The sequence below is a fragment of the Medicago truncatula genome, chromosome 1, assembly GCF_003473485.1.
Source record: "Medicago truncatula cultivar Jemalong A17 chromosome 1, MtrunA17r5.0-ANR, whole genome shotgun sequence".
Lineage (NCBI taxonomy): Eukaryota > Viridiplantae > Streptophyta > Magnoliopsida > Fabales > Fabaceae > Medicago > Medicago truncatula.
In genome coordinates this window covers 10918274-10983909 of record NC_053042.1, presented here as the reverse complement: position 1 = coordinate 10983909, position 65636 = coordinate 10918274, and the positions used below count along the sequence as shown (strand labels likewise).

Sequence of the window (65636 nt, the reverse complement as noted above, 5' to 3'; positions counted from 1 at the left end):
ATGCATCAAATATAGAAATTGTTTATTAGAATGTGTGCATTACATTTAATCTTTAATTTTTTAATGAATTGAATGCATAAAATTTTAGGGAATATTTCTTCTTTTGGTTTTCTTGACATGTGCCCTAAGGGCACAAGTTTAACACTACCCTAATTATACAATTTTTGTTTTGTAAAAATTTTAATTTTTAATCGCTTAAACAATACCCTAAAAACATTTGTTAGCATACCATTTTTTGATAACATACTGATAAAGTGTATCTTACGCGCTGGAGTTGAACTTCCCTGGTTGTCCTTATTATTATAATCTTACCTCAATTAACCAATGTGACTTTGTTTATTGTACTATTGTGCCTGTTTGGTACCCACTGTGACTTTTTCACAAAAAAGTAAAGAAAAAATGAAAACCAAATGATTCTTCTTTTCCTTCTTGGATCTGACTCCATGATATAATAGTAAATAAATAATCATGATCATTCATATGGTACTGAAAGTCAACTCCTTAGGTGGTGGACCCCACTTCATATTAGTGGTTTTTTTGTGGCGTAAAGGTCGCAAAACTCCACTCTCCCGTGTCTCTCTGACTCAACACAACTCAACTTAACTCATATAGTCACAATCATACTTAAGTCATTTCTTTCTTTTTTAAATTATATCGTCTACACGCAACTGTAAATATTAATTCATCGAGTCGAGTAGAACTATATATTAGACGACAAAAACAAAACTCTTATTCAAAATATTTAACTTTGTTGTATGTCTAGGATGATATTCAAACTTAATACATCTCATTAAATCGAAAGAGATCGTTTATCATCTCGGTTGAGTCATTACTTTCTTATTATTATTCTCATACACCAAATCCTCAACGCACACATACACCACATTCACAATACAATACTATAGTACATCATAGCATCCACTTGTGTTGTGTTTGTGTTGTTGCCAATACTCATCATTCACACCTCATCATCTCCAACACTCTTTGTCTTTGTTTCTCTCTTAAACTTCTTCTTCTCTCTAAGGCTATAACCAACAATAACAAGTAACAGCTAAGACATGGAGAATCTTCCACAAGGTTACCGTCCTAACGTTGGTGTCTGTCTCATCAATTCAGATGATCAGGTTTCTCTTCTTCTCCATGTTTTTTTTCTTTTGTTTTTTTTTTCTTCTATCATTTTGATTTTTTATTGATGAAAATTTAGGTAAGAATACGGTGTCTTAATCTAAGGTAGAAAAACCTTTTCTGAATCTATTTTGGTTTTGGTTATGTTTTTATTTTATTTTTTAACTGTCAGATATTAATGTAGTGTGTCTGTACTTGTTGTTTGTAGATATTTTTTTGGCAATTAATTGTTTATAGATTTTAGGCTCTACTAAAGATGGAAAATTAAGTTATTTTTTGTTAATTTTTCCATAATTCATTTTTGGTTGGTTTTCTATTTTTGGATGCTAATTTGTCTCTTTTAATTTACTGCTTAAGATTGATTGATTCTTCTTTAGCTGTTATTATATATCTGAATTTAGCAGCTTAAAGTAGAAATCAACTTCAATAAATATAAGTAAACTATTAAAATAAACTCTATCTTAGTTATTATTTTATTTTTTTGTTAACCCTCTAGTTCATGGAAGGACCCTGATAATCCGAAGTTCGGTCATAAATTATGTATCGCATGACCATAAATTGTTCCACATAGAAATTGAATTCAGATTCTACCGAATGTTTGTCCTTTGATGGAGCTTATTAATCTCTTTGGTTTATAGTTATTATTTTTAAAGCAAAGTGTTTTTGTTGTCTAGATTTGGAAAATTTAGGTTGTGATTCTGTGTATGTTGTAAATTTAACTTAAATGTTCCATGATTTGCTCAACACCTATATATGCTATGATATTTGTAGTGTACTATGAATTGGAGAGGAAGATTATTTGATAGTAGAATAATCTGTATGACTATGATGTTGAAGGGAAATCATGGATTTAATTTTTTTTTTCCAGATATTTGTGGCTTCTAGATTGAATGTTCCAGGAGCATGGCAAATGCCTCAGGTGACCTCACATTATGTACTAGTAACATGTATTCCATATCCAATAGCTTAGATAAACTTAAAACTAAAAGGTTTAAGCTGAAATAGTCTCAATGAGAGCATTGCAGAGCAATTTTTTGACTGTTCTTTTGGAGTTCTCAGGGAGGTATTGAAGATGGTGAAGAGCCCAAATCTGCTGCTATTAGAGAACTTCGAGAAGAAACTGGAATCGTGTCTGCTGAGATAATCGCTGAGGTTTGTGCGAAACCTTTTCTTTTCTGCATTTAGTTTCTTCTGCAAGAACATCAATTGCGATACTTATATCTAGCCTAAGCTCTATGGAGTATTGATCAACGATATTTTACAGAACTTGATAATTTAGTTGATTTCAATGTAATTTTTATCGTTTTGTAACAGAATGAAAAGCAATATTTGAGAAGCAAGAAATAATTGATTTCTCTGTGATAACTGGGAGGATGTTAATCTTTCGATAAGTTTGACAGTGTTTGTGCATTACAGGTTGATAAATGGTTGACATACGACTTCCCACCTGCTGTGAAGGCTAAAGTCAATCGTCTTTGGGGAGGGGAATGGCATGGACAGGCACAGAAATGGTGTGAATTTTATTTTATTTGCTTTACATAACCACATAATTGACTCATTAGATAGAATGTTCTATCTACAATTTTTTTTACCTCTATATATCTAAATTTTAGTCAATCATATGATCATTTTCATTCAAAATAATCGCTTTGCTACCATGTCTTGTGATATTATTTCGAGTGTAATTTGGTTTGTGTTTTTGCACGTCTTTTGTTATTTGCAAGCATGGCGGATGTACCACTAACAAAGTCAGTATTTCTTATTGGTGATTTTCTGATATTGATTATGAACTTTCAATAGGTTTCTCATGAAATTAAAAAAAGATGACGGTGAAATCAACTTAGCTACCGGTGAAGCAGACCCAGAATTTGCAGAGTGGAAATGGGCAAGCCCTGAAGAAGTTATTGAGCAGGTAAGTTACAAAAATATGACTTGGAACAAGTATTTATTTTTCACTGTTTGAAAAAATAATCGCGGGGATAATAATCGATTACAGGCAGTGGACTACAAGAGACCTACCTATGAAGAAGTTGTAACAACCTTCAAGCCTTACTTTCAAGGAAATGCAATATCTGCGAAATGTAAATCGACAAAGTGGTGAATTTTATGAGTGTGCATTGTAGTTTAATCCATTTTCTTATCTAATTTCACTTGGATTTTGATTTGCCGCAGCCACAAATGTCACACATTCACACACATCAGTCACCTTTGGATCAAAATCGGACAACTCAAATTTCAAGCTCTTTTTAAAAAAATCAAAATCTGCTTGCTTTCTGCACCGTCCGATTTCGATCCAACACGTGCTGACTGCGCGAGCGTATGGATCTGTGACTGTAGCAAATCCAAATCCATTTCACTTACTGAGGTTGGATATAACACTCAACTATTTGTAAATGGATGGTAGTTAGAACTTTCCATTAGGTACTTGCTTCTTGTAATAATAAGATGTGTGCAAATGCCAAATTTATTTTCTAAACCGGGCTGCAAGGATGATTTTGAATGTGTGTATAGATCTGTTGATGTCGCGGAATAGTGATAATGACTTGATACCTGAGTACAGGGAACAATTTTGTTTATAACTTAAGTACAAGGAACAATTTTTACAAGAAAGATTGTGTCCATCACTCTCTCTAACATGTTCTTTGAAATGACATTATGTTTGAGGAATTTCAATACTGTAATAAGTAGTTTTACCATGTTGAACTTATGAAACTTATTTTACTTTAGAATAAGATTCTTGATGACATTGCTGCAATGTACTTCGATTTTAATTAAGGTGTATTTTTTTAAAGGAAATTAAGTTGTAATGTGAAATATACAAATGAAAATTCAAGCAAATAGTGTTTTTTAACTTAAAAAAAAAGATATAAAAGGGAGAAACTTTGTCTTAAATGAATAGCGAAGAACTTGACATACATTGGTTGAAGAAAAAAAGTTGTTTCAAAGAATCAAATCATACCTCAAGTGTAATTGTTGACTAATCGATTGAAATCAAAGTCTGAAGGATGGTGTTGGCATAAGACAATTTTTTTTTATTAAAAATAAATGATATTCGTTTATTCAAATTGATAGAGTATATCAATATAATGCAAATTCGCTAAAAACAAAAAGGATACATCTGCGAACAAACTCACTTCATCGATGCTAATAGCATAAAACGACAAAGTACAAAAGCCTACACATATGACTACATTCAATTCTCTGGAATACACATGTCTCCAGATTTACAACGTTGCCGACGGCCAAAGTCATTGATTGAATCTGCACTGGATTGAAAATGATATGACAATATGAACCGAACCAATACATAAATGAAACAAGAAAGACAAACAACGCCACACAAAGACAACGAACAAAACAACGTCGCACTAAGATGACGAAATCACGAAAGAAAAAACGAAATAGATATGAAAATCACTTTTTTCAATAAAAGGGAAAGAGAAAAACGAGTTAGAGGTGTGATTTTGGGTAAAAAAATTGACCATAAATCACCACTCTTTGGTGGACAAAAGAGAAGAAACTAAGGTTGGCAATTCACAAAAAAGAATCAGACTTAAGACTTTGAAGTGTGTTCCTCCTCAACGTCTCAATTCCATTCTCCCCGCCACCAAATTGAGTGGTCTAAAAAAAACATCAATATCTCCAAATTTTATTTGCGATCATTCACAAGATCCAATCAAAACCTCCTAAAAAATCCTTGTGCTGCACCTATTACATTTATTTTCTTCATCACCAAAATTATTTTGTCTAACACATTACCTCCTAATAAATACCATACATCATTCTACACATTTCATCACTCATAATCTCCCTTCACTCCACAATCTCCTACATTTTTCACAAATGAAGTTCCTTTTAGTAATATTTTTTTCGAAAGTATAAAAATGAAAAAGAATAAAAAAATTTGAAAAGTTGAAAGAAAAAAAATATAATAATAAAAAAAAAAGAAAGAAAATGAAAAAAAATCCTTTTACATTTTCCCACTTTGTAGCTTCGAATAACAAGAACCACACTCTCTTCGTCTCTCACAGTCCGATCGTCACCGCCACCTTCCACCGCCACGTCCGACACCCATCTCTCCGCCGTCGCACTTCCAACGCCAACAACATTACAATGGTAATTTCACAACCAACCTTATTATTATTAACTGACCTAGATTATATTATTTTCATGCAATGGTTAAATTATGCTGCTTAATTTGAACAAAATGCTATTTTTACATCTTCATTTCATTGATGTTCTATTTCCTGAGGTGATTCTTCAGTCTTTTCAGTGTATGAGTTGCAAGCAACTAAGAACTGTTATACTCTTTCAAGGGAAGACTGGTTATTCAAACCCTTTCAGCACTAAAATGAGGTATAATACTTCTCATTTCATCATTCTTTGCCTAATTATCACTGGCGCAAAAACGGTCACTAACATGCTTAAATTTTTTAGCATATACCGCACTCAAATAATTTTGGTAGATAAGATCGAAATAAGTTCCCTATGAACCTCCGGGGTTGACCTGGTGGTGTAGACTTGAACCTCGGTCTGTGCTCCTCTTGAGGTCTCAGGTTCAAACTAGTTCATACAGGGCTTTGCTCTGGCTTTAACCAGACCCCTGCTAGTGGATGGTGGGATTAGTCCCCCAGATTATTTGGCTCTTAGACCAGATACCGAGTTTTTTAAAAAAAAAAAAAACGTTACAATGTGGGTTCTTCCTTTTATTTTGAAAAGATTTTGTTCCTATTGTAATGAGATGTAACTACCTTTTTTCAATTAAAATTTTAAGTAATATTGTAAAAAGGATAAAATGGTGAACATAATAGTTTTGATGAATGGTATAATTGGAAGAAAAAATACTACACCAAAACTATGTATCTCCTTTATATATAGGTATAAGTGTATGTGAGGATGGTGAAAATTAAGGACAAAGACACGGGCTTGATTTTTGTTGCTTGTTTCATTTCAGGTGTTGTAATTTTCTCCCTTTTAAGTTTTCGAAAATGTGTTACCGGATGAAGCATAAATTTACAGACCAGAAGGTTGTTGAAATAGACCAGCACGGCGTAAAGAGCACTGTAAAGTTGCGTAAGAAGGTAGATCAATGCTTTTGTAGAATGGTATCTGTTAATTTGCGTGGAGCTTTTTGTTGTATATGATGAAGTGATTTCAGTTTTTCTTTTTGTTTTTGACTTTCTACTTTCCAGTGATTTATAGAAAACATTTCTGATATATTTCAAACTTGTAAATAGGATACAAGTGCTACGCTAGGATAGGATTAAATGACAGTGGCGCTATAGTACTAAATGATGATGAAATAGAAGAATATCTTATACATAGGATTTTGAGGGGGACTGATGAAATTGAGGAATACTTACTTACAATGATAGAAAAGTGATACGTCCAAACTTCGAACACTTGCTTAACTTATCCTTAGACGATACTTTCCTTTTGTTAATACTTAAATGGAAGATTTTTCATTGTTTGTGATTTACAATAGGACACTATGATATTTTTGTTGTCGAGCAATATAGTTGACCCCATTCAATGGGAAAAGGCATTTGTTTTGTTGTTCTATACTCAAATTCTTGTATGAATACATGAAGAAAAACAACACCTACCTCTATATTAATGTCGGATTTAAGTTGTTGGGTGGTTTGTTCTATTCTACCTGGTTTGTGAGTAAGTATTCTAGCTTGGACCGGGATTGCGTTCTAATCTGCGTAGATACTCTTATCGTGCTTGACTTAAAGATCCAATACAATAGTAAGGAGCTGTGATTCAATGGTTAAAATTGAGTATATATAGCAAGTTTGGGTCCATTGCAGCTTATAGCAGACTGATTTGGTTGTGCTTCTCAATTGAGATTGTGATGTATGGAGGAATTTATGGTGGGTGTGGCTGGATAACTCTTACAGGCAGAGAGATACATGTATCAAATGTGTTATTGCCTAACCCGTCACTGGAAATTCACATGCCTATTCTCTTCACATTCTTTTATCAATCTTGTATATAATATTGATAGATGCCATTTGGTCATTACTTTTTATAGTAGATCGCTTTGAATGTTTCAGCTGATAAGAAATGTTTTGATATTATTAATTAAATGCTTATGACTGCCTGTATTAAATGTAACATTGATTGAAATTCATTTTACTTGCAGGTATTTGCTCTTATGGATCATAACATCCCTGATCTAATTGGAAATGGAAGCGGTGAAATGAAATCTAAAATGAATCGGAAAGATGCAGTAGATGATTTCGACATCTCCTTGATGTGTAGGATATTTCCATCAATTACTTTGGGTAGTGCTCCTCAAGTGGGTTTGTATGATGGGACCACAGCATATTCTGAAACAAATATCATTTCGGGAACCAAAGATTTCGAACAACATTTATACGATTCTAGTTTAACATCTTCACCATTACGAAAAGATGATTCTTTTCCTTGTCCTTTAACACCTCAATCAGTGTCTTCAATATATGAGGAAAAATTGGATCAAGTTACTAGGGAAGATTCGCAAAAGAAAGTGGGGCTGCAGTCACAGTCAAACCTTACACTTAATGAGTTATCTCTCGACACATCTGTCAATTGCTTACCTGGATTAACTAAGAAGCAACGTGAGCAACTAGATAACTGTGGGTTTCACACGGTGGGTACCAAAAACTGCCGCCTTTTGGAATATGTGTAGTAGTTCTTTGGATTTTCAGATTTTAAAGATGGATTGGATTCGACATTAATCCGATTCTTTACATGTAGTTACGGAAATTGCTGCACCATTTTCCACGATCATATGCTAATCTACAGAATGCACATGGGAACATTTATGATGGGCAATATTTGATGTTTGTTGGAGAAGTCTTATCTTCAAGGTGACTATCCTGTGTATCATTTGTTAACCAGATTTATGCAAGTTTTTATCCTTCTCTATTGGCATATGCACTCTCCTGCACTTTTTTTTTTTCTCTCACTTGAATGAGGTTGCGAGTAATATACTTCTAGGTACTGGATTTGGCATTTCCCAACCTTTGCAATGTAATGAAACTGTTGTCACTGCTGCATTATATGGAAAGTATCACAAATAATGGTATTTTTCCAAAACCTAGTGAGGCAAACTTAGATCCTTATGGGTGATGAGTGTTCCCACTTTGAAAGATAAGGGTGTCCCTGCCCGACATATATTTGTTATTATCCAAGTTTTCTTTACTGTCATAACTAGTTGGTTGCAAACCATTACGTTATTTCTCTCTCCAGGCCTGTTCTACATAAGTGGCTTATGCTTCTTCGCACCTCTCAATCCCATTGTTTTCATTGATTTTGTTAGAAATATAGGTGCAATAAAACCATTTATATGTCTTTTACCTAACAGCATAAGCTTTTTGGATTGTCAGTTCATAACATGGTATTGGAGTCACCTTGAACAAGTGTTTAAGCACAAGGTAAAAATGAGCTAGTAAATTGTCTATGCTTTAAGCCTCATGGGCTTTGTGTGAGAGTGTGTTAGATATATAATAAAGCCATTCACGTGACTTTCCCTAATAGCTTAAACTTTTGGGATAGTTGCTTCATGACATTATAGGGCTTTGCATGTGGATGTCAATTTGTCTAATATTACCTTTTGCTAATATCTTTAAATACAAGGTGATTTATTATATCTTATGTTGATAAATTTTGTATTTCTGTTGCAGGGGAGTCAGAGCTAATTGTTCAATTTCATTACTTGAGGTGATTGTTGGTTGTCAGATTGCAGACAAGGAATCGGATATTGAGCATGTAACCGACAAAGTTGGGAAAACAAGGACAGTTTATTTGCATTTGAAGAGATTTTTCCGTGGCACACGTTTTACTTTTAAAGGTTTCCTAAATAGTATTGCGAACAAGTATCAAGTGAGAGACATAGCATGTGTGAGTGGCAAGGTGAGTTTTTTTTTTTACTTGTCTTCCCTAACCCATTTTTATGCTGTACTGCAAGTTTTCAATGTAGATGAATTTATTTTTCCTGAAGTTCTTAGATGTTCGCCTAAATATGAGTATTGAAGGCAAATGATAGGCCTTCGACATAAATGAACCATGTGAAGTAAGCAACTGCATTGCATTCTTAATGCGAGGCCGAGTTTGAGCCATGTATAGTTGCATACCCCAAATAAAATACTTGCTTGGGGAGCCTTGATATTTTTATTAGTTGGGTACCCTTTTGCAAATTACTAATGTAGAGAATGAATGAGCTAAACTTTTGAGTAATGGTTCAATTAGTTCAGTATTCTTAGGTATATTGGCTGTTGAATTGTACAAGGCACTGCAGAGCAATCTGTCTGAAAACCCAAGTTTAAGGGCGGTGTTTTGCTTCCTTTGTTAAAGAGGAGAAGGTTGGGGGATCCCAAATTCTCTCAAGGGCAAAATATCTAAAGCAAATTTCACACCACTAGTATATGTTCAAACTTCAAACATGCTTTAGTAATTGTGAGTGAGTGATATCTCTTGACTGCAAATAATGTTTAAATGATATATTGTTTACTTTATTGTGTTTAATGGAAGACTTTCGGGAGGGGATGTTGTTCTAGGTCAAGGCATGCTGCAATTCTCGCTACCAACCCTTGCAAGGGCTTATAGTGGAATTAAATTTAAAATGACCTACAAATCAAATACTGCCAAGAAGAAGTCTTTGTTTCTAATAGTAAAGAATAGTGTTATTAGTATAAGGACCTTCCCCTAATTCAACCCCAGAAAGTTAGTTTTAATCCGAGGATTACCCTTGCTTGATAAGCTCTATTTAGGCTATGTCGCAATGTGGGACTTGGTATTTTTCCAATATAGAAAATCATTATATATCTTTTTTCTTTCATATATATAAGTGTAGGCCCGTAACTAAAATTCTGCAGTTGAGACCCTTTGATTTTCAGCAACGGGTTGATGTTCTACAATATTTTATTTAATCACACCGTTTAAATTTTTTATAATAAGAGTCATTAGGATGTAGTCTTGAGCACATGGGCTCGGCCCACATAGTATTATAAATACAAGAGTCACTACACATTGTAAGTAAAGTTAACTCTAGGAAACATCCTAAAGTTAAGGGATTTCGTCCCAAAATTAACGGATAAGGTACTAGTTAATCATATTCTATAGGAAGTTATCTCAAAATACCAAAGTTTGGCATCCTTAAACGTTAAGATAAAATGCCTTAGAATAAGGTCCAAACAAGATAAGGTCCCTAAAGTTAAGGAAGGATAATTATCCCTAATAAGAAATTATGTTAATCTATTAGTCATTCTCTCCTTGTAAAATATTTTGAAGGTATTCTAAGTTCGTCGGATGGTTGAAATTCTTATTACATTTGTATGATTGAGTATTTGAGTTTGCCTTGCTTCTGTCATACTTTCATGATTGCACTACGATAAACCTCTTTTCCCCCTCATCTTATATGTGAATATTCTGTTTTAATCCAAGAATTTCGTAAGAATGTACATAATTTTTGCTTTTTGAAGTAGGTTAAGACTATGCCTGCTAAAGATCACTACGAGATTAGAGAATTTAATATTGATGTGCTTGAAGATGGGAAAGATTTATCCCTTTGCGCAAAAGAGAGGCCATATTGTATCTACCCTTCAAAAGGGGGTTTGAACCCAACATTTCTTCGGGACATCATTGCAAGGTTCGTGCTTCCAAATTCTTGCGTGTCACAATCTTATTTGTAAATTATTCTTTTGTGGAAAAATTTCTAGGTTAGGGTTAGAAACCATTTGCAATATGGAAAGAATTCCCAAAACTTGGCAGAAATGAATAAACAAGAGAATAATTCCAACTAAAATAAAGATTGATCAATAAAATTGAGAAAAGAAGAATTTTTTGAATAAATTTTTGTTATTATCGATTGAATGAGATATAGGATTGAAAGATAAGCTACAGAAGGTTTATAATGAAGATGACAACCTTGCACTCAAAGGCTACCCCAAGATAGCACTCTCCCCTCACTAGAGAGCATTTTCTAGTTTACAACTTTCATAAAATGAATTCCTAATCGTCCTAAAGGGAGGTTAGTCCCATTTATAAATCATAGGGTTAACAGCAAGTAAAGCAGAAAGTCTAACAAACTTAACAACTAGTAGCCCCTAATTAACTTCTTAACTCCAATCTTGAAAGCTTCCCATTATTCTAAGTCCTAACAGTTAGGACCGATCTATTATCAAATACTTGATTGGTTAATTATTCTCAAACTTCACCCACATGAAAATATCTTATGATATCTTGATGTTATGCACAATTTCTAAATATAATGTAAATCATGTATGTGCTATTATGGTCAACAAATATATTTAGTACATTCCTTTCAAAGTTGGTATATAGCTTCCAATTTAGGAGACTCTGTATACACGGATCCTTGGCAGCATCATATTGAGATAGACTGACACTTTATCAAGAAAAATTTAACTAATGAGTAATGACCTTATTTATGTAAGTTGGTAGATGTATTAAGCAAGGGACTCTCATAGAGACTTATTGAGTTTATTGGCAAGTAGGAAAGATGGATATTCATTTAATGGATTTGAGGGTGAGCGTTGTGTGATTAGCTTATAATTTTTTTTACCCTTAAGAGACTTATATTTCTGTATTTTTGGTATTAGGAGACTAAGAGAGATTAGTTCTCCTAGTTTTTGGTTTGCAATTATGTATATTATGCTAGTACTGTGGTCATCTATTAATAATTTTCAATAAATTCTTCTCAAATCTTATAATTAACAATGTATTAAATATATTTCTTTCATTTCTTCTAGAGCTTTACATGCCTTGCCAGTCATTGTTGATCCAATTCCTAAAGACATTAGAGAGGAATTTGGACTCTTAAGTCTTCATGATGTAAGTATCTCTTTTAGATCTATTTATTCTATTGATGAAGCCTACCTACCCTATGAAACCTGACCATAGTCACATACTTGGCTGTATAAACTTTAATTATTGTGCGAGATATATGTTTGATCCTGCTGATGAATTGCATAAGTGTTACAATATTAGGGGTATATTTTTTTTTTTTGTTGAGGATGAGAGCGAAAGTAAAGCTCGAAAAAAGAGATAACAAGTATTCTTAATATGACCATGCCTTAAAAGAAGGAAAATGTACATGGGCTGATAATCATTCAAGCCAAGCTATCTTTCTAGCAACCTTTTTTTGCACAGTTGAGATATATGTTTTCTTGTAACAAGTTGAAAACTTAGCAAGATTTAGATTGAGAGGGAATGTTAGAAAGTCTGAGAAATGTCCCATAATATTTTTTTGGACCATTTTAGAGCATCCCAGATAGTTTGTTCGGATTTATTTTTATTTTATATTTTATGATTTGTTTACTTTAATTAGGATCATTAAAATTATTAGGCATATTATACAGGAACATAATCACTTATATTTATTTGTATTTATTGAATTAAGCCTATATAAAAGGGATTCAATTGTGTAGTTATATCACATGGTTTCTGCATCATGTCTCTGTTTTCACTCTTTCTACACATGCAATGGTCTCTATGCCTAAGAAAAAATTACTACTCATTTCATATTGTCTGAATCTTCACTGTCATCTGCTTCTGTATACTTTAACTGAAATTTTAAATTCTTCAATGCTAAAAAAACAGGCATATTTTGGAATTCACAAACCAAAGGATATTAGTGAAGCTGATCTGGCCCGCAAGAGACTTATATTTGATGAATTTTTTTACCTGCAGGTGAGATTATAGTTTTGTCACATTTAGTGTGCTCTATCATCTGTGTACATTTCTAAACCTTTTCTTTTTATTTTGCTACCATTATCCAGCTTATGTTTGGTTGGGTACATGGTGCAATATGTGAATCCATTTATTTTAGGTATCTATTTGAAAGTTACTAATGAATTAGCAGCTAGGCTTATGAATTAGCAGCTTTTTAAGCTCCGCGGAGTAGCTCTTTAAATAAGCATTTAATCAAGCTATTTATCCAAACGCATCCTTTGTATGCTTCAGTTCTTTTTGCTTGGTCAATGTTTGGCTTATCATCTTGATGTTAAATTTGGAATTGTTTTTGTTGAAAAAGTTTTTATAAGTGGGAGACATTCCTCACGTTACAATCTGGTTTTCTTTCAGTCCAACCCAACTTTAAGAGTTTCTATTGAAAAATTTAACCTAAACTTACATGCAGTTGAGCATAAATTTTTCTTTAATGTTCTGGAGTTCCCAATGCTTTTGAATTACACTTCTGGTGAATTGTATGCTGGGCATCTGCAGTAATTGTTTGACCTTTTCACCCATTATATATTGCATTCTATCATGTTTCCTTGTAATAATTTATCGTTCTTCTTATATACTGAAATCTTTTTTTTTTATTTGATCTAATTCTGTTCTGTCTTTTGTCAGTTAGGACAATTATTCCAAATGCTCGAAGGTCTTGGTACACAAGTAGAAAAGATTGGGTTGCTAGATAAGTATAGAAGACCAGAAAATAACACGGTGTGTACAAAGGAATGGTCCTGTCTCACCAAGAAGGTTTTGGAGCTCCTTCCCTATACTCTTACTTCCGGTCAACTGCAAGCTGTTTCAGAAATTATTTGGGATTTAAAAAGGCCGGTTCCAATGAATCGGCTACTTCAGGTTTTGATTTTTCTTATGTTGTTGTTTTACTATCGCCATATTTATACATTATTCCATCCACTTCTTTATTCACGTGCGTACAAACAATAGAAAAAGTAATGTTAGAAATTGGGTGATATGAAACAAACCCCTCAAGCATGTAAATACGGATTCAATTAAAAAATTTCCAATAACTTTCATGTGTGAATTCTAACGACAGCTCCCAGGTCTAAACTTCAAATCTTTCAAGATAATTCTGGATTAGAATAACCAACCTTTTTTGTTCTTTGGGGATTAAGATTAATATGGTTAAGATAATAGTAGAAAGTTCCTTTGAGATTGGATGATAAAAGATCCTCCTCCCAAATGGAAGCCTCAATAAAACATTCTCAGACATGAATAATGTTGCTGAAGTAAAAATCATTCTAATATTAGATCTTTTTCATTGATCTCTTGTAGTTAATAGATGAACATGAATATTCCCGTCTGATGTTATCTTGTGATACTTTCAGGGTGATGTTGGATGTGGGAAAACTATTGTTGCTTTTCTTGCATGCATGGAAGTTATTGGCTCTGGCTACCAGGTACTTCACCCTTTTTATTTTGCATGCTGTTAGCCTGTCAATTTATTCCCTTCATTTGTCATTAAAGTGATGGATATTTATAGGAATCAAACAGAGATAGAAACATAAACTGACTTGAAGGAGAGAACACATCATATCCAGAGTGTTACTAATTTAATACAAAACTATAGAACATATAATTGACAATGGAGTGGAACCTGGTTACTTACAAAATTGTAATATAACAGAAAATTGAAGAACCAAGCTGAGAACAGACATGATCCCTTATCAGTCCAACCCACCGGATACTACTCAATTCTCTTATGCCTTTCCCATTTGGTTTTACTTCTCAAACATATCCATCGTACATGTCATGAAACCTCAATCCCCCCTCCTTTCCTATACTGCCATGTGTTTGATTAAGTAACTCCCTCCTGCCTCCCTGTCTCCTCTTCTAATAGAAAAATGTAAGATGAAGATTCTAGAGAGCTTCTAGCTTTTCTTTGTGTAACAAACTTTGATTCTATTCAGGTAAGAGTTTTTCATTACAGTTACAGGAAGAGGAAGAGACAATATATAGACAAAGATAAAGACCTCTAGATGACTGACACATGTCAGTCAGCGTTCCCTAGTGACTGGCAGTTGCCAGTGTTACATCACCATATATCTATACATACTAATCCTTTAATACTCCCCCCGCAAGCTAGACTGTGGGGCTGCAACACACAGTTAGCTTGGTTCTCAAGCCTTCAAATCTGGTAGGAGGTAGAGCCTTAGTCATAATGTCAACAACCTTAACCTGTCCAGGAACGTTGGAGACAAAAAGCTTCTTTTGGATAACCTTAAGTCTAGCTCCATATGTTTTGATCTGGCATGAAGGACAGGATTGTGAGCTCAGCAACAGTGCTCATGTTATCACAAGAACCTTAGGAGTGGTGAAAGAGACTCCTAACTCAGAGAGGAAAGACTGTACCCACAGTAACTCAGATTTGGCCAGTGCTAAGCTGCTGTATTCAGCCTCTGTACTTGATCTGGCAATAACAGGTTGTTTCTTTGCCCACCATGAAATTAAGTTCGGATCTAAGAATACACATGCACCTACGCTACGGTCATCAGGATCTGACCCCCAGTCTGCATCACAGTAGGCCAATATAGAGAGAGGAGAGGTAGGGATGGGTCTGACAATAAGGCCCCAACTCAGAGTACCCTTAAGATGCCTCAAAATACGTTTGACAGCGGTCCAATGAGATTCTAATGGATTAGACATAAACTGGCACACTTTATTGACTGAAAAACAAATGTCTGGCCGAGTACTTACTGCGTATTGGAGGGCCCTAACAATAGACCTACAGAGAGTAGGATCTGAGAAAGGGGTGGATCCATCTTTAGACAGCTTTAAATCAGAAATCATGGGAGAAGGAAGTGACTTTGCCTCCTGCATGTCGGTTTTGGCTAGAAGATCTCTCACATACTTGCTTTGTGTAATAAGAAGAGAGCCATTTGACTGAGGTTTGACTTCAATACCGAGGAAATAGTCCAAGGCGCCAAGATCTTTTAAGGAAAAAGCTGAGTTAAGGTGAGACACCAACTGTTGAAGTAAAGGTGTATTGTTACCAGTGACAATCATGTCGCCAACATAAACGATCATATAGATGAGACAATTGTCCTTAGAGTAGATGAACAAAGATGGATCGCATTTGCTGGCATAAAATCCAAACTGAAGGAAAGTAGTTTGAAGCTTGTCAAACCACACTCTAGGCGCCTGTTTGAGGCCATAGAGAGCCTTGTTGAGCTTGAATACTAGAGATTTGTTTGCGTGCTCAAATCCTGGAGGCTGGGTCATGTAGACCGTTTCTTCAAGAGTGCCATTGAGAAAGGCATTGTTTACATCGAGTTGATGTAAGTGCCAACCTTTTGACAAGGCCAAAGACAAAATGGTGCGAACTGTAACAGGCTTTATATCAGGACTGCAGGTTTCAGTATAGTCATCACCATATCTCTGATGGAAGCCTTTCGCCGCTAGACATGCCTTATATTTATTGACTGTTCCATCAGGATTTTCGTTGATATGAAATACCCATTTGCATCCAATGGGGACCCTGTTGGAGGGAAGAGTGACAAATCCAGGTGTTGTTTTTCAGCAGGGCGTCATATAGAAAATGTGCTTCCATAGGTACAGTAGGCACGTAGTCCTTGAAACGATGAAAGCAAGTTGATGCGTCATGCCCAAACCTTTGACAAACTCGACATTGTAAAGAACTCCAGCCACCACGGCCTCTGCCACCGCGAGTGGAGCAGCCACCACGCTCACCAGAACCATCAAAATGTTTAGAAAAGGATTGATTTTCAGATTCAGAATTAACAGAGGATCTTGCCGTTCCCAGGTATCAAACTCATCGGAAACGCGATTCGCCGCCGCATCTTCAAGAGTTTTGAATTTCTCCGGAATCAAGGGATTCACGAGATAGTGATGAATCTTATGCGCCTTGATTACAGGTTCAACCTGCTGGCATCAAAGGAGATAGTTCTCCGAATCGAGTTTCTCTGCGATTGCAGAAAACAAGTGCGAATGCGAAAACGATAGCGCAGCTACCGTCAACGGTGGAGGGCGCGGTGTTGCGGAGGACACCGGCAAGGTTTGGGTGGAAGCCACCGGATCGATGTCGTCTTCTGATACCATAATAGAAAATGTAAGACGAAGATTCTAGAGAGCTTCTAGCTTCTCTGTGTAACAGATTTTGATTCTATTCAGTTAGTTTTTCATTACAGGTAGAGGAAGAGACTCTATATAGACAAAGATAAAGACCTCTAGTTGACTGACACGTGCCAGTCAACATTCCCTAGTGACCGACAGTTGCCAGTGTTACATCACTATATATCTATACATAACTAATCCTTCAATATCCTTTAATATCTTCCAATGATCTCTCTATAGACTCGTCCATTGCGCCTATCAGATGTATAGGATATTATAACCAGGCTTTTCATTTGGATTTTTTTGCATCTTAGAAAGTTTTGACATGTAATGCATATTAATAATTGATACTCTTGTCTAACTATTAGGCGGCTTTCATGGTTCCATCTGAGTTGGTTGCAATCCAGCATTATGAACACTTGCTTGCGTTGCTTGAAAACTTGGACGAGGTCAAGTTCAAGCCAACTGTTGCTTTACTCACTGGTTCAATCCCAATAAAACAATCGCGGCTTATTCGCAAGGTATGATTACTTATTTTTCTGAGTGTTAGAACTACCAGTTAATCTTTTCTTGCACCTTATGAAATTCTTATAATTTTATTCAAGATATGATGTTGCAGGGTATCCAGACCGGAGAAATTTCAATCGTCATTGGAACCCACAGTTTGTTTGCAGATAGCGTTGAATTCTCAGCCTTACGTATTGCTGTGGTGGATGAGCAGCATCGCTTTGGTGTGATTCAAAGAGGAAGATTTAACAGTAAGGTGGTTCACTTCTCTTTGTCTAGGATTTTAATATAGTTACATTATGGACACACTGATATCCAAATATCACAACATCCAAGTGTTGTGCCACTAAATTTTGTCAGCTATGCCATTTAGTTTTTGGTTGAAGACAGTTTCATTGTGTTTTTTAAGAAGCTTAGTATTGTTGTATAGGAATTCGGTAGGAACCTGATTATTCAACTCTCTATTGACGTTCTTCAATTGGGAAATGTATTTATGTTGTAGTATATGGGATGATGTCGTTATTACCCACAACGGTCATCAGGGAATATGTCATTTGAAGAAACATCTGATCAACCATTTTCTTCAGATCCAAGACTAGGGGAGACTTAAATAACTCCTTGGTCTCGAGGTAGCTCAGTCAGAGAATGTTAGATGGTTTTGTAGAGAAAGAATGCTTTAGCTATACTGGAAGCAACCAGAACGATCAATTGTAAACCTGTCAACACTCGGTACCTTATTCAGACCTTGGTAGATATAGTTAGGTGAAGAGTTAAACTATCTTGTAGAGAATGCTGGTCAATTTATTTTTCAGAAGATTGTTTCTTGAGATTTGAGAAAACAACATCTTGTTTGTAAATTCAAATGATCAATTGCCATGTATGCTGACCAAAGCTGTTTGAGGACTGATGATTTCTTATATCCGCAACAAGTAGATAGTTTGATCTCTGTGCTGTGTTCCAGCATAAGTGGGAGTGTTGGAAATTATTTAGAATTAATGTTTACTAATGTTCCATTTAGCTTAGATTCATTGTATAGAAGTATAGTAGAGTCAATGCAATTTAGGAACATTAGAAATGAATATGCAACAATCTGGATAGTTTTGATTTCTGTGGTCCAGCATAAGGAGGGGGAGTGTTGGAAATAGATTTAGAATTAATGTTCACTAATATTTCATTTCCCTTCATAAAGGATACATCCTTTCAGATACAACTATCAAATGTACAAAATGACACCCTTTATCCTTATTTTGGCTATTTTTATTTCTTCTAACTAATCCCAACTTCTTTAGTTACAATTTATGATGCTTATAGAGGAAAACATTCATGTTATGCTTATACATTATTGTTGAAATTTATATTGTTTCCTTTATTGTTATTCTATTTTAATGGTTGTTTATTTTTCATTATGTCACTCCTTAAATTAAGGAGTTGATTAGTTGTATTCTCTCCTATAAAAGGAGCACCATTCTCATTGAAATAATATACTCTCAAATATAGAGTAATTTCTACAAATTTCTACAATTATATCTTCATTGCTACAGAATATTGAGTCCTGCAAAAGGGTGTTTCTTATTTGCAAGTGATGCCTTCATCGCTCGTTTTCTTCTTCTTTTTTTTTTTTTTTTTTATCTGATCTTGTTTTATAATATTATGACCGTCTTCTCCTTATTTTTCTCAGTTATTTTATAAATCTTCAATTTCGAGTCTGGAGGATGCTATTACAGACAAGTCCTCAAAGACTGATGATTATATGGCTCCACATGTTCTTGCCATGTCTGCTACTCCCATCCCAAGGACCCTTGCGCTTGCTTTATATGGTGATATGTCACTGACACAGGTACTTATTTTTCCTGTTCATCATTCTAATGCAAAACTTCCTCCTCCCTCTATCTGTGTCCATTTTGCTTGAATAAGTTTAAATTGTTCAATATGTATGTTGATAGTCCTACATCGACTAGAGATACTACCTAGGTAGGGCTTAAAAGGCTTGGACAGTCCTCACTTTATAAGCTGATTTTGTGGGGTTGAGTTAGGCCCTAAATTCAAATTCTAAGTCTATCCTAGATCTTTATTATTCAGCTTGCACTCCTCCACGCTCTGGATGTTTAGTCTTGGGCGTGATGGAGTGTTTTTAGATCCCTGTTATTCCACCCACATACATTAGTCCATACTACTGATGTTCCTGAACAAGAGGCTTGTGTTGAGAGTCCTCACCTTATAAGCCAGTTTTATGGGATTAAGTTAGGTCATCTGTCCAAATTTTAAGATGGTTTGATTTGGTGGTTTTTATATTAATGCTAGTCTTAGAAATTACATGGGGGCGCGTGTTGCTAGATGTAATGGCTCATGGGGGGGCATGTCTTGGATGTTGGATCTGAAACTTTACGGTTTTCTAGATCAGTAGATTCCAATCTAGATGGTGATGGTTTTGCAAAAAATTGTTATAAATTTGTTTTAGCAACTGCAGCCGGTGGCTGGTCGTAGCGACGGCAATGGCCAGTAGTGGAAAGTAGAATGCCTTTGAGATTAGATAGCTACAAGATAATTCTAGAGAAAACTGTTTGAAATGAAGGAGGGTTCAACAAAAGATTCCAAATACTAGTATACAACTATAAGAATAGTCTAATTTTTGGAAACAGCAGCGGAATAGTGGCAGGACATGTCCAGCAGGGTCAAACCAGACTCTAGATCTTAGAGTCTTGATTGGACCTAACTCAAGCCTTACAAAACCGGTTTATAAGGTGAGGATTGCCCACAACTTATAAGCACATTTTTCAGGCCATATTTCATCCAATGTGGGGCTCTTATCAATATCAACAAATAATACTAAAAGATATCTTAAGTATGAAATTAAAACCTTATATTAAATAATTAAACCAAATAGTTACCAAATAAAAAAGTCATTAATTAAATTAATTAAAACCTTAAATAAATAATACAACCAGCTAGCTCACTCTACATCAGTTACTTTGTTGGATTGTTTCATCTGTTTTTGTCTTTCCTGACATATAATTTATGATTTTGTCATCAATACAAAATATAACAGACTTTAACAAATTTTGTAAAGAATTTTTGTGGTTATCGTTTTACAAGGTTTATTGTTACTAATTTTCACAATTTAGTACTTATAAATTATTTGCTGCTGCAAATGCTTACTCTTTTCTCATCACAGATAACCGACTTACCACAAGGAAGGATTCCTGTTCAAACATATGCCATTGAGGGAAGTGACAAAGGATTTGAGGATGCCTACAAGGTGACAAATTTATATCTATACTATTTTTATCTGCACTGTCATTGGTGCTTAATTTTCCAGTTTTTTGGTAATTGAGTGTACTTTGATAATTTAAACAATGAAAACTAGATGAAGAGACTTAAAAATATGCCTTACATGCCATTAATATATATACTTGAGATGAAGATGAAGCATTTCTATCCTGCACACATAATCAGATTTTTTATGCAGAATTCCATTAGAATATATGTTATATGTACCACCAGGGTCGTGTGATTGATGTGCAGTGTCTGTGAGTGTTATAAACTTTGGAGTACCAAGTTCAACTCCTACTTTCCTAAAAAAAAAAAAGGTTCAACTCCTACTCACTATAAAAATAGTATATGTTGTATAGTATAGTGAATACAGTAACTGTAAATTATTTCATTTACTATCTGTTTATATATTAAAGCTCTGTTCAGTTAGCTAGACACATTTCATATTGATAGCTCTAATATAAAGGTGTATCATTTTGTATCACATCACATGCATTTGGACCCAATCAGGGAATTTATATATTTTTGTATTTGTTTCTCTTTCCTTTTTTTTACCATTTTGACCCAATCCCTAATATAATAGGTGTGTGATACATAGTGATATGCATCCGTTATTTTACAATCATACTCTGTCAATCATTTGGCTCTCAATCAACCGCAGATGTGCTCCAAGTTGATAAGATTAGAACAACGATTTGGTTGTTCTTTTTTCCCCATGTATTGATGTAAAAAATGTGGGTTTTTGCCAGATGATGATGGATGAGTTGGAAGATGGGGGGAAAATTTATCTTGTCTACCCAATTATCGAACTTTCGGAGCAGTTACCTCAGCTTCGTGCTGCTTCTGCAGATCTCAAAGTTATCTCAGACCGGTTTCCAGGATACAATTGTGGTTTATTACATGGGAGAATGAGAAGTGAAGAAAAAGAAGAAACGTTAGGGAAGTTTAGGACTGGAGAATTGAATATACTACTTGCCACTCAAGTAATTGAAGTTGGTGTTGATGTTCCAGATGCATCGATGATGGTTGTGATGAATTCTGAGAGGTTTGGAATGGCCCAATTACACCAACTCAGGGGCCGAGTTGGACGCGGAACAAGGCAGTCAAAATGTATATTAATATCATCAACTGCCAGTGGCCTTAATCGTTTGAAAGTACTGGAGCAATCATCAGATGGGTTTCATCTTGCTAATATGGACCTATTATTACGTGGACCTGGTGACTTGCTTGGCAAGAAACAATCTGGACATCTTCCCGAGTTTCCTATTACCAGATTGGAAGTCGACGGCAATATTTTACAAGACGCACATGTTGCTGCACTGGTAAATATTGTTAGAGATATTTATGAGTTGACCACATTGTTTTTCTGGTGATTTGTTACTTTCAATGCCATAGTTGTCCAGTTAATAATCAGCTTAAATAACCCAGTTTTGTTTATTGCTTTTATATGCATACTAACGATACAATTAGGCAAAAAAATCCCCAAAAAAAAAATTCCTTAAAATCTTATGTGCAGCAGAATTCAACCTCTGACCACTATTTTTATTGGGATTGTGATCTTGCATTCGAGTTCGTCACCCAGTTAACCCCTAAATATATTGTTTGCATTTGAATTTTGAGATCCTGTTTAAGTTCTTACTTTTTGGTTTCATTTGTTGTTTCCAACTTTATAAGTAGATATATTTTTAAGAGAATTTTAAACCTCATCAATGCTTTTGAATTTGAACAAGAACAGTACATACTGTGTACATAAATTCACTGTTATTTGTAGTTTGTGCCAACATTTTATGCTGCTGTTAATTTATATTGTTCAGGAAGTAGTTTATTACTTTTGATGATGCATGTATGTGTTGTTGCTTCTACATCAAATGTGGGCTTAATTCAAGTCTCAATGCTCACTAAGATATTTTACCATCTCATTGAACTAGTTTATGCTATACTTCAATAGATCTAGTTATAATACTATTTCTTTTAAATTATAACTATAATTTAATTTCCAATTTTCCAAAACTGATTGTGTGCAGAAAATCTTAAGTGCTTCCCATGATCTGGAGCAATTTCCTGCACTTAAACTGGAGCTTGGCATGAGACAGCCACTTTGCCTGCTAGGTGATTGATCAAGGCTTGATGTGATCTTCAAGAGTTAACACTTAACACACTGTTCATTGTGATAATTTTGTAATGTAAATAGTTTGAATGGCTCTTCTTGGTTATGTAGACATGATTTAGCCTTTAGGCTGATGTTTATAAGTTGAAAGACCATTGTTATCTTTGTATCCTATTTTCACTGTGATTCTTCTTCCTTGTAATCATTGGTAGCAGTGGCAGTCTGAGCATGTTCTCGAGATTCGATCAAACAAGGCCATATTTTTTGGATGGCACCTTCTTTTTACCTGTTAATAGAAAATTTGACTTATAGCACATATGATGAAGTTTATGAAATGATTAATATTGAAAACTTTCATTATTTGACAATGACTTGAAATTATGTTGCAAATACTGAAAGTTTTCTAAAACATGATAAAGATGATGATGAATATTTATTTGAAGAATTAAAAGTCAGTAGAGATATCTCTGAAGTGTTGAATCGAAATAAGGTTTTACGATCTTGAGTTATTTAAAGACAAATAACTATTTTTTCTTTTCAGATGCATGCATATCTTATTGAATAATGTTAATACCGCTACAACTCTTGCATTTATTAGGAGAAGTCTTTCTAAAGCTGTCTTTGTAATACAGTTCTATAATTTGAATTATAAAAATGGAACAACTTTTATGACAAGTGTTTAACAAATTTCAGAAAAGTGGCTCTGATAGATAGTAATGAATATATTAGGTGTTAAAAACTCATTAGCTTTTATTAATCATAAATTTAGAGGTGGTTAACTGTAAATTTCTGATGATGGAAAGTGTGCAACATTTTTAACAGCCGTTGCTTGAAGATCTATGAATTGGCACAGTGTAACTGCTTTAATTTGTTGCATTTAAAATGAAAATATAGACCAAAGCTGCAAATAGATATCTAATTGTTTACTAGCTTCTTAAATGTAAAAAGGATGAACCTTTGCCTATGGAAAGTGTGTTTTGTGTGTCTTAATCCTCTAATTTGTAAGAGAAATTCGCTCTGATAATCCAAAGGATATAAATAAAACTTGACCAAATATTGTTCCAATCAACGGTTAAACTCGTATACTCCTTTTCGATTCGACCTTAACAAATTACGCCAACTTCTAAGAAAATTCAACAATATTTTTAGCTTAATTTTTTTTTTCATATTAGGCCGTCTATTAAAATAGTCATACGTTTGCTTGGTGTAAAAGATTTTGAGTAGCTTGAACATGGAGCATAAAAACACACTCTTGAAAAGTAATGAGATTTCCTCTAACTTTTGAAGCATATTCTAGATACTAGTAAAAGATTCGTAGGTTTGGTATTTTGATAGAAATACTTCCAAGTGTGGAACCAAACTAAATACACTGAATATTGTTATCAAAAGAAAGAAAAAAATGTGTGCATGTGTATTTCCACATTGAACAACTTCTCTTCCCAATACTCATTCAAACTGTGAATGTTAAGATGTATAAAGTACAATGATGAGAGAGAATTGGAAAATCTCATCACTGAGATTAATGGAGAAAAGCGAAAAAAAAATGAGATTACTCGAAATAGCAGCTACCGGGTCTCAGCATTGCATGTCATCAAGCTGCTTCAGTATATAAAAATATGCTTCAATATCTCTATAAAAAGAATTTGTTACAGCTAAGTGCAGATAATAGTGTCGAAGGAACCAAAGTTAGCTCAAATTCAATTTGTTCCCGCTCCGAATGTCTGGTCCTTGATGTGAGGAAGTGTATAAAGATCCAACACTGACTCAATAAATGTCACAATTAGATTCATCATCATGCTTCTCATGATCGTCGAACAAATCCTCAGGAGGGTCGTAGATGATCATATCTGGGAAAACCTCCAAAAAGTCATCTTTTATTTTCTCTCTTAATTCGGGATATGGAATTAGTCCTTTTAATATTACACGGAAAGGTAATGACAGAGGAGGCTCGGGAGATTGTCTCATTTCTTCATATATGTCCATGGCCTCTGAGGGCATACCACTATCAAGATAGGCTCTTACAATGTCTCCAAATGTATGCTGATCAAATAAAACTCCCTCTCCTTTCAAATCATCCCACACCCTCTTTGTTTCATCCACCCTTTTGTTTCTTGCAAGCATCATAAGCATGTCCCTATAAAAGAACATGTCCGGCCGGTACCATATTTCTTTGCGCACTATATCGTACAACTGAGAAAGGAAAAGTTTGTCAATAAACAACCAATGCATTTCAAAGTTTTAGATCAATTAAATCAAAGTAAACACTAAAAATTTGATAAAATTAAGCTTTTGCATTCCTATCTTTCTTTTGGTTCAATTTATATTAGATATTAGATATTCACTACATTATATGGTTAAACTGCTAATTTTAACCATAAAGTTTAGTAGCATAAGGACATGAACAAAGCAATTTAGAAAAATTGCTCAACGTTTTTTCTTATAGCCCAAATGTACATATGAAAAAAAAACTAGCTTGACAGTATATATTAATAATTTCAGCAAACTTGAAAGTTTGTTCCCACTAGGTAGAATTGCCTATCCACGGCAATACGTAAGAGTTTAGATCATCAACAATGCTAAAGGCTGTTTTCATGTCAAACTTAATAGTCTTGGTATAGTGAGGAGTTGATAAACCCAAATCCTATACCTGAATCTTGATCACATGCAAGTTTATGTACTTCAAAATATTATTTGAAAACATATATCAGTAGCCAAAACCATGTATAAATATAGGGTAAAACTATAGAATTGACTAATTGAAAGTTTATCGATTCTTGTCAAAGTTCATGCAAAAGAGATTTTACATATGATCTAACTCATATATGTGTGGTAGAGATTAGTAATATCGCAAGAGTTAACTCTTTAGAATCATATTTTCTTACTGCTTCTTATGTTCCAATCTCTGTTGATCCCCTAAACACTCCTACAGTGGTACTTCTTGAATCAAATCATATGTGGGATCTTATTTGCATGCCGGTACTATCCGCCTCAAATGGATATTTTCCCAGAGGAGTACAATAGTGATTTTGTAGGAACCAGAAAAACATTACTCTAAGGTTATTAGTCTTTTATATTGGAAAAGTACAAAGGGTAGTGTTGTTGGCTCTAATGTTGAATCTGAGGATAGAACAATGGCTCAAGTTATGTGTAAGCTTTATATGCAAAACTCATTTATTGAAGGAGCTTGGTTGACACACACATAGCTAACAGATCCTGCATTCTACACAAAAGCTATGTGCATAAATGCGGGTAGACGTTTTGCTCCGAACTTCATAGAGTCAATTCTGTCAAAAATTATTAAGAGCAGACCAATTAGGTTGTATTTTCACTAAACCCTAGGTAGGGATTACCGATGTATGTAAAAATCTGCATAAAAATGATGTATAGTATATGTATCATATATTCATATTGAGGGACAGTATTATGTACTAATTTTGCAAGGGAAATTTATGTTTAAAAGTCTCTGCATAATATTGCTGTGTTACAGTCTGTCAATTATTTTCTCTATTTTCCTCATTCATAACACCCTCACTACATTCTACTTATTCTCTTCATTTATTAGATAGTTAATTTTCTCTTCAAATCAACATTTAAATGTATCCTATGAAAGAAATCGGACACATGAATCATTCATACACACCCCACATCTAACATTCAAGAGCCAATGCTAATATCAACGACGGCATTAAAGATCAGATATATAAAACAGAACATAACCATGTGACAAAGCTCAATCCCATTTCAATGAAAATGTAAGAAACATAACGACTGTAGTATCCTATTGAGATTAAGACAGGGTAAAGCCGTGGCTCATGACTGCAAGTAACATCACATAGTAACACAACTAATTAGAAAAGATTTTACATTTTCTTTCTTCTCTTGAAGCTTAAAAGAGTATTTTAAGTTCATAGTTCATACCTATGCTGAAAATTCGTAAATCTTCTAGGGTAAACTCATTAGTGTCATCAAATCCATCACTTAACCTTTTCATATACTACCACATCACTTAAACAATAACATCTAAAAAAACAAAATAGTATCAAGTCAATCACCAATTTAGTTTCTGAAATTATTGATATTTCAAAATAAGTTCCAAAAATAAAATCTTTAATCAAAGTAATCCTTTTGGATCGTTGAATTTAGTTCCTCAAATTGCATGTCAAAGACATTAATGTGATTGAGAATTTACAAAATCAAATTATCTTAATTTCACGAACTAAGGGCCTGTTTGAATTGACTTATTTGAGTTATCTATGGTTATCAGCACTAGTGAAACTGTTTTGAAAATTCAAGAAAACAGCTTATGACATGTTCACAAGCTGTTTTCAGCTTATTTTCTTAAGCTGTTCAGGATAGTATATGAAAACAACATATAGATTATACAAAATCAGTTTGACTTTATTTTATCTTGTATTTCAGAAATAACTTATTCATAACCACTTATATGATAAGCATTTATGCAATAAGTTGCCAATCCAAACAATGCCTAAGTTATACCCTTTTTATATAAACAGCTTAATTAAGTGTTTATAACATATGCACTTATCATTTAAGCACTTATTTATAAGCTATTACTATCTATAACAAACGATAAAATAAAGTCAACAAATATTTTAATATAAGCTATAAGTTCCCCCGAACCGTTTCATAAGTGCTTATATTAGTAAATAAGCTCGAATAAATCAATCCAAATATAGTCTAAATTAATAATAAGAATATTCAGAAAAATATAATATAAACCTCAAAAGAAACATAAAAACCGAACCTTCATAGAGAGAAAGACATTGTCCTGTCTATGGAACTCAAAGAGAACAGAAACAAGGTCGGACTTGAGCAAGCGAGAAACATTGGACCGGACAAACCGGTCTAAGCGAACCGGGTCGGATTGGAGTCTCTTGAGCTCTTTGGTAATGATGAGACCTTCTTTACCCAACTCTTTCTTTCGCCTCCATATTGATAAGCTTGGTTTAGAAGCCGAACCGGTAATGAACCGGGAAGAAGATGATGATAAAACTCTTCGCAATGCAAGTCGCAGCATTAAGGTTTAGTTTAACAGTTATGATAATTGAACACAAAAAATTAAACACAATACAGACACCATAGTATTTTATACGGTATTTTTTTATTTTTTTTTGTTTCCCTCTTACACCCACTTTTTCGTTTCTCTACTCTCTAGCACCACCATTGTTCCTCTCTTTCTCTCCCCTCAGAAACTCTCCGGCCACCAACAACCTCGTGGTTGTGGTGTGTTGAACCTCCGCGCCGGAGTTCTCTATGGGCTGATCTCTTTCTCCGGTGGTGGTGAGATGGGGTTGCGATTCGGTGGTGGTGTAGAACGGCGTGTTGCTGCCTGAAGAGAACAGTGGCGATGGTCGTGTTGACATATAACGGCGACGATGGTGGAGAAGCAGAGAACGGCGGGGATGGTGGTTGTGGGTTCTGTGGTTAGAGACAGAAGAGAGAAGAAGACGATAATAGAGAGAGAAGTTTCAGTTCGAAAAACCAATCATGCCCTTGCAGTTTAATGAGAATTACAAGAATACCCATGGTGTCTTATTTGTGTCAAAAAATGTGTGTATATTTATCATTTCTCTTGCCCAGAAACACTGCATGTTCTGTGTTTTTACAATGTAACGCAATGCACCGTCGGTGTATATTGTTTTACACAGACATTCAATTAAAATTGAGAATTCGTTAGTCTTTTTTTTTTTTTAAAGAATTGTTAAAGAGGTTATAATCTATGTTTACATATATTTTTATATTTTGCGTTTTCTTTTGAGATTTCCGTCTCGGTGTTGCGAGGTTGTTTTGTTCGTTAATTATAATATTTAATCGTTTTAAATTGTCAGATCAATTTCGTTTTAATGCATTCAATCAATGACCTTGTTGTCATCAACATTATAAATTAGGAGGTATGAGTATTTTGGACACTTGAATATAATCATATATGTTGGCTTTTGTAATTTCTCATTTCATGTTATTAGCTCAGATGGATTATCTGTTATTTTTAACGAAATTGTATTACATCAATGTATTCTATCAATATTTTTCATTTTATATTGTTTATTTTAGTAAAAAAAAATTATGTTTACGTGGAATTTGTTAGTATGAATAATATAAGTGGATATTCATTAGTTATTGGTCATATTATTGGCTCATATAATACCATTATATTTCTTTATAAATAGAGCTCGAATGTAACATAAATGTACACTTATAGGAATAATAGAAATCATCTTCTCCTTATCTTCTCTTGTTCTATTCAAAAAGTTTCATAACATATTATCATCACGAAGCTCTCATCAATTTAATACATGCAATTCTTCTTGATCCATTTTAACATGTAGATAAGCTTTAATTTTGTATCGATGATTAAAGGATATACTATTAAAATTCCATTAATTTAAATCAGAGCCTTTTAAGATACATTCTTATTAATGCATTTCATCGTTATTGTGTGAATCATATTCTATCAGTGTGCTTCTTTATTTCACATGAATTCTAGAAGAATTCAACATTCGTGCTTCCTTTGAGGATTGAATTGCATAAAAATTGATCTTATATTATAAAATTAAAATTATAGAGATTTATTATATAGTTCCTAAAGAACTCAATTGTTTATATTGGATTTTGCTTTTTGTTATTTAAGTGTCATAAGATATTTTTAAAGTGATAATGGTGTATGTCACCCTTCAACCTGAAACCATCATAATTCCTTGATGCGGAGTCGGATACTTTGTTGCCGTTTAATTATTGTATGTAAAAATATTATAAAGTCAGTTGATGGGCACTTCACGAATCATGATGAGGACATAAGTGACCTAGATAAAATTTGTCTCTCATACGTAACAAAAGAAATGTCTATGGACCCAATTTTCAAATGTACAATGGTGACATGGTCTGTGTCTTCTATTGAAGAGTAATTACACATATGATCATTATCATGAAATATTTTGTCACTATCACATGATATTCTCATCAATTGAGTAGCAATGATGTGTTTCTAGATACCGCTCACGGTTTATAATATTAAATGTGTCATTTAACATTATTGTCAAGGTTATTAAAACCTAGAGAAACATGCACATAAGGACAAATAAATGAGGGATTAAAACAAATATGTTACACTTATTTTCAGTCGGTGGTGCGTTTTTTTGTTTGTCAAGTAGCCTAGTGGCTAGAGTTCATACAATTAAATTGTGGAGAAGTGGAGTTTCTGGGGTTCGAACCCCGTCCCCTGCATATAATATACAATATCCTTACCAATTGAGCTAAGCTCACGAGGATCGGTGGTGTGCTCTTATGACGCACTAGGGCAAATAAAAGAAAACTGGGAAATTGTAAGGTACAATGTGTTTAAGTGAAAAACGGAACATTTCCAAGTAAAATTCGTTTAAGCGAAAATGGTACACCGTAAGCTACAATGCACACTAGTGTTTCTTTAAATATAACTCTTCAATTAAAGCAAATATACTCCTCACTTTTTTCAGAAACCCTACCCGTTAGTAACTCTAAAACCTAAATCCGCACTCTCTCTAAGCTTCCATTCGATCCATCTTGCACGGTGAGTGGAAGGAGTCTATTCGTGCAAATGAGTAGAGGCATTGACATTTGTGTGATGCTCGTGATCAACCACCCCAATTTCGACTATCAATGGTACTACGCTACAAGATGTAATTATTCAACCACTAAGTCATGATCATTTGTAATGATCCAACTAAGAGAATTTTTTATGTAGTCCACTTGAGTTGGCATAGTGATGTTGACTTCTAATTTTGGAATGTGCTTTTCTCAAAATCTCAAGTTCGATTCTCATCAGTGCTAATTTCGGTAAGTTAATTTGGCTTCATAAAAACAAAGAAATTTTATTAGTTTCACTCTGATTATTTATTGTTTTTATTTGTGGTTTCCCTCCATCCTTATAACTAAAACAAAGGGAAAACTAAAGCAATTATAACTCAATACAACATAAAACCCAAGTACAACAAAGAAATATGCAAAGTAGAAAACATAACCTGCATAGAACCCGGATTGTAAAATTGAGATACAACATCCATCCGGATTACAAAATCCAGATACCAATATGAAAGAGAAATAAAAAACTAAAATGAAAATGAGAACTTATATTTTGCTTATTACTTCAAAACTTGTGAAATGTGATGATTTGTAGGTGATTTTGATGGAAAACCATAGATTTGAGAAGAGTTTTAGGAGTATGGGTTTTGAACTTTTAAAGTTTGAGAAAAAAGAAGTGAGGAAGATAGAGGAGGATTCTGATATATATGTATGATGTGTATTGCATAATGAAGAAATAAAGGAAACTACTTGCTTCACAAGTTATCAAGTTAGTTTGTCGTAACTAACTGTCATAGGATTAGATAGGAAACCCATATAAGCTGTAATGCTACTATGATTTCACTAATGAGAAATATATTCCATTAATGTCTTCTCTTCATAATAATGTGTCTGGATTAGTCCAAACAAATCCCATCTTAATTGTGTGATTTGGTATTTGGAGAACTTTGATAACGTAGATGAGTCAAAAGTTTCAAAAGTGAATGTGCAAATAATTGTGCTCATCCCATGCTTTTCAAATAGACTCCATAAATCCAATTAACTTCGATATGCACTATCCCTTATGCGATTTAGATTGCATCTTCTACCACATAAAATAGTACATACTTTTCAATCAATTTATTCATATATATAGTTAAACCCTTTGATCGATGTGATGTATGTACTAGAATAGAACTACAAATTTTTAGGAACATCATGATGAAGATTAGAAGCCTTTAGGTATGTTTGGATGAATAATTTTGGAGGAGAGTGAAGGAGAAGATTCACTTTTCTCTTTTAAATCATAGACACTATACAATTATTTTTGAAATCAATTGATTGTGTGATTGAAGTATTGCCCATTTGAATAAGGTTCATTTTGAGCTTATGCAAAATAGTTTTTGCAAATAAATAAGCTTTTATGTATTATTCATAAGGTTGTCAACGTAGTTTATGGAAAAAAAAAACTTGTTTATGAAAATACAATTTTCGTTAATGAAAACTTATAAATTAACATGAAAGCTTATTTATTTGTATAAGTTATTTTTCATAAGTTAAAAAATAAGTCAATTCAAACGGACCCTATATAATTATTTGGGTCAGTTCTATGGTGCACAGGAGAGACAAGTCATGCATAATACACAAACTAGTTTCTCTCATTGGATCAATAAATCTCTATTAAATTAAATGTGTTATGATGTAACTTATTGATCAAATAGTGAAAAGCATTATATATGATTGATGCAAGACTATTTTGCTCGTATATTTAGACTAAACCAATTATTATTTTTTTGACAAAACAAAACCAATTATTTGTCATGTTATTCTTTGGATTTAAAAAAAAATATCAAATCTATTTTATAATATAAACTTCAATCTCCAAATTCTTCCACTCCAAACAAACCCTTAATTAACACATTGTTAAATGGTATATATGCGCCTTTTAGGAAGGGTTCAAAGGGAATACAATTTCTCTTTAGACTTTACAAATTGTTATCAGACATTCAAAAATTACTCATTTATATTAAAATTTTTAACGACGGTTAACTGTTGTTGTAGACCAAACGATAATTAATTGTCGTTGGAGATAAACAGAATATTTTAAGGTGTCCGAGTCAATTTGTGATGTCTAAAGAGCACTTTTTCAAGGGGGAACGCAAGCTTGTTTATTTTGACCAACACATACCCAGACTATATATGATGATCACTATATAACCATTACTTGCTTACTTCAAAAATAGAAAGATAAAGAACCACGATTGAACCACTCAACTTTATAAGCCTTTGGACCATTAATTTGGTGCATGTGAAGAAGACCTTTACCCAGTGCTTTTATTCTGCACATGCCTTTGATACCTTTCTTTGACTCTATAATTGGCCTAACCAAAATGACTCAACATGTGGGTCTATATATGTTACTCATCGATAGTTACTCTTAATCTATACAACTTTAGTTAGACCCCTTTCTTTGAATTAATCATTTTATTGGTTCATAAGTTTCTCCAAATTACAACAACAATTACTATTATTTCTGTCTCTTATTATAAGACATTCTAACAAATTTAATTTCATGGAGATTAAAAAAAAAATAGTTGTAAATATGTGTTACTTTTACATAATTATTCCTAAAATTCATGGTATGACAAGAGAGAGAAAACAAAGATATAATTTTCAAGCTGTAAACTAAATGAGTATTTTTGTAAAGAAATTATTTTTTACAAATTTAATTATTCCTAAAATTAATAGTGTGACATGAGAGAGAACAAAGATATGAAGTTCAAGTTGTAAATTAAATATGAGTATTTTTTGTACAGATTTTTTTTGTTGTTGAGAGAAACATGCACAATTCGGTGATATAGGACGGTGTATTGCTAAAAATGTGGAAGCTAGCTAAAGATGTGACTACCCTTGCTAAATTATGAGCGACCTCATTAACTTGTATCCTAATAAACTCGACATGATAGTTTGTTAAATATAAATTACAAAACTGAATCGTAATGAACTCTATGATATCACCACTACCTCCCATGAATCCACATGATTGCATGATATAGCCTAAAGGCTACCCCTACATCAATGTAGCACAATGGAGTAAACCACATAGTTTTGAAGAGCACATAACATTCTTATTCATCTCGAATACATATGCTTATACCAGTCTATTACGAGAGATTGAAAAGAAGCATCAATGCTGCACTTAAACCTCCCATTGTTCGACTTTGTCCATCAGTGCGCTCCAAATGGGTTTTGCGAAGATGTGCACGGTTTGCAAAGGAGAAAAACAGAATACAACGAAACAAATGTGCCATATTTAGGCGGAACACCTCCAAACCCGAAAAAACTCCAAAAAAATAAACCCCCAAATGCTAAAAGACAGGCGAGCGAAAAACAACACATTGGGCAAGGAAAACACCCCTAAAATAACAAACCAAAACGACATTGTTACCGACGAGTTGCCCATGTACCCAACAACGTTGCTTACGATTGGAAAATCTCCACTCTTGTAACTTTAATTTCCATACTCCACTCCAAAAATCGAGTCTTCTAAGATGAAAATTATCCATTGTCCTCTCCATGCAAATAAGAGATATGCAGTTCAAACTGAATGATTGTCATTCTTCTATGGTTTCCAAATTAATTTATTGTCGTTAGCTTGCAGGAGTAATGGTGTTTTCAAAACATGTTTGCAAAATATGAAGGTTTGTATACAGTCTTTTAAAAAAGAGAAAGAAAAACCAAGTGATTGGGTTCAACTTGTTAATGAGCATCACCAAAACAAATCCTTAATAAGCTCTATCCGTTATAGGCTCATTTTTAAGGTCCCTTTTTCAAAAGTCCAGTGAAACCTAAAAGCTTATTTAAAAAATATTTTATACTAGGGTCTAACCACCATGGGTGTTTACGGTGCGATTTGGTTAGATTTTGAGGTTAAAAGTCATCTGAACCTCAAGATAAAAAAACATGTGGTTTGGTTCGGTTGACTTTGAAAATAAAATCAGAACCAAACCAATGTGGTTTGGGTTGGATTGGTTGATGCAGTTTTCTGCTAGACAATACAATTTTTTGTTTCCAACATTAAAACAAAATTAAAAAGTTAAAACACAACATATTTTCAACAATGTTTCCGACAATGTTTTTAATTTCATTCAACATAACAATTTCATTTTCACAAAACAACATAGACCAAATTAAAAATGTGGACAAAAAGTAATTCTATTACGTAAGAAATGTAAAAGACTAAGATTTTATCATTTTTGAAAAGTTCAAATAGCACGTAAATACATTTTTGAAATAAAAAGCAAAGAAGAAACTTAACAAAAGAAAATACTTATCATTTTATAAAAGTTCCCATTGAGTTGCTATTAGTATTTGTCTATATGACATATAATTAAGTATTGTTTTTCTTATGTTGCGGTTTGGTTTGGTTGGGCTGGTAAAATAAAAACCACAAATTAAACCAAATCATGCGGTTGAGTAAAAAGTTATTCGAATACATCCAAACCAAATGCGGTTTCGGTTTGAATTGCTTCGGTTTGAACACCCTTACTAACCACACATATAAGTCTACTACTAAATAGACCAAACCTTATTAAGATCTTTAACACACGAATAAGTCTGCTACTAAATAACGAAATATTATGAAGGTATAATCACACTAATATACTTGTTACTAAATAACCAAATTACATGAAGGCTTGAGTTTATAAAAAATAAAAAAAAATATTAATAATGGAAGAGATAATATATATATATAGAGTGGGGATATTTTGACTCCAAGAGTAAGTGTAATATCTTACTTCAAATCTTGACCTTTAATTCTAATATTGGTTAATGGTTTAGATTAATTGATATGATAGACTTTAATTCCATTTTCTATTGTAGTTAACACTTATCACTACAAAATAACAAACACAATAAATGTCTTTTAATTGCATGATTTTTTTTCTTCTTCCATTGTTTTTTTTTGTTTCACGCTAAAATATTGGGTTAAATTAAAATTCTTTCCTTAAAATAAAAATTCAACATGATTAATACATGTGTAGGTAAGTGTTCTTACATTTGTACATGTTGTCTTTATTATTTAATTTAAATTAATGATTAAAATAACTAATTTTACTTATGTTCAAATGCAGGTTTATGGTCATGCTTGGATCCACAACATAGTGATTTACAAGGCATGTGAGTGGCATAATGTGTGACCAAATATACCCTCTTTACGATGTTGGAATTTTTGCGAATTTGTTTTTGAATTTTTAGCTCTTGTTATGTTATGTTATGTTGGATTCACGTGTTTTTTATTTTATTTTTTATGTTATGTTGAATTCTTGAGCTCTTTCTCAAATAACATCATCATTGATGTATGTTAGTGACAACAAAAACTAATTACGATGGAGATGATTATTTTAATTTGTCGTTATTGATATAAGAAAATACACAAATTTATTTATTTATTTATGCAATTATTGTAAATGAATTAGATATAAGAAAAGACTAGGGTTACTTCATTTATCGTCTTTTTTGTCGTGACAGATTAGTACAAAAATATATGTTTACAAAAAAAACATAAGAAAAGATCAGGATTATAATGAAGAAATAAAAAAAAATATGTCGTATAAAAAATAGTAACGGGAGAAAGAATAAATATGCAATTCTTTGAATTTTACAATTGTTTTATTTTTAAAAAAAAATATATGCAATTTTTTTAGCGTAAAAAAAAGTAAAGGGAGAAGGAAAAAGAAGAAAAAAAATCTTTTAGCGTAAAAAAATATATGCAAATTTTTTTTTCTTATGCAATTTTTTTGAAGGAATAGAATGAGTGAATCTTGAAATTTTTATTTCAAGGAAAGGATTTTAATTTAGCCCTAAAAAAATATTTTTGCGTGAAACAAAAAAAAAATAATGGAAGAAGAAAAAAAATCATGCAATTAAAAGACATTTATTGTTTTGTTATTTTGTGGTGATAAGTGTTGACTACAATAGAAAATGGAATTAAAGCCTATCATATCAATTAATCTAAGCCATTAACCAATTTTTATTAGAAAATGGACATGTATTTTGAAACGGAGTGAGTATCTTACTCCAAATCTTGACCTTTAATTGCAATTTTGATTAATGGCTTAGATTAATTGATATGGTTGGCTTTAATTCCATTTTCTATTGTAGTCAACAATTATCACCATAAAATAAGAAAACAATAATTCTCATTTATTGATTGATTTTTTTTTTTGTTCTTCTCCCATTGCTTTTTTTTTTTTCACGTTAAAAGAATTTTTTAGGGTTAATGGTAAAATAAGCATCAAAGTTGTAATTTGACCACAATTTTTTTCTTCACCCTTTTTTTTTACGCTAAAAAAATGCATATATTTTTTTTAAAAGAAAACAATTGTAAAATTTAAATAATTGTATATTTATTCTTCTCTCTTTACTATTTTTTATACGACATATTTTATTTGGTTTCTTTATTATAATCCTGATCTTTTTTTATATTTTTTGTAAACACACATTTTTGTACTAATCTGTCATGAAAAAAAAATCGATTGAGGAAGTAACCCCGTCTTTTCTTATATCCAATTCATTTACAATAATTGCATAAAAAATAAATAAATTGGTGTATTTTCTTATATAAATAACGACAAATTAAAATAATCATCTCCATTTTAATTAGTTTTTGTTGTCATGAACATATATAGATGATGAAGTTATTTGAGAAAGAGTTTAGGAGTTCAACATAACAGTAAAGCAACATGTGAATCCAACATAACATAACAAGCAATGGGAGAAGAGCAAAAAAAATAAAAATAATCAATCAATTAAATGACAATTATTGTTTTCTTATTTTGTGGTGATAAGTGTTGACTACAATAGAAAATATAATTAAAGCCTATCATATCAATTAATCTAAGTCATCAATCAAAATTGCAATTAAAGGTCAAGATTTGGAGTAAGTTATTATAATTACTCTTGGAGTCAAAATATCTCCCCTATATATAAAGAAAATAACTCATTTCAACTCTTTTAGGCTGGCTTTTTATTTTGAAAAATGCCTTCAATTTTAAATACAAATAACACATGTAACAAATAAATAAGAATAAGTTTAAATATAAAAAAAATGTAACAATACGATATGAATATATATATGTCTGGTTTTTTTTTTTCCATTTATCATTTAAAAAGTGTAACAAACTAGATGCGTATATTTATACTTACTTTTTCATTATCCTAATTATATCCTTAAACAATTTTTTCTATAATAAAGAACGTTGTTGATGTCATTAAAAAAAAAGAATTTAGATTATATTTTTTTGTTATATATATTGTTGGTGTCATTGAAATAAATAATCATTATTAGTTTTGTTTGTTATAACTTGAAAGCAACACACATTTATATTTTTAATTTTAATCCAAATCAAAATTTCATATAAGAACATCGTTAATAATTTTCAAACGTTAGGATAGAAAAAGAGCTGTTCGGATGGCACCGACATGTTGCCATCCCTATTTAAAGGGATTAGTAAATTAAGTTTTCTGTTTGGTCGAGGGTATTGATAAATAAAGTTGTTTAATCACGTTTGTAGAAAGAATATATGTCATTATAAAAACACAAGGGGTTATTATAAATAACATTCGTGCATGTTCTTGTTTCTAATTTGCTTTACGTAAAGTTCGATAACTTTATTACACATAAAGTTGTTTAATCAACGTTGAACTCTCATTGACAGAGACTAGAAATCCATATTTGATCGAAAAAAACGAGATTAGAAATCATCATGATGACCAATTATACTATTTAATTTTATTTCCATAAAAATAGAAAGCAAGACTTTTTCTTATTAAGCTTATACACAGACATGCTTCCTCAAATTAAGTATCTGCCTCAAACTACTAAAAAAATATCTCCTAATCCGTTGTCTTAGATAGAGACATCAAAAATATCTCCTAATCTGTTTTTTAATATATAATTCACGTCAATTGTATTTTGAGTAAATTATACTTCCATTGTTTAAAGATTTTTAAATTACATCATCCTTTATTCTTATGTCAAAACAAAAATATACCCTCTTTAATTCTCTTATGCAAAACATATTAGAAAATATTACACTATTTTTTTATGTGAGAAATTTAAATTACATCTCGTTTTCTCTTATGTTAAAATATACATTTCTTATCCCCGTGAACTTAGCTCAGTTGATAAGGATAATGCATAATATATGCAAGGTCCGGAATTCGAATCCCCGTCACCAAAAAAAAAAATGTACACTTCCTTCTCATAATACTTATATTTTATTTCTAATAGATTAGTGACAAAATCCTAACACATAAAGCGCAGATTTTTTTAGTCCATTTTAATAATATCAAAATTCTAATGCATATTTTTCTTATTTTTTTTATTCACAATATCATTAACATATAGTTTAAACCATATTATAAAATGTGAAGCAATGCAAAATAAAATTAAAACATTGAAAAAATTAGTAAAGCTGATTAAATATGGCTATTAAAAATGAATTTTATATATAAATCAATAATATAATACTCCATCCGTTTCAAAATGAGTGTCGTTTTAGTCAATTGCACAAATATTAAGGAATGAAATAAAGTAGTCAAATGTCATAGCAATTTTACCAAATTATCTTAATCAACTATTAGTTTGTTTTTCATTAAAGAAAAAATAATACTTTGGAAGTACTGTAACATAGTATTAATTGAAGAGTACAATTGAAAAGAAAATGTTATTATTGCATTGAAAACTGAAAGTGACATTCATTTTGAAATAATTTTTTTGGCTAAAACGACACTCATTTTAAAACAGAAGGAGTATTTAAATTTAATTATCATTGACATTGAAAATCATAAAGACATATAACTATTTTAAATGGTGGCTCAAAGTTAGTAGATAACTTAAAAACCTAAAGTAAATTGTGTATTATTCTTCTAAGACATATAATTATTTTATATAAAATAGATTTTTTTTTTTTTTGAAACATACTCCCTCCGTCTCTATATATAACCATCCATTTGACAAAAAAAATTGTCCATAAATATAAACCCCTTTTCAAATACGTATTTATTATTTTTTTCCTAAACATACCCCTAATTAATACCGTTAACTCATCTTGAAATATGAAAAGTCAAATTTAACACACATACAAACAAACGATAATTTGGTAATATTAACACAAAATAGACATATTAATTGCATTAACAACTTTTCTTAAGAAATGTGAAAAAAGTAAAAGGGGGTTATATATAGGGACGAAGGGAGTATATAAAATGGATTATGGTATAGTACATATTCGATTTTAAAAGAAGAGAAGATGTAATTCAAACTTCTTTGAAAAAATGACATGACATAATTTATTCTAGATTTTTACTTCATAAAGAAGAGGATGTATATTTTAGCATAAAAAAAAAAAGGATAATTGTCACCGTGAGCTTAGCTCTGTTAGCATGGACATTGCATAATTTATGTAGGGGCTGAAGTTCGAATCCCGGACACTCCACTTCTCCATATTTAATTGTGTAAGCTCTATCCACTAGGCTACTAAACCAAAAACAAAGGATAATTTAAGCTTTTTTTTTTTGGTGGTCGGGGGTTTGAATCTCAAACCTTATATATATTATGCATTGTCCATATCAACTGAGTTAAGCTCACAAGACAGAGGATAATTTAAGCTTTTCTATAGTGCAACCTGCTCTTATTTTTTTAGGTTTGAATACACTTTTAATATCCCATTTAATTAGACAGATCCAAAAAAGGAGTGGTTTGGACTTCAAAATATGCTCAAACTTGAAAGAGAAAGAAGAAGTAAGAGGTTCTCCAATCTCTATTCACTGAAAATCCCAATTCACTAATGGCCCCATACATTGCAACCTTTTGCATGAATCTTAACCCATGTAGGTTAAGATAACCATAGCATGCAGTCACTTCCTAACTCAATTCACACGGGTACCCTGGGCCCGACCTCACTCTCCCCTGGTCCCCTCCTAACGCTCTTCACCAAACTCTAAGCTATATAAATTACACTTAATGATACATAATTTTTAAGACAATTGAAGTTAAACTTTGTCCAATATGCATAGATAAATAAATCTTATACTATACAAGTTTATTTCATATTGTTCTTTGTGGGACATCCGATAAAATTGGAATGACGTAGAGAAGTTTATTTCATATTATAAGATTAATATTAAGACTTTTTAACTAAATTGTAAAAACAAACTTGTATATGTACGATGTAAAATTTCTTACGTGTTAAGTATAGAATTAACATTAAAGTTAAACACTTCAATTTACTTATTTTTATCTCAAAAAGTAACTATGAAATTTGTCGAGATACTTTTTTATGTATAAGTTTGTCTATACCAACAAAAAAATTTCAAAAAAACATGCCCAAGCAACTGCGGAAATTAATCCCTCAAGCATTGTGGGACCCTAAATGGGAGGCAAGTTCTCCCTAAGAATTTTAACGTTGTTACATGCCCAAGGCTGAATTTGAACCCAAAATCTTGGTTAAGATAGAAGAGACCTGTTTCATCTCATCTAAGCGCTCTTGGATATACAACATGAAATTGAGACTGAAATTCATTGAATTTAAAAATATAAGAATATATAAAACGAACTAATTAAAACAATAACATTTATTACAACTTTGGTTCATCTGGTTTGTGCTATATGCAAATTTGATCCCTCTCATTTGTTTAAAATCCTCAAGTTCTTTAAAAAAAATTACAATTTAAATTGATTAAATTGCTTTACACACCACTTCATTTAAAATTAACCATTTTCTTTATCTCCTAAAGGGAATTTGAACCCTACCTCTGAGGTTACACAATCATCTCTTATCTGAGTTGACACCTCATAGATTTACTAACCAATTAAAATATCACATTTAACCATAAACAAAACAAATATCAAATTTATCTTCTCTTGAATATCTAATAGCAAATTTACAATAATCTTCAAATTTATGATATCTTTTTAGGTTATATAAGATTTTTTTCTTTGAAAATATAACAAATTTTGATTTTAGTCCTTAAAAATAAAACGGGATGTTTTCATCCTCACAAAATTTATCTTTGGTCTCTAATATTGAAATAATTTCGATTTCTTTGAACATATAATATGAACATACAAGAGTTGAGCATAACATGAACACATTTTAAACATAAAAGAATCATAATCTTGACATTAATATGAACATAAATTGGTTATTAGGGACTAAACCAAAACAAAATTGTGAGGATGAATACATCCAGTTTTATTTTTTATGGAATAAAGTCAATATTTTCAAGAACGAAATAATTTATTTTTTTGACAGAAACAACGAAATAATAATTTAACTTTTTTTTTGTTTTAAACTTTATTTTTTTTTATATCTCGAAACCATCAATGCATTTATAACATTTTAATAAATAAAAAGAGTCATTAAAGGATTGATGTGAAATATAATTGATAAGAACACATCTCATTAAATCGTAAAATAAATTAACTGGATTAAAATCATTAAAAGAACCTAGAGAAACCAAATAGCTCAAACTATAGGGACCAACAATGTAAATACACCAAAAAAATATTATTTTGTGACAAACATGAAGTGACACATTTGATACATAATTTAGTTCTTTATACCATCATAAGTTTGATTTCTAACATGTGTGTATCAAACACTATAGTAAAAAATTTAATTCCTTAGATAAACCTCAACTACACTATATGAAATTTTGTCAAAATAAAATTATTTTGTGAAATTAGTCTGGTAGATACTCACACATATATGTTTTTTTTTATGTGTAAATAAGAGTAGGATCGCAATTAGTTATAAAACTTTCTTTCAAGAGTTTCAACCATGTTGTATTTTAATGATCGAATTCAAATCTAAACCCTTTAATTAAGTGAGAAGAGATCCGAACCGTTTCAGCAAAACACTTTTAAGTAGAGATATATTAATTTAACAAAACAAAATTAATAAAATACCCAATATATCCCTTCTTCATTGTGCTTATATATATACCCTAAATATATACTATGCAAGTCACACCTTTGTACTCTACAATTACAAATTCACTCTCACACTCACTCTCACTAGCCCCCTACTTTCTCTGACACACCTTCTCTTTCTAGTTTCTATACCCTCATCTTAGTCTCACAAACCAGTACTATTACAAGTACTCCTACAGAGTAGTCACCAAAATTTTGCACAGAATGAGTGAAACACATCTCCTTCCTATACTTCTAGTTAACTAACTAACCAACCGTTTTCTTTCCCATTTTCTCCATTCTCTATTATAAATTTTCAACTATTTTTCCTTTCTTCACATGCCATTCAACCAACTTCACTAAAAAAACCAACAAAAAAATCCAAAATGATAACACTAAAAGATCTTTACACTGTCTTAACAGCAGTGGTTCCATTATATGTTGCTATGATCTTAGCCTACGGTTCGGTCCGTTGGTGGAAGATTTTCTCACCGGATCAATGTTCCGGTATAAACCGTTTTGTCGCGGTTTTCGCCGTACCTCTCCTTTCCTTCCACTTCATCTCAACCAATAATCCATACCAAATGAACTTCAGGTTCATAGCTGCAGACACACTTCAAAAAATCATCATGCTAGTAGCACTTTCATTATGGACATTGTTCACTAAAAATGGCAATTTAGAATGGATGATAACAATCTTTTCATTATCAACACTTCCTAACACTTTGGTTATGGGAATTCCTTTGTTAATTGCTATGTATGGTGATTATTCAGGTAGCTTAATGGTTCAAGTTGTGGTTCTTCAGTGTATTATTTGGTACACTCTTTTGCTTTTTCTTTTTGAGTACCGTGGTGCTAAGCTTTTAATCATGGAGCAGTTTCCAGAAACCGCGGCTTCCATCGTTTCCTTTAAGGTCGATTCGGACGTTATGTCGTTAGATGGAAGAGATTTTCTTGAAACTGATGCATCAGTTGGTGATGATGGGAAGTTACATGTTACTGTTAGGAAGTCTAACGCGTCGCGGAGGTCATTTATGATGAATACTCCGCGACCGTCAAATTTGACTGGAGCTGAGATTTATAGTCTCAGCTCCACACCTAGAGGATCCAATTTCAACCATCAGGAGTTTTACTCCATGATGGGTTATCAACCAAGACATTCCAATTTTGGGGCTAATGATTTGTATTCTGTTCAGTCTTCTTCTAGAGGACCAACTCCTAGACCTTCAAATTTCGAAGAAAACGGTGCAAGTTCTCCTAGATTCGGGTTTTATCCGGCTGCGCAAACCGTGCCTACTTCGTATCCGGTGCCGAACCCGGAATTCTCCTCTACTACTAAACCTGTGAAGAATCAGAATCAAAATTTGATGCCGCAACAACCGCAGGTTCAATTGCAGACAAAAGGTTCTCAGGATAAAGAGTTGCATATGTTTGTGTGGAGCTCAAGTGCTTCGCCGGTTTCGGAAAGTGCTGGCCTCAACGTGTTCCGAAATTCGGAACAATCGGAAGAGGGTGCTAAGGAGATCAGGATGGTGGTGGCTGATGAACATAATCAAAATGGTGAAACCAATAACAAAGGTATAGGCAATTAGGCTATTTATCCTCGTATCTCAAAATTATAATTTTAAATTGCACTTTAGACTGTTGTAACTATAATCGAGTTAATTATAGTTACAACGGTCTAACAACAATCTCTCTAACTACATCTCCGTTGTTAAATTAATCTAACACCGGAGAGATATAGTACTCTTATGTATAGATTAATTTAATTCTAATATAGTTGGTGCAATTTAATAATCAACCCGCTTGATCCATTGGTTTTAAGATTAAACCTAGTATATTCCGAAGGACATGAACTACTAAGACAATGATTAGTCTTTGATTAAAAGCTAGTCAATTTATTTAATTCTTGTTAGAGATATTAATAATGATTATTTAAGGTTTTATTTTTATGATTAAATGTTATTTATGTAATGATAAATTTTTTATTTGGTTAAATTGAAGGTGGTCAAGAAAAGGAAATAGGTGGGGAAGAGGACTTCAAGTTCAATGGGGTGAAGGTAGGAGAACAAGGAGAAGGACCCAATGGGCCTAACAAGCTCGGGTCGAATTCAACGCCGGAGCTCCACCCTAAAGCCACTGGAGTCGCGGATTCAAGTGTCGGAAAACTCATGCCTCCGGCGAGCGTCATGACACGTCTCATACTCATTATGGTTTGGAGGAAGCTTATCCGTAATCCAAACACTTATTCAAGTCTCATTGGTCTTATTTGGTCCCTTGTTGCCTTTAGGTAGGTATTATAAAGTCAACAATTAATAAAAATAAAAAATCAGTTATAACTTATAAATAAAAAAATTAAAAGAACAAGTTTGGATTGTAATAATTGCTAAATGATAAGCAATAGCTGTTTTTTTTCTTCATATTTTTTATTATTATTATTATCATAAATTAGTTATGTAACTATTATTGTTGGTTTTCTTACATGCAGGTGGGATGTTCATATGCCTAAAATAATAGAGAAATCAATTTCCATACTGTCTGATGCTGGTCTTGGAATGGCTATGTTTAGCTTAGGTAAGTAGTAGCAAAATCCATTTATCCAAATTCTCCTCAATAATTCTTCAATCACATAAAAAAAAGTCATAATATAAGTACTTTATGTCACTTCTTTTTTTTCTAAACTTTACATGTTGATAATTATACAAAAAAAGGTGGTAGTAAAGTAAAATGAATGGTGCAATCTCACATGATTGAATTTGAGTATGGGTAGGTATGAATATGAGAAAAGTATGGATTTGGGGGCAAAGCATGTAAACAACTCATAGCCATCCATTATATTGGTGATATTGTTTGTTTGTATAAAGTACTCTTATATGAATGATATTGTTCACTTGTTGAGCATAATGTCCCCGACATATGGGACCCAATTTTAAACTACGTTACCTTCTTCTTCAGACACAATGGACAAGGGTGGTGGTGACTGCTACCCTAATTAACCATAGTGGTTGAAATAATGGAATCACTAAGTCCTACATATATACTACTAGTATTTTTCTTTTATTTTCAAAGAATTTTGTTTTTTGATTTCTATATGTCACACCCTGTCTCACTATGTGTGTCTTTTAAGATATGTACATTTCATAAAAATAAATATAAATAAATTATGTTTTTAAATATTGGAGAATGGAAGAAATTTTATTAATTAAAGTGATTAATAACCCTTTTACAACCGTCTTAATCGCAAATTTGAACTTTATATCTTGAGATTACAAAATTAATCTTTTACTATTGAGTTAACACCTTGAGTATTTTAATTATGTTGTTATATAGTAAATTACTCCCTCTGATCCACAATAAGCATCACATTTATAAAAAAAATGTCCGTACATCATTTTCAAGTCAATAACTTCTGCTTTACCCTTTTGTTGATATATATACTCTAAAGTAGCAAATAATTTAAGACAAATGAATATTTAAATATGAAATTTAGACAAAAAAAATAGATTAAATAACCTCATTTTGTTTATTCTTTTTTCTTTTAAGGTTAGTTATACAGCTTGATTTTGATTTAATTGGTAGTTGGAATTGATATTTGTTTATTATATTTAGGTCTGTTTATGGCTCTTCAACCCAAGATCATTGCATGTGGGAATTCTGTTGCTTCATTTGCCATGGCTATAAGATTCCTTACTGGTCCAGCAGTTATGGCAGCAGCTTCTATCGCCGTTGGCCTCCGTGGGACCCTCCTACATGTAGCTATTGTTCAGGTTAATTATATATACTTATACTATTCTCATTACATACACACATATATATATATATATATATATTTGTCTTGACAAAAAAATATGAAAAATAAAGTTTGGAAGAGACCTTTAGATGTATCTTTTAGCAAGTTATATTTTAAGGGTTTAGTTATAATTTGCTAGAACACACTTTCATAAAAATTAGTTGGTGTCTTTTAGCAAATGTCAATAGGATAATTTGCTAAAAAAACACCTTCTATGAAGGTATCTTTTAACAAAATTCTTTAATATATATATATATATATATATATTAGCTAGAAGTTTAATATAGACATTGAATAAAGAAGAGTGCTAGCAATTATTTTAATTTTAAAGAGACTAGCAACTGAAATTTACACAAATCAAATACGAAAAAGGGAGATATTGCGGGTTCGAACGTGCATCTCTTAATATATTAAATGTCTTCGCAACCTATTTGACTATATGAACTACACTTACGAAACAATGCTAGCAATTCTTTAACTATATTAAATGTGTTTCACTAAATAATGTGAATCGTAAATTTAATGGAATACATGTGAAGTAAGGAAGAAAAAAAAAAGGGTGTCAATAAGCATTTCTATTTGACCAATATATGCTAATCCATTCTCTCTTGCTTCTTTGGTATTTTAGTTATTTTTTTAACTTATCATATTATGAATGATTCCTATCACAAAAATTGATTATAATGAAGGAAAATTATGAGATTGTTAACTTATGGTAATGAATGTCATGGTTGAAAATAGGCTGCACTTCCACAAGGGATTGTTCCATTTGTGTTTGCAAAAGAGTACAATGTTCATCCAGCCATTCTTAGTACAGCGTAAGCAATACCAATCATCCTTATTAATTTTTCAATCACATTTTCATGTTAAGCTTATTAATCATGTTTTTTTTGTTACATAAGCTTATTAGTCATGTTTAATACAAATGAAATTGACTAATTTTTTATTATTTTTTTTATAAATTGAATTGCAGGGTTATATTTGGTATGTTAATAGCCCTTCCAATTACTCTACTCTACTACATTCTCCTTGGTTTGTAAAAACACCTATTCATACTTTGGAAGATAGTAAACATGCATGGAAACCACAAATGAAGTATTCTATTCTTCTCAAGGAGGAAGTTTTTTATTATTTTTTTTATTTGAGAAGGATCGCTACTAACTAGTTATTTCACCAACAGAAATTGTCATTCCAAGTTTCCAAAAAAGAAAAATGGGAATTTGAGAAAAGTTGATAGATTGAAATGAATTCCCATAATGCTAATGTCTCCATGTTAGAAATTCCAAGATTATGTAATTTTCAAGGACCTCAAAAGAGAGCATGTAACATTGTAAGGGAGACATAAAAGAGGAAAACATGGGAATGGTAGATTAACCTAAGTCAAATTATATCTAGAAATGGTTCCCTTTCTATCAACCATTTGTATACTTTATATGAAAATCGGTTGAGGAAGTAATTATGTAGAGGAAAAGAAATTGGAAATGACAATGAAGCCTTTTTTACCTATTATTATTATTATTATTATTACGATTATTGTGATTATTGTTACAATTACTATTATTAGTAATAATTGTGCGAGTTGAATCTCTCTTACCGTTTAATATAATCTCATTTTGATTTTTTCAAAAAATAAAAAAGTAATAATTGTGTTTTGTTTTTTATTGTTCATGGATCCACCAATTATTTTCGTTTTTCGTCTATCTTTTGTAAAGTTGTTTATTTAGGTTTTTTCTTTTGACAAAATTTAAAAGTTATTCATTGAATTTGAATGGTGAGAGTATACAATTTGGTCCACCATCTTCTTGCCAGGGCCGGCCTAATGTATTTTAAGGCCTAAAGCGAAATTTAAACACATAACTTTTATATGCGTTTAGATAGAATAAGACAAAATTAAGAAAAGAATTTCATAAGTTCCTTCAATCGAAAGTAATTCTATATGATGTGTGTCAGATACTAAATAAATTAGTATTTTGTCAGGTAGAAATCAAACTTTAGCTTGTCACATTATAAGAGTATGTCCTCTTTCACTAAAATCAACTCCGTTAGTGCGTGACCTTTTTAATATATGTGTATGTGCGCATGCGTGTGTGTTGAAAATAATATTTAATATAAACATTATTTATCAATTGTTAGAAATCTTAAAATAACAAAATAATATTGAAATAATACAAATATAAATTATTTTTTTACTTTTACAAACTTTGATTACACACTACTTGTCTTAATATATTTAAAACAACTAACATCGAATTAGATTGATAAGAATATGAGGCCTAAAAAAATAGAGGCCTAAAAAAATAGGGGCCTAAAGCCCTTGCTTTAGTGGCAATGCTGTTAGATATAATAATATCTAAATTCAAATGATTATTTTAGATTGATATGGTTAAGGAAACAAATGATTATTTTAGATTGATATGGTTAAGAAGGTAAGGTGAGATTTATACTTTATACTTTTGATTTTTTTTTGGTAATATACCTTTTGAAGTTGCCTTGACAAAATATTTTAATTCTAAATTGGCAAGTCAAGGTTTTGTAGTACTTTACCCACCAACAATTATTTGTTTTTTAATGCAGAATGAGCTCACGCTGCAGGAGATTGATAATATGAGAAGGAAGGTGACTCACACACAGCAGCAGGAACCCTTAAAATGTGATAGCGTATACGGCGGCGGAGGGTATTGTCGTGGTAGGGTGGCCAGTTCCCACCCTGACGGTTTCGAACTTTAGCAAGAGATGATTCCAAGTCATTTTCAATTTTAATCAAATCATGAAATCGTAAACCCTTCAAAACGAACTTTATCCTTATATTTTTTGTTGTTGACAAAACTCTGTGTTTAGTTACTATAAAGATTGAAAGTTTCAAAACAACGAAAATAAATTTAATATCAAATGATAATTTTGTCTTTCTTATATCTATTAATACTTTTCACAAATAAACTATTTAGGGTAACTAAATCTACATTATTGATGTAGCAAAATATAAAAATACACTAACTTATAAAATAATTAAATAAACTAAAGAAATTGGGTAGCCAAGGCCACCCCACCACGACAATACCCTCCGCCTCCGTATAAGCTATCACATTTTAAGGGTGGGAATTGTGTGTGAGTACATGTCATGCTGCTGCGTGTGAGTCACCTTCCTTCTCAGATTATCAATCTCCTGTTGCGTGAGCTCATTCTGCATTAAAAACAAATAATTGTTGGTATCTAAAGTACTACAAAACCTTGACTTGCCAATTTAGAGTTAAAATATTTTGTCAAGGCAACTTCAAAAGGTATATTACCAAAAAAAAGTTCAAAAGTATAAAGTATAAATCTCACCTTACCTCCTTAACCATATCAATCTAAAATAATCATTTGTTTCCTTAACCATATCAATCTAAAATAATCATTTGAATTTAGATATTATTGTATCTAACAAAACCAAACCAGTGCCCTTAGGGAACTAACTAAGGAAACCAAAAAATAGTAAGTTTGAATTGAATTCAACAATTTTTTAACTTTTAAAAAATCAAATCTAGCAATTTTCACCATTTTCCAATATAAAATTTTTAAGTTTATCTTCTTTACCAATGCTCTAAGGGCACTCTTTAGCATTTTCCTTATTTTATTTATTAATATCAATGAAAACTACATGCAAGTTGCGCCCTCCGGTCACTATTATAAACAAAAATCTACATTTTAGGTTCATTCAATTAATGGTATATATGATCTTTATTATAGACAACATTTATTATTTAATAAAGGTTAAATTACTTTTTTGGTCCTCTAACTATTTAACTGGTATTGGATTGGTCCTCTAACTAAAAATTGATTTATTTCGGTCCCTTAAGTTTCTCACCGTTACATATTTTGGTCCTTTTCGTTAAATTTAATTAAAAACCGTTAGGGTTCATCAATTTCTGAAAAATAGGAAGAACACCATCAACAAAACAAAACCCAAAACCCAGCAGCAAGAACAAACAATAACAAAATCCATCATCAACAACAACCCAACAATAACAACCTACAACAACAATTCAGAAACAACAACAAACAATAACAACAACAACCCAGCAGCCACAACAACTAGAAAAATGAGTAGCAAAAACAACATATTAGGGTTTGTGAAAGTTAGAGGATCAGAAGAAGAAGTTTGGGAGAAATTGATATCTCAACCCAAATCGATTGAGAAATAGAGTTGAAGTTCTCTGAATTTCTTTGTACCATTTGCTGAAACCGAAATTTGAATTTGAATTTCTTTGTTTCTCTGAATCTTAAAAATCTGTAAAATTCGAATTTGGGGTGAACCGAAATTGGATGGAATGGAATTGGGGGTGAGTGGATTAGGGAAGGTAATAAAATAGAATTTGAGAGAGAGGCCATGGGAGAGGAGAGAGGGAGAGAAAGAATTTTATTGGTTTTTCCTGATTTTTTTTCTTCATATGAGTTTTATGTTGGATGTTTTTATGAAGGTGAATGAGGAAGATGATGAAGAAGTTGAATACAGATGATGATCTAACAAACCCTAACGTTTTTTAATTAAATTTAACGAAAAGGACTAAATGTAGTAACGGTGAAAAACTTAAGGAACCGAAATAAATCAATTTTTAGTTAGAGGACCAATTCGATACCAATTAAATAGTTAGAGGACCAAAAAGGTAATTTAGCCTTTAATAAATGAATTTAAAACGTTGATTTTTACTTATAATAATGATCGGTGGGTGTAATACGTTACTTTTACACCAAACAAATTATCCTTACTAATCATACACACATTCTATCTATACGTAATGTAACTGGACAGTAAGTATCAAATAGTCATTACTTGTAAGCATTATATGATTAGCTCTTTTTTCTTTTCTTTTTTTTCGTAAAAAAAGCTCTTTTTTCTTTGACTTTGATTGATATAATATAAATGATTTGCACGCTTAAGCAAACGTTATAAATATGTAACAAGTAGCCATATAATCTCTCGATTAATTCTAGATAAACTTTTTTCCAACATTTTGTTTCCTTTTTTCCTTTCATCTATGCATCTTTAAGCCCACTAGTCTCTTTAGTAAACTCATTAAATTGCATAACTTAGCCAAATTTCACTTTTAAGTTAACTTACAACTGGTTTTAATTTTCTTGATTGACCTCAATTCGATCGGCAAAAATCTACTAATTTGCTTCAATCAATAGGTCAAATTTGACTACAAACTAGTACTAGTTTTTAAGTTTTAAAAATTATCAACTATTTCTCCTAGAAAGTACCATTATCATGTACTATTTGCATGAAACACACGCACAACAAGCAAACTTTGAAGTTATCTATTTACCATCTCCAAAAATTTAGAAGCTAGAATCCTCCATTCCCTTTGTACTTTGGAATTGACAATATTGATTTCTTTAGACATGAACAAGTGTGTTCCATTGAGGAGTTTTAGGTACTTGTAATTTGTCAAATACATAGAAAACATCGTATGTATGGGTTAAGACACATAGCCACTAAATTACGCAAAGACCAACATGCTTAACCGTGAAAGCGATACGCAATCGTGCGTTGCGACACAAACCAAGACGTACGTTGTGGCTTGCAATGTGTTGATGCTTACACCATCACATGCCTTTTGTTTTTTAAGGAAACAAACAATAACTACTATATGGCCACTCTAGTTTCACCCACACGTGTGCTAGCTTTTGCTTTTCATCAACCCATATTTTGTTTAGTTTAATTTGTTGCATTTTTTTCAAATTCTTTAGATAGACGAAATGACAATAGTCAATAAAAACGTGTGCGCACCTATACATAAATGGAATATGTATAGTCGGGGTTCAGGCGTTCAGTTTAACAATTTCAACATTTTTTTCACATTTGAGTTAGAACTTACTCTTTAGACATTTGTTTGAAATACTACAAAAATCACGGTGGCAACTCACATTTTACCAACTCTCCGATTTATAGCTTTAATATTGTGATGATGTAATTTTGGCCTCTTGGTATGATTTTTAATTTTTGACGTTTTTGGTACCGTAATGAATTTTTAATTTTTTTATAAGCAAAAGTTTTACAAAAAGTTTATAAAATTTAAAAATCTTCAATTATATTAATCATTTTAGACTATATATTAAGCAAAATGCTAAAAAGTTCCTATAGTTTGGATACTTGTCGAGAAAACTAATATAAAATATTATATTGAAGAATAGTGAAATTCTAAAAATTGTTTTTCCAATACAAAATTCCTTTTTTGCTATTTTAACTAGACACTTGCTAGCATTAGGACGCATGTGTTAATTTGGTACCTTCAAAATAAGATATGATTTTAAAAATTTCTTAATTTATAAAACCAAATTAACAACGCACTATAATTTTTAGAATGAATTAGTGAGTGATTCACTCGATTATTTAATAGAGAAATAGAAAACTTAATGAAACTCAAAGCCACGGTTTCCCTTAAATTTTGGTCTTGGTTGGACAAACCACACATGGATCTCAAATAATCAACCTGTAGAAATTTCTTTATGTCTCAGTTTTGTAGTATTCATTGTGAAAGTGACCTTGGTTTTGAAGTACTATATGATTTTTTTTTTTTTTTTAAGTACTATATGATTCGTATATTCTAAGTTTTCACCATTGTTGATTAGCAATTGATTAAGAATTAAGAATATTTATTTTAATTAGGTAAGCATTTTATTATTTTTTTGTTGAAGAACCCCTGATTCCATATGACTTGAATTATTTTAATTTGTATATATATATATATATATATTGATCCTTTCAGATCAGAAAGATGGTCTGTGGGTTGAGATCCGCTGGGTAGAGAGATGAGATCGTCCTTTGTCCACTGTAGCCTGTCGTGAGTCATTCTCCATAGAAGGAGTGGTAGTGTAACTGCATGTGTTTTGATGCTCAAGTCAATGAGAGTTTGAGATAGTAGGGCAAATAATAGGGTAAAGAGTGAGATATCTGACCGAGAAGGAAATTCCTATTATGAAAGAGCTCTTGAGCTATAAAATTGGGAATAGTTTTCTCACCAGACAAAAGGTCATGATCGGTAAGATAATTTTTTAGTTTATAGTGGATAAATCATAACTTATAAGTTTATATGATCACCTCTCAAAAAAAAATGTATGTGAGACCAAAATAGACTTGTTTGGCAATAATTATTTTTCAAGAGCTTATAACTTTTTCTCATCTAATTGATACGAAGACATGTCATTTTACGTTATTTTCAGCATATTTTTCAGTCATTTTACTTAAGTTTTTATTCAAATTATTGGAGTTTTAGAACAATTGCATATGGTTTAAAGGACATTTTGTAATGTTTTCATTTCGAGTCATGCAATTCAAGTTTTTCGAAACCAAGCAGTTCTTAGATGTTTTTGATGTAATCCAATGCAAAATCAGGCAAATCGGCAAAGCAAAGTACCTCATGGGGATATGGGAAGACAATGAATGAAGATTCAAGAGATCTCTAAAGACATTACAAAGTGGATAAATTCTACTTCAAGTCCCAAGACCAATTTCACGAAAGAAAACACTCAAAAGATGAAGAAATAGGCAAAATGCGTAGGAAACAAGAAAATCGACAAAAATGCGCCACAAGAGTGCAAAAATACACTGATGAAGGTGCATGTGTTGCGCACATACACCCAGCCCCAAATCCACTTGGAAAGCAGTATATAAATACAACTCCTCTCATTCAAAATTATTCATTCATAATGAAGTAGTTCAAGAGGAATGCAAACACTAGGAACTTCGAGGAGGAGTCTTTCTCCTCAATCTTAGTCTCTAGGGCATGTTTGATTTATTTTATAATTTGTCTTTAGTTATTGTAAAGCCCTCTTTGAATTATTTGATTTATTTAATTATTTAATTGAGTCTAAAATTTATTAAGAAGAGTTTAAAATATATTTATTTGATTATGTGATTTATTAAGTGGCTTATGTTGTTATTTAATAGATTAAGATTTGAAAATAGAAATAAGATTGAGTTGAGAGTTTGTTATGAGATTTTAGAGAGTTTTGGGGGAGAAAGAGAAATAAGATAAAATAGAAAAAGGGTTATAAATAGGAGAAACCTAGTTTAGAAAAAACATAACGTACGATCAATTTTGGAGAAAAGGGAGAAAAAGCCGAGAGGAGGGGGAAGACCTAGGAGTGCTGCGATTTTCATCTATAAGGTAAGGGTGGGACTAACATTCAATAATCTTAAGTCATTGATTCTGAAAATTGGATTTAACATGTTGTAGGTTTTAGTTTTTGAGAATTTGGAAATTAGGGTTAAAAGTGATTATTTGATGATTTTCTAAAATAATGTTTTGGGTCAAATTTTATATGGTTTCGAGTCTCTTTTGATGTATATAAATGTTTAGACAAACTTTGGGATCAAATTTGGGCATAGGGAAGTTAAAATTGGGATTTTGGGGTGAAAAGTGTGTTTTTCCCGAGTTGCTCTCTGACAGCATGTCCTGTTTCATGTTCTTGCGTCTTTTTCACACGTTTCTGTTTTGAATTAGCCTTTAGTGTAAACATGAAAGTTGTAGATAATTTTGTTAGCTTTCCAATGGCTTTGGTTTGACTTGAAAATGAATTTTGGTTTATGAGTTATGGTCAAATTACTGCACGTAGGTCACAGTGAATTTTTATGAATTTCAACACAACTTTGTCCGATTTTGAAATGAAAACTGGTATTGATTGGTACATAATTGGTCTTAGGTGTAAACACGAAAGTTGTAGGTATAAATGTTAGATTTCTAATGCCGTTGGTTTGACTTCAAAAGGATTTATAGAACTTGAGTTATGGTCAAATTACTGAACGTAGGTCACAGTGAATAATTGATTATGATTGATGAATTAGTATATGTATGTGTATATTTGTGAATATGATATTGTCCATGATTGATGAAGTGTTATATGTATATATGATGTTTTAAGATGTTGATTATTATTTGATGTTGTTATACTGTGATATAATTGTATATGCATTACTTGAATTATATGTGAATAATTGAGACGTTGTTGACTTGCATTTGATATTATTATGTCATGCTGTTTTTGTATACTGTTGTGTTGCTGTTGTTATTTAACTAAGCTGCATGAGTCGGTCTAAGTTGATTAAGATGATGAAGTTCCAAATTATTGGATTATATAAGAGGTTGTCGATTAAGATGTTTAAGAGGTCGAGTCCATGCATTAGCATTCAGCGATTGGGGCTTGATGCTCCGGAAGTATAATAATACTCAAATAGCGATTGGGGCTTGATGCTCCGGTAGTATAATAATATTCAAATAGCGATTGGGACTTGATGCCCCGTATTGGTACCACATGCATGATTAGAAGATTAAGTTGCATAGTCAAGAGGTTAAGTTGTCAAGTTGTCGAGTTGTTAAGTTGTTAAATCATGAAATTGTTTAAAGCTGTGATTCTTTATATGAACTATTAAAGAAGTGAATTATGATATATTATTATCTATGATGAATATTATGATGATTACATGATGTTGTCTATGAGTTGTTAAATATGATTGATGATGCTTATGTTGTTAAATGTAATTGATGAATTATATGCTTAATATTTTGTTTGTGAAATCTCACCCCTTCTGTTTGCCCACCATGGGTAACTAACAGGTAACCAAGAATAGTTGATGTCGTGTGAGCTTTCCTTCTCGTGTGTCTTAGGTGCTCTGATACGTAACGGGATGGGAACTTTGTTATTGCTTTTCTATTCCTTACGTATTGTTTTTGAAGATTTATGACTATGTTTTTAGATTGGATTTTTATGAGACATTTATGAAGAGGCCTTCGTGCCAAAGACTGTTTTAGCTATTGAAATAAATTCCGCTGCGAAGTATTAAAGATCTTGTATTTGAATTTTAAAGGATAAATAGTTATTTATTCAGTTTATGATTTTAAGAAAAGAATGTGACATTCTGTTTATGTTGAAAAACTCTGATTATTTATGCGAAATTTTTATGTTGGGAAAACGGGGTGTTACAGTTATCATGAGTAACTAAACCCTCATTGGGTAGGATTCTAAGATGAACCTCTATTTATTCGTTGGATCTTTTAATTCAAGTTTTTTATTCAGGTATGTTACAATTTTATTTAATTTTCTTATGCAAAGGAGCTGGTCATTATAAGGCATTAGTAGCATCAAAGTTTTGATGCTTTCATTGGACCTAAGGAGTGTGACATACCTAGGGTTAGTGCCTAGAAATAGATAAAACACTCTTTTCCAAACGTTGCATATTGAATGCTATTCTTCTCCCCTTGGTAAGGTAGATGGGATAGGGTTGTCCGTTTGTAGAACTACTAAGGTAAGAGAGAGTGTGTTATGAACTTCTAAGATTCATAGACGAAGTTGAAGCCCTTAGATGACAATTTAGGAATCCCAATTCTTTTATGTTTCAATTAGCTCTAAGAGATTAAGGCATCACTATAATATTTTGTACGCTAACATACTAAACCATGTATGATTGACGACCGTGTACCCTTTAGTGTTACATATAACCTTGAAGTTATCAACAGGTGAAACTTTATAGCTGGAGGGACATACTGCCCCAAGAACTCCTAACTTAAATAGAACCCCTATCTTATAATTGAATGTTGACTTGTATTTAATCCAACAAAGAAGTAGAGAAAATTCGAAGAATCCTAACCGTCGCTAGCATTCTGCAATCAAATCAGGTTGCTAATTCACTATTGTTTTGCGCAATCAAATAAAACTTACAAACTCCCCCCTTAATTTGTTTGCTTTATTTGTTTTAATTGTTTTTATTTTCTGTTTTAAATAAGTACGCTAATTGGCACGTTGAAACAATGATCTTTGTGGAGACGATCTTACTACTTTATTACTTGTGAACGATTTAGTATATTTGCCGAAATTGTCCATCAAAATACTTCAAATACTTTATAGTTTAAAGCTTATAATTTTTTTTTTCTTTTAGCTTTACTATTCTTATCTTAGTTAAAATAAATAATCCCCCATTAATAGTTAATAATTAATTTTATCAAATTCCACTTGCTCAATCAACGAGTTTATCCGCTATTTTTTATCAAACATAATAAAACCTAGGCTTATTCAATCATCCGGTCCCTTAACTTAATTGATTGTCTCAATTTGGTCCCCTAACTATAATTTGTATCAATTTGGTCCCCTATGTTTTGCTTCGTTACTAGTTTTAGTCCTTTCTAGTAGTTTCTCTCAAAAAAACGTTAACTTATGTACCAATTTGATCCCCTATGTTTTGCTCCGTTCCTAGTTTTAGTCCTTTCTGTTCACGTTTTTTTTTTTAGAAACTAACAGAAAGGACTAAAACTAGTAACGGAGCAAAACATAGAGGACCAAATTGATACAAATTATAATTAGGGGACCAAATTGCAATAATCAATTAAGTTAAAGGACCGGGTGGTGATTGAATAAACCTAAAACCTACTATTAATACTTGTCTAAAAGAGGTCAATTTGTCCGCACATACATTACACTCTCTAAATATTTATAACGTGCACAAACATCAATCATATGATATTTTATCATCTTCATATCATGTCTATGTTCATCCACTTTCTTATTGTCTTATTGTATATGTCTTTATTATAATCAAACTATCAAACAAATCCTTAATAACTAATAATTATTTTTTAAGGGACGTTCCAATATGGATCTTCAAAAATGACTTCAACCTTACAATTTTAGTTAGGTCATTTTTTAAGCTACATATCATTATATGCATATGAATTTGTTTCCCTTCTTTTAGGATGTGAATTGTAGATATATATGCCGGGGTTTCAAGAAGCTATATACCAATCTCAACAATTATTGTAGTCATGATGATCCTTTATATGGTTCTATATATATGTCACAACATAGCGAGCATATATATCATTGGTAAATACATACAATCACATAAAGTCCAGGACCAAATCTAGGTTGGCAATAATTAATATAGCTTTGACACACAAATAAGGGATAGTAGTAAACAATAAAGTGTTAATAATCACGATGTCGATAGTATACAAGTGGCTAAAGGAAAACCATGGGGTCCATTTTCATGTGGAAGCCCATACTGGATTCATGTGCATGCTGCTGTGGCATTGTTAGTGTAATAGTGTTGTAGTGATGGAGTAGTTTATATTATTGCATATGGAAACGAGAGAGAAAGAGAAAGAAAGGAAAGAAAGAAGGTTAGAGAAGATTAGATTCCAACTAAGGTAGGGACTAAGGAGAATGAAGTTGAGCAAAATTATGCTGTAGATTTTGAAGTTACTCGTTTAGACATTTTCCTCTCTTATGAGCAGAAAACAAACTCAAAGGACCCCAATTTTACATCATCAATCACTTAATCATAGCCATTAAGGTCCTACCAATCTGTCATTGACTTGGTGTCTACCTTCATAACATTCCAATAAAGTTTTTTCTTAGATTTTTAATTCGCGCAAAATTTTCTATCAATAATTTTAGTCCTTATAAAAATCAAAATAAATTGAGACTTTATCTAAATATTAACAAATTTTGCTGATATATTCCATGTGTTGTGATATAAGTCTATATAAAATTATTTAAAAGTTTGAAGGATACACGTAAGTTGATTTAAAGACTAAAACTGCTGATAGAATATCATATTGTAGAAACTAGCTAAAAGTTGAAATTTAAAAAAATTTAAGGATTAAAAATATATTTAACTCTTTGTAGTATTATAGTATTGCTTTCTTACACAACATATATCACACAAATATGAACTTGTACTATTTATTGTAATTTGTAAATATTGTACTACATAATGATATGTGATATGTGAAGCCCGAATACGAGATACGATACGGATACAATACTGTACCGATACGTTGATACGGAGAAATTTCAAAAATCAAGATACGATACGGCTGAGATACGTTAATGAAAAAATTATATAATTAAATGTACAATATAATCATAACCATTTTTTTAATATGCAAATATATTAACAAACAAAAGAAAACCGTCATAGGCTCGTAGTACATGAACATAAATATAAATAATATTGACGATTAAGAGAGTGATGATTAGTCAATTACATACACAATATATCCCAAAAAGAGCACCGTAAGTGCTATACTATATCCAAAAGAAACATTGTTAGTGATATATTATATCGATCCAAAAAAGAAGCATTATACTCAAGAGTTAAGTTATTTTAATTAACATCAATTGAGAAGTATTGGGGCAGGTATCGATCAAGGATAATTATCGGATATTCTTGTGATACGTATCGGATAATTATTATTTTAAAAAAATAAAATTTAATCTTCGGATACTCTCCTGAGATGTATCGGGAAGTATCAGACAGATATCGGGTGCAGGATACGCAGGGAATATGATACGTCATCCATTTTGAAGTATCGAGGCTTCATATGATTAATGCATTGAAAGTGCAACATATAACCAAGACAGAGTTTTTGAGTTGAGTGTCAATATTTGATCAGAAAAAATGATTTATTATGGTGATCATGTTCTTTTTCTGTTGAAGCTTCAATTCATCATGTGTATGCAACCCCTTGGAGTTTTGCAACTATGTTTCTTTTCTTTTGTTTTTTTTCTTTTTTTCCTAATTAATAATAGACATCCCAAGCACCTTTAATTACATGTGAATAGGAAACTCCAATGAAAGCATTACATGCTATATACATTACTCCATCTCAATTGAAGTAGACTTATGATGACATTGTCGATTTTTGAATCCTTTTTGGTATATTTAATAGAAAATATTCTAATTGTCGATTGTCCATTCTAATTGTTTGCTTTCATGTGAGCAGTTGGTTAAATATAACAATCATATATAACTCTTTTCATGTATGCATTAAAAATGAACATATTGTCAAATTAATGGTTAAAAGCATACTATCAAATTAAATGATTTTGAGGTATACTAATATAATACATTGCACCTATGCGATTACTTTTATTCTTGGTCAAAAAATTGCATGGTATGTATGGTGCTACCCACGTGTGCGTGGCATTATATTGAAGCATAAATTTGAGACCAACCTTCTAAAATTATATTCATCTATATATGTTTTTTTTTTTCCTTTTAGGAAATCTATATATGGTTATTGGTTCCAATCAAATTTATTACATTAAGAATTTGTGGCACTTCTATAAAAAAAAATTAAAGAATTTGCATCACTAAGACCAGTAAGATTTTGAGTTAGGATTTCCTGAACTCATGTAATGTTTTATGCATTCACGAAGTCACTTTATGAATGACCATTAAAAATCTTCAACTTAAAATTTCACGACAAATTTTTATTTTTTTAAAGAAAATGTTAACTTAGAGCACTTTTAAAAAAAATTAAAGAGAAAGTTTCGTCTTAATAATGATGTATTCAACACTTCAAAAATTTAAAAATTAACTTTTATTCATAAAACTTATATATCAATTATTTCTATTTTTTATTCTCTAACTGTCTAACAAATGCCCTTGGCATGACCATTTTTTAAATACTACTATAAAAAATCAAGTTTTAAACATGAACTATTCAATATTGATTTAACTAGTCATTGTGTAAGGGTATGGGTCCATAACTGCAAGGAGTTCAATTCTAAGATATACATGTACATGCCCATCTCTTACAAAATTGAGTTATTCAAATTTATTCAGGTGAAAAGAAACTGTGTATAAATATTTTCAACATGAAATTTTGTGGATAAGATATAGTAATCTGGAAGGTATTAAATTTTGATCACAAGTGGGAATATGGACCAAAAGGTATTGAAGGCCGTGGTTAAGATGAGAGTAAATACATGCAAACAAAGTCCAATTAAAGCAAAGAGAAAAGGAGAGGGAGAGAGAGGTCATGATCTTTGTAGGGTGAACCACGAACATTAGCCAAGAGGGATGGACCCTTAGAGGCTGGGAGTGGGACCATTAAGGCTGGTGGGTTGAGTTTGACAAGGACGATGAAAAAGAATATTAAAGAAAAAAGTTCCTTTTATACATAGCTATTTTTATTTTATTTTTGGTCTAAGACATGTAACATCCTCAACCTAAATTAATCCAAGTCAAGCACGCTTAACTGTGAATTTCTTATGAAATGAGTCATCGAAAAAAAAAGATGTATCTTATTGATATAGGTAGTACCAAACAATTCTTATAAATCTTCCTTCAACCATGTAGTCCAATACATACACCGCCTCATAATCCCTCTCACTCCGATGTGATTCGGTTCATCTAGAAGTTGTCGGTAGCCGTTCATTGTCATGCTTTGTGCACCGGCGACCACTTCCCATCCTCGTCAGCCTTGGGTGGTACAAGACCTTTTATACAAAGCCATTTAATCGTGGTTTTCTCTCCATCTTTCTTGTTTTTATAAAAAAAAAAAATGGGGATTCAATAACTTCATTCAATTATTAAAATAAGAACCATTACAAACAAACTTATTAAGCAGTGTGGGGATTAAATTAATATTATACACTAATAGCCCTATTAGGGATAAACCCTAGCAGAATGGCACAAGATACTCAATGTTAGCTATTAGGAGGAAAAGAAATTTGTTAGCGTATAGAATCATGAACTTTTTCTTCTTGATACTCCTTTATAGTGTTTCAACCGAAACCAATGAACTAAATTTGGGAACATATAAATTTTTAAGGTCATGTTAACCGGTGCTTCCGATGCACTAGTTAAGAAAATCATAAAGATAAAGTTTTAATTTAAAAAAGAGATTTTATTGACTTTTAAAGGATTGAAAACACGATTTCCAATGCAATACATTACTATATTTGCTTCTTAACCAGTGCTCCGGGGACAACGGTTAACATTACCCAAATTTTAAAGGGTCTTGTTAAAAATGTCATAAGGTACTCTTTAAGAATTTTTAATTAAGAAAGTACTTATTGACGAAAAAATCAAATAGTTCAATTTTTAATACATTAAATTTTAAAAAAAAATTCTAAATATTTACTATTTAAAGTTGTCAAAGAATCTTCTTAAAACACTCATTAATATTTCTCAATTTTAAATTAAGGTTGAAGTCATATCACAATCATTAATGTTGTAGAAAAAAAGTCATATCACATTCAATAAAAGTTGTTGGACTTCATTTCTAAAGATATGTTCTCTTCCCCCCACAAAAGATTGCTACTACTATATTATATTATATTATGTCATTCATACAAGTTAACAAGAATTTATAAATGAAAAGAGAATAACAAAGTTATCATTAATCTTATCAATCATTGATTAGTTTTCATTATCATATCAATATGTAAAGTGTAAAATAAAAGCTTCAAAGTAATTCCTTAAAAATAAAAAATAAAAAACTTCAAAATTATGCAAATAGTAGTCCCTCTATTCCTAAATACATATCACAATGTCTCCTTCACATGTGCTAATATACAATTTTAGTTGTTAATATCTTTAATTATTTTGTAAATATTTTTTAGACAAATCGAACAATATTTTATATACCAACATTTATTTTGATATATGTTAATAAAGAATATGGTCATAGTAAGATATATGAATAATGTATATGATCAAACTGTGATTTGTATTTTGGAAAAGAATGAGTATATTAATTATTAATTACGTATATTGAATAATTGAAACTAAATTAAAGTTTATTAGAAGAAAAAAAAACTAAATTAAAGTTACACCGCAAACTAAAGCGGCATTCTTTCTAAAATATTTTTTTTTTAAAGAAAAACATTACTTTTTTTTTATCTAAAATTGTTGCTACAAACTTTTTTTTTTACAAAAAAAAACTGTTTATATCTTATGTAATATGTATTTTTTTTAGGGGATCTTATGAAAATCCAAAAAAACTTGGATGGAATATCATTAGCTTATCTAAGTGGGGATCATAAACTGACTTCACAAAAAAGCTTGTATATTTGTAGAGAATTGTGAAAAATACATAAGAATTTCCAAAAAAAGTTTGTAAAAAAATCTCCAAAAAGTAAAGCTTTGTGATTGCATGGGTCACGCCAATGAAACTTTGCCCGATCACGAGCTTTATTATACGTTGGACTTCTTTTTAGGTATTTATGTCTTTGATGTCTCACCATATCCATATATTTTTTTTGTAGGGGTCTCACCATATATCTGATAATGATAAAAAATCACATCAAGAAAATCATGTGTGGCAAATATCAATGACAACTAAGAGATCAAAGAGTCCGAGCAATAAAATTAGCAATCTATGAATGTAGTAAAATTGCAATTTGATAAAGGAACATGGATAAATGAAGAGGAACAAACGGTGAACTTATTTACTTAGTTTGAACCAAATTGATTTATGTTTGGAGAGAGAGTATCTCTTCAATCTAGTATCAAAAGGTTTCTTACAGAGAGATGTAAGAGTTACAAGAAATTAGTTTTCACAATAAACTCTGATTTCTACTTCTTTTCTTTTCACAATCTCTTCTCATAAACAAGAGGAAGGTTCAGGATTTGAACCCCGAACACCACAAAAAAAAAAAACAAGAGATTCAAAGATTTTCACTCTCCGGAGGTGTTGTAAAGTCTTTTTCAACCCAAGATTCTACTACAAAAACGCTCAATTCTTAGCCTTTGACTTTCTAAGAATTTCCTCTTTTGATAAACCCTGGAATCCCCTCAAAAATAGTATTGGCAGATATATATAAGAGTCAGAACACACGTCGATCGCCTCACAACTTTCCTGTTATAATTTTTCCATTTATAAAGCTACTTGGTCAACATGATATTGCTACTATTATAAACGCCTCGCAATTTGTTACATATGTTAGGCGATTTCGGTAGAATGTGGTTCCAATACAATTTGGAATCACACATAACACTAAGAATTTGCTTCTTTTTTTTTTTAGACACATAACATGATTTCTCTCCTCTTGACCTAATTTTTTCTACATATATAAAGTTGAAGTTTGAACCTTTAATCACTTATTTAAGGTGATTGGTTCTTTCTTGTACTAAAAAAAGGTGATCATATCTTTATGGCCATATATTGTTGCCTCATTATGCTCAGAAGTTATTAGGAATCCACATTAACTAGAGAGTCTGATGTGTTTCATAACTTGTGAATATATTTGTTGGAGTCTGAAGGAGCATTGGGAGCAACAACAAACCAATATCTAGGCCGACCAGGAGGCTGGTTACTTCACCACTTAAAATCTTAAGTCATTAGTTATATGTGTCACTTCTAACAATCGCACTTGAGGCCAACAATCGTCCTTCAAATGTGAATATGTCATATCACTTTTGATGAAAAAATCCAACTTCGATCGACTCTCACTCCCCTACTAAGCCAAACCAACAGGATCCTAATACCACTTGTTGTGGATCCAAAAAACGTCAGATGCAACAAGAAATCAATAATTCATAACTATCAAGAGATAAGACACAACATCTCCATTCAAAACATTTAAGCTTTAGATATATGGCTCATATGTCTTATAAATTTAACATTTAACTCGTTTATACTTGATATGAGGTTAATCACTCATTCTTGAATACAAGGTACAAAGGCGGGTCCATGTAGTAAAGAACTGGGTTTATCATGAAAATTATGTGTGCACCCAAATACTCGTTACCATGTCTCACAAAAATACTAGCAAGTAACTGTCAACGTGCACGTTCTCTTTCGGTCCCCAATTTCTGAATTAAATTCGACAATTCATCACCCTTTGTTTGTACGTGTGCATGTTTTCTCTATTGATATGTTTTTTTATAATAATTTATTATTTAGAATATATCCGACCACAACATGTTACCCAATGGTGGTTAGTAGTAATGAGATTGTAGACTATATGTACATGTTTGGATTTCTGTTTTCTATGTAGACCCTCACTTGTGTTTGCATCTTGTTCAATCTTTGCAATAAACACTTTTCTTTATCTACATTTCATTGAAGAAACTGTAACGAACTCAAAGCTTCACATTCAACTACTTGAAAATTCACGCGCATCCAATTCGTTATCCGCCATAACAAAACAACCATGAGGATCACTCACACATATGCCTATGCGAGAACATTGTTGTTGTTGGAATATTGCACCTAAAGAAACAATAGGGCTGTATTGTAAGTTCTAAGTTGTAACCTACTTTGAGTCATTTGAATTTTGTGTACATGGTGCCATGAAATGGAATAGGTCTCTAGCACCCAAAAAAAAAAACGTCGTCCACAAAAATTGTGGGTAAAGACTACAGCAATTACACATATATCTATTTTGATCTATCTATAAAAAAAAAAAGTGTAAAGCAACTATAACACATAGCAATGTGTTTCGTGACCAGTTCGTGAATATTTTTGTCGCACTAAATAGAATGCCTTAATACATGATGATCACCAATTTTTTGTCGCGCTAAACATTCACTTATTAATGGATTAGATACATTTGTCATAAATTTAAAAAGTAACTCCAGAAATTAAAAAGTGGTTCTTACAAAAATGTGGGAGAATGAGGTCACTAGAGAGAGAGAGATTGTTTGATTGGCAACAATGAAAGGGGTGTTATATTGAAATAAGGAAGTGAGAGTAACATTT

At 31.9% G+C, this 65636-nt stretch overlaps 4 protein-coding genes across 5 annotated transcripts; 3 read left to right on the top strand and 1 right to left on the bottom strand.

Moving 5' to 3' along the window:
• Nucleotides 1–863: 863 nt before the first annotated feature.
• LOC11419267 (nudix hydrolase 25) lies at nucleotides 864–3679 on the top strand. Its single transcript, XM_003589569.3, has 6 exons — nucleotides 864–1124; nucleotides 1994–2044; nucleotides 2185–2277; nucleotides 2542–2636; nucleotides 2926–3037; nucleotides 3122–3679. The coding sequence occupies exons 1-6, from the start codon at nucleotides 1059–1061 to the stop codon at nucleotides 3224–3226; spliced, it is 522 nt and encodes a 173-aa protein (XP_003589617.1). The 5' UTR covers nucleotides 864–1058; the 3' UTR covers nucleotides 3227–3679.
• Nucleotides 3680–5064: 1385 nt separating this feature from the next.
• LOC11422507 (ATP-dependent DNA helicase homolog RECG, chloroplastic) lies at nucleotides 5065–23156 on the top strand. 2 transcript variants are annotated; one of them, XM_024775540.2, is made up of 17 exons: nucleotides 5065–5241; nucleotides 5399–5481; nucleotides 6080–6206; nucleotides 7274–7762; nucleotides 7870–7982; nucleotides 8799–9027; nucleotides 10599–10762; nucleotides 11883–11964; nucleotides 12733–12822; nucleotides 13486–13719; nucleotides 14211–14282; nucleotides 17325–17477; nucleotides 17576–17719; nucleotides 19142–19300; nucleotides 20636–20719; nucleotides 21483–22055; nucleotides 22758–23156. In XM_024775540.2, the coding sequence occupies exons 1-17, from the start codon at nucleotides 5080–5082 to the stop codon at nucleotides 22848–22850; spliced, it is 3051 nt and encodes a 1016-aa protein (XP_024631308.1). In that variant the 5' UTR covers nucleotides 5065–5079; the 3' UTR covers nucleotides 22851–23156. The 2 variants fall into 2 exon arrangements, with proteins under 2 accessions (XP_024631308.1, XP_003589616.3); XM_003589568.4 differs by having other exon boundaries at nucleotides 5390–5481.
• A 1060-nt stretch (nucleotides 23157–24216) lies between these two features.
• On the bottom strand, nucleotides 24217–28333 carry LOC11422506 (pentatricopeptide repeat-containing protein At1g62350). The gene is made up of 2 exons (XM_003589566.4): nucleotides 27606–28333; nucleotides 24217–25030 (listed from the first exon to the last, which is right to left on the bottom strand). Exons 1-2 carry the CDS (start codon nucleotides 27876–27878, stop codon nucleotides 24605–24607), a joined length of 699 nt encoding a protein of 232 aa, XP_003589614.1. The 5' UTR covers nucleotides 27879–28333; the 3' UTR covers nucleotides 24217–24604.
• Nucleotides 28334–42421: 14088 nt separating this feature from the next.
• LOC25482498 (auxin efflux carrier component 3) lies at nucleotides 42422–47676 on the top strand. The gene is made up of 6 exons (XM_013611064.3): nucleotides 42422–43952; nucleotides 44379–44664; nucleotides 44863–44948; nucleotides 45984–46141; nucleotides 46906–46982; nucleotides 47138–47676. Exons 1-6 carry the CDS (start codon nucleotides 42761–42763, stop codon nucleotides 47202–47204), a joined length of 1866 nt encoding a protein of 621 aa, XP_013466518.1. The 5' UTR covers nucleotides 42422–42760; the 3' UTR covers nucleotides 47205–47676.
• Nucleotides 47677–65636: the final 17960 nt, after the last annotated feature.

What these genes read in the sequence shown, in the direction of transcription:
- LOC11419267 (XM_003589569.3), top strand. Translation starts at nt 1,059, where the DNA reads ATGGAGAATCTTCCACAAGGTTACCGTCCTAACGTTGGTGTCTGTCTC. An exon ending in GAGCATGGCAAATGCCTCAG is followed by an intron (nt 2,045 to 2,184) that starts GTGACCTCACAT and finishes TGGAGTTCTCAG; the next exon opens with GGAGGTATTGAAGATGGTGA. An exon ending in CTGCTGAGATAATCGCTGAG is followed by an intron (nt 2,278 to 2,541) that starts GTTTGTGCGAAA and finishes TGTGCATTACAG; the next exon opens with GTTGATAAATGGTTGACATA.
- LOC11422507 (XM_003589568.4), top strand. Translation starts at nt 5,080, where the DNA reads ATGAAAAAAAATCCTTTTACATTTTCCCACTTTGTAGCTTCGAATAAC. An exon ending in AATCGCGGCTTATTCGCAAG is followed by an intron (nt 17,478 to 17,575) that starts GTATGATTACTT and finishes ATGATGTTGCAG; the next exon opens with GGTATCCAGACCGGAGAAAT. An exon ending in ACGCACATGTTGCTGCACTG is followed by an intron (nt 22,056 to 22,757) that starts GTAAATATTGTT and finishes GATTGTGTGCAG; the next exon opens with AAAATCTTAAGTGCTTCCCA.
- LOC11422506 (XM_003589566.4), bottom strand. Translation starts at nt 27,878, where the DNA reads ATGCTGCGACTTGCATTGCGAAGAGTTTTATCATCATCTTCTTCCCGG. An exon ending in ATGTCTTTCTCTCTATGAAG is followed by an intron (nt 25,031 to 27,605) that starts GTTCGGTTTTTA and finishes TTCCTTTCTCAG; the next exon opens with TTGTACGATATAGTGCGCAA.
- LOC25482498 (XM_013611064.3), top strand. Translation starts at nt 42,761, where the DNA reads ATGATAACACTAAAAGATCTTTACACTGTCTTAACAGCAGTGGTTCCA. An exon ending in AATGGCTATGTTTAGCTTAG is followed by an intron (nt 44,949 to 45,983) that starts GTAAGTAGTAGC and finishes TATTATATTTAG; the next exon opens with GTCTGTTTATGGCTCTTCAA. An exon ending in CCAGCCATTCTTAGTACAGC is followed by an intron (nt 46,983 to 47,137) that starts GTAAGCAATACC and finishes ATTGAATTGCAG; the next exon opens with GGTTATATTTGGTATGTTAA.